The following is a 72,089-nucleotide window of genomic DNA, read 5'->3' on the forward strand; positions in this document are numbered from 1 at the left end:
TCACTCCACCGAACACTGTGGTAAGAGCATCATTATCCTACCCCTAACAGTGACCACTCTCCACTGAACAGTGGTCTGTCCCACTCTCATTTCACGCCCCAATTACCTCATTAATTATGTCCAGGGGTCAAACTGTAATTAGCCTTTGGGATTTATTAGGTGTGAATTTGAGGCCTTGCGGACCGTTTTACCATCACCCACCAGTTATCTCCCCTTGTGGTTCTTTACAAATTGTAAATGTCTTGTAAACATCATCTTTCCAAGCTTGTAAATGTCTTGTAAACATCATGTTTAGAAGAGATTTACAAGCTTGTAAAGGTGAACTTTTTTCCAGTGATACACACACGCAAGGACACATACAAATAATGTATCTTCCTCTATATATAATGAAAATAATTAATCTATATATGTGTGCGTGTCTGTGTAATGTCAATATGTGTTCATATGTCACGTTTATGTCGCTTTCATAATCAACACAGTTAATATAAGTTTATAAGTTGGACGTACATACATGTTTGTTGACTGAAAATGTGAAAATATTGTCATATAATCTTGTTTCATATTAAGGATTCAAAGAGTTTTCAGAAAAAGTACATACATACAGTTCTAGTTCACTTTTTTGTAATTGAACTTACTTTTGGGGGTTTGAGATAAGAAACAACGTAAATATTATGGATGGACTAACGTGTTCCATATGGTCGAAAATAATTAATCTTATATTACGCTGTGTTTGCTATTTTACATCCGTTCCTATGCATAAATCATCCCCTGCAAGTGCACATGTGCAGATAGTGATAATGATAAATGGTTTTATGGTGGCACCAAAATGCAAGATGTGTGGTGTGTGATTTTTAAATGGCTGCTTGAGATGTTTTCATGCATGTGTATGGTAACAGGTGCACGATTTGCGATACTTCCAATGGGCTGACCATTTCACTTTATAACAGTTGTAAATGTCGATATGTTACGATCAAAGTATATAAAATTTCATATTTGCATATTGGGGATAAATAGAAACACCAGCAGAAAGATATCAGCCCACAGAAGCCGGACACAGGATGTAAGAAAGGTAATCTCTATTATACTTAGTCTTTTCTACGTTTTTGCCGAGTATGGTGGAAGCATGTCACCTATAGATAAACAGTTTACACAGTACAGCGTACACGGCCTGGACAGCTATTCTTGAAACGCTCATAGCCCTACGAACATAGTAAGCCCATTCTTAAAACAACGACTACGATCAAAATTAAGAATTATAGGGCTATGAACGTTTTGAGTATATGGGAACTGATCTACAATGCGTTCGTAACACTTCGGTATTCGAAGGTAAACTACATAGCATCTCGTTGCGCTACGACTGTTTTGTGGATCTCCACCCCAAACACATGCATTTAACGTTTTTCTCAGTCAGGGACTATCACTTTTACATCTCAAATATGATGAAACACATGACTAACTTACGGCGTGAATTTAGTTTTACGCCACACACGGCAGCATTCAAGCTATATGGCGACAGTCTGTAAATAATCGAATCTGGACCACACAATACAGTGATCAACAGCAAATCCATCGATCTACGGAACAAGGACACAAAGACGTGTCGACCAAGTCATCGAGCCTGATCACCCGATCCGATTAGTCGCCTTTTACGACAAGCATGGGTTTTCTAACCGGGATGGGTCATGGGTCTAAAGTGAGTGATCATTGATAATTCATGTCATCCATTGTACATGTCTGGCCGTCTTTCTGACCAACGGCCTGTCATTGTATCCAGTCTATTTCCGATATCCCTAAAGTGCTGCTGCCGACGTGACCACTTAACATACTCCAAAGGACATAGAGCAGCACAGCTAGAATAATCACATTAACGCTTTCTACTCATTGACAATGACAATGGATTTGCATAATGCTCAAGGAGTTTGGAGGCTCTGGATTAGCCTAGTGGATAAAGCGTTCTCTCGTCACGCCGATGACCTGGGTTCGATTCCCCGCATGGGTACAATGTGCAAACCCAATATTGATGTTGTTGAAACACTGCTAAATTCGGCGTAAACTAAACTCACTCACTCACTCAAGAAGTTTAACACGAATCTGCCCTTTTTGCCACAGGTGGATTATCTTTTGTGGAAGACGAGTACAATGTATTATTTGTGTGTAACATCAGTATGACACCAGTCCTTTATAAATATTATGGTATCAGATAAGGGTAGTGTTGACTCTGATATTGGTCAGTTCTTATTTTGGGTGTATACACTTTGCCCTTACACGTGAAATGAGTGTGTGATATGTGTATATATCACAGGAGTAGTATAGGGAATGACAGTTCTAAAACACTTTCAAGAAAAGTCTCTACAAAGCCTTATTTACTAAATAAGGCTTTGGTTGGGACCTTAGCTCTTGCTACTATTACCCCTACTACTTAACGTGTGTTGGAGGTAACACTGTGCCGTACGGTACGATCAATACAGTTTTGACTGACCATATAGGATCGGTGGCTCGCTTACGGCTATCGCCCTCGTGTTCCCCTACTACTTAACGTCTGTGCCTATGTTATGTTTATATCAATGAAACAGTTTAACGTGAACCGCCTACGATCTCTTTGGTGTTCATAATAAAGGCTTGCTGGGCTTTTTGTATCCCCTGTTCTATGTACTTTTTTTCTCGTCCTCGCTGATAGCAGACTTACGAGACTTGGATCGAATATCTTGTTTCATTCCGTTATATTTTTTGAGTTCAGAGAGGATTGAACGAAACTCCTCTTCTGAGATCTTACTATCAGAGAGTGCCGTGGAAATACGCTCACTCACTGTGTTCAGCTTTGCTTCGGCCAGAACCCTGATCTCGTCGTGTTTCAATGCCTTACGATGAAGTCTGCGTGATACTAACTTAAGCGCCAATCCTGCCAACCCTGCCACCCCAGCTGTTATTTCAATACCTAGCACTATAGGTGCAGCCACGATGGTAGCCAACAACCCAACGCCTGCCGCCCCTAGTCCCATGCTGGTTGCCATAAGGGTAGTGTCAGCCCCGTCCACGATATTGAAAGCTCTATTGTACTTCTTACATAGTGCTTTCCGCGTGTCACGGTCTTGTTCTAGTTGACGTTTCACATCACATAACTGCCTCAAGCGGAACCCATCTACGGTTTCCAACGTCTTCGCTACTTCCTCTACGACTGGGTACAGACCCATCCTATAATATATATTATGAAAGATATTTTAATTGGGTTTCAGTTAATAGTCCATAAGTGAATTTGAAGTCTATAAGGTCTATACCACTATTCAGGGTAATAGGTGAGAGGTTAATAGACTTTCCTGTTGTAATAAAAAACCCACTGAGGCTTATTAAGCGGTTTATATGACCCGGGGTATCCCGTTGTATAACAATACGACAATGTTGACCTAGGTGTTCGTCATACCAGTGTATTGACACCCCGGGTACAATTTGGTGTACTCTTGAGTTGTTTTCATTGCTTAAATAAAAGAAGACTTCTATGATGAGTGTGGAAGGGGAGGATATATCAAGAATATTTATATTACTCAAACGATTGCTAAATGTTAATTTATTTTTTCCTACAGACATTAACCTATTTCTGGAATTAATAGATATCATGAATCCCCTCTCCGGAATGATGAAATCCCCGATCCAGCTACCGTTGTTACTAATCTTAGAGATCCACTGATTTTTGTCCATTGTGATATAAGGTGAGGCGAGTGTTAAGTTGATCTTCCATTTAGGCTCTTTAAAATCTGATAACGACACCCGTCTGTACACGTTGTCTTTGAAGTGCAGGATATATAAGGTGTCTTCCTCACCAGGCTGATCGAATCCCTCCGTATCTCCTAGGTCGTTAAGCGTAGTGTTGGGTCGATGACTGGTCATTATTATACTATTACGATATAATTTCCAACTGGTTTTTTGATAATAGTTCAGGGGTGAACTTCATACCCATGAAGTGTATGTTGGCAGGTAGGAAGATATTGGTTAGTGATATATTGTTTTCCACGATCACGTTGACCCCCTGCAGACTGGTGTTGGAGTCGGAACCCACCCGCACGTAAACGTTGCAAACTTGATACTGGTGTCGTTTCACCCACCCGAGTTTGATCCCCTTCACGATCTCGACATCATTCCCCGATGGTTCCCCTAGGTAGACTTTGATGATCAGTGTTGAGTTTGCCGGTAGACTCTCTAGTATAGTGACCACGCCTTCGAATTCAGACACCAACTGCAATTTCACGTTTTGTATGGCTGGTTTACTCGATAGCATGTGGGCTGCAATAGTGTTAACTGGGCTGACGACTACGCTACGTCTCTGAGTTGGGACGTAAGCCACGAGCAGGGTTCCATTGTTCACGACTTTGTTTAGGTGGTTGTCTTTGTTATCCGTGAACACGTAGGGAGAGACGAGTCTAATATTGAGAAACCAGTCGTCGTTATCGGGTAACAACACCCACTTGTCATCTTCGGTGAAGACGAGCATATATGGTTTGTTTTGGACGACGGTAGTGCTCTCAACATCGTCTAAGTCGAACAGTTTACCCCCGAACGATGGGTATATTATCCAGTTATTATCACCGGTGTTGACAAGGGCGTACTTAGTGTTGACTTTTGCTCTTGCGGTATCTACTATATCACTTAGGGCTCCACCGGAGGTGACTTCAACGCGTTTGTAAATGTTGTTTTTCAGTTGCAAGGCGTACGTTTTACCATCTACTCCGGGAGCGTCGAAACCGCGCGTGTCTCCGAGGTCGGAGATCCCGATATTGACGCATTTTTTCACTCCGGGCCCTTGTGCGCTGGTCATTTTACATGAAGCGTTAAGCTGAGGTATCCTATATTTACAGGATTATGATTTATATCTAACACCGATATTGTCAGCTCAGGTATGTTGCCCTGGATTAATCTCTTATACTGTCGTGGTGAAAACGACTCAGTTCTACCGTCGTTGTATTTCTCAGTTTTCACCGGCACTGCTCTCAGTATAGTGGAAGGGTGACCTCCTTGAATGTTGTACGTTGTGCTCACCTGACCGAGATGAATGTACAGCTCTTGGTACGGTACTAGATCGGGTAACTTCGTGCCTGTGACGGTTGTTGTTGGTTTTATCTCGTCAGGAGACATACCGAGTATCCTCGCTAATGGTCGGCCGAGCCTCAATGAGGTTCTTCCGTTGTTGATTAACACCACTGTACCGTTTGAGTCGTTCATCTTGAGTTCGGCTCCCAGGGGTTTGAAGACCTCGTCGTTTAGAGAGCACACGCTGTAGTAGCCGTCAGTTATCTGGCTGCGAGTTCCACTGACGAACAGCTTATTGTTGCTGACGTTGATGTTAGTCCATTGCGGTAGGTAGGTGATATCGCAGAGTGCGACTTCGAGTTCGCCTGACGTGTTATCGATCGCGTGCGTCAGCTGAACGGCCTCGCCGCTCGTTATTCCTGGAAGTGTTATGTACATATTATAATAGGTTTAAAACAACCTTTATTAATATCTTTGAAAACTATGTCGTGTCCGTTAATAACATGCAGGCGGTGGTAAACTGGAATCAAAACCCAATGCAGTTTTGGCAGAACCAACTCAACTTTGCTGTGTGGTGTGCGACGACAGGGTCGGGTGTGACACTAGACTACGGTATAGACGAACTGAGTAAGGCAGTCATTTTGTTTCATATTTATTATCAAACGAGACGAATATTGAAGGAAATAAGTGCTCCTCTTCCCCAAGATAAAGCGTGGAGTATGCCGAATAACCCCTATGATAAACGCGCTTATGAACGTGTTTGTGGGGAGTTTGAGATTCCAACGAATAAAGACTTTCGCCTTCCTGGTGTGAACCATGGTCTTGGTATAGTTCTCGTGTACTTCTACAGGTCCGGAACATATCAGGCCGGTTCTAAAGATGGTTCATACAACCCACACCGTCATACATTTACAGGCCCCACAACGAATGAACAGATCCATGTCAGCTGTATAAAGCAAACCAATCCTGATGCAGCCACAGCCTGGACTAAAATGATCTCAAAAACATCGAAAGAATTCACTCGTGCTGGTACAATACGCTTGAACGACTCGATTCGAACGTACGTGTGGGCGCTGTTGGGTGCGCAGTCGATGACACGTTCCAACATCCTCGGTAAGGGAACTGCTTACGACGCTCAGAAACAGTTCGTTTCCAACGTTGAGGATGCTATCAATTCTCCAGTTGATCTCCCGCGGGCCATCGACCGTTACCAAAATGTGTTAGAATACGCCAGATCGAAAGTCAATTACGTGTTCGGCGTGGGGTTGTACATGGCTCCGAGTGATATGCAACTGAGAGTAAAAAAAGTGGTGGGTTATAACAACAAAATAGTCATAGCCACGAAGGATCAAAAGTTGGGTATCAACCCCGATATTAACACCACCTATATCCCACACATCCCACCACGTGAAAAGGGTATAGTGGCGCCACCCCCGGAGTCTAAAGTTCAACCAACACCACAGGAGGTAGCCCCCCATATTCAGGCCTCCTACCAGCAGCATATTGATAATAAAACGGCCCTGGTGGTTGGTGGGGTAGCTTTGGGGCTTATTTGGTTAAAGATTTCTTAGCCGCTACGTACACCAGACCCGCCACGGCGACGATGGCTGCCCACAGGTTTTGACTGAGCCACGTGGCAGTTTTAGTCAGAGCGCTCAACAACCACGAGACGATGCTACCCAGGATGCCGGGAAGGGCTTCGGCGGCTTTACCAGCCAGTTTAGCTAGGCCTTCCCCGAGTTTTTTTATCCAGTCTTTAACACCACCGCCGGGGGGTGTGGGAGTTCCCCCCACAAGGGTACCCCCTGTCAGTGACACCACCAGGGTTGATATGATGAAACCCAATGCAGTCAGAATGCTGGCGATGGTGATCCCTTGCTCCCGGAACAATATCCGAATCCTGTCTGCTAACGTGGTGTCTCGGTGGAGGACTTGATTGATGGTTTCCCGCACACGGTTGGTCTGGGATCTAAGCTTTTCTTTGTAGCCGGACGCTGTTTCCAACCAGGTCTGCCTTTCATCTTCCAAATTACGTATTCGTTCCTCGATGGTGGTTTTCATAGACTCATCCTCAGTTTCACCGAGTTTTTTCTTTTCATAGGCGATTTTGTCGTCTATCTCACTCACTTTGGCCGTGCTTTTCCAGAGCTGACCACGAATGGTTTGCATCAACAGGTCCAACCCCCGCAGTTCCCGAAAGGTATGTTCGAAACCCGGGAAGGGCTTGTTCTCGTAATCAGCCAACACCTTTTCAATATTATAAGTCATGTTTTGAACCGATGTGGCGTCCCTGATGCCTTCCAGATCTTGATTGACCTTCGGGGGAATCTTACGTCGCGCGCCACCGTAATCTCTGAAACCTAGTTCCTTGCGGACAAAGTCAATTTTATATTTACCTTTCAATGTTGATAAGGCAAGCGGTTCTCTCGAGTTTTGATGCATGAGATCGATCTCCTGGTTATTATATAAAAAACGCAGCGTACCATCTCTATCGAGGGTAAACCTGGTATAGTCTCGCCCCCACGGCTTGATTTTGTCTCTCTTTTCAACTGCGTTGTAATAATCGTCGACGGCGCCCTTAATGAGTTCGACATCCGGCTGTAGGCCAGTACTGAATGAGGTCTCCTTCTCGGTCTCTGCATTATTCTTAGGATAATCCCACTCATCATTCATAATCTCATCCCCCATATTATCCATAGGTATGTTTTCAGCCATTATTTAGTATTAAAAATATATTTCATATATATATAACAATGTACGGCAGAAAATTAGATCCTTTCAGAAGATTGAGAGAGCCATTAGGAGCCAGAGCCGTGCGCCACTCGGTGACCATCACCAACAATCCCAGCAAGATAGACCAGAATCAAACTCTGCTGGTTAGATTTCCAAACCTTGGTGAGAATGACCTCATTGTACCAGGCACTGTTCGACTGGCGTTCAATATCACGTTGACCTCCGACAACGACAAACGCGCGCTAGTGCGGAACGTGGGTCGAGCTATCATCAAGAAAACGACCGTCAAGATCAGCGGTAACGAGGTGCTGAGCATCGACGACAGCGACGTGTTTCACTGCTACAAGGATCTCTGGAAAAGCGAGGGAGAACGAGTCAATGATGTGTACCAGGGTATCAGCAAATCAACCCGGGCGCGCATAGGGTATGTCTTCACGCCAGACCAGCTAGACAAGCTATCGGACGGTGAAAAGGCCATCGCTCGAGCATACGGGAATCGATTCTGCGTGCCGCTCGACTTCGAGTTGCTCACGGGACACGCGCCGTTTTACCAGGCCGCGCTGGGTGATAGGCTCGAATACGAGCTCACGTTTAACGACTATAGCAAAGTAGTGGTTACGTCGAACGGTGATGAGGCCAGTTATGCCATAGACAACATCTCTCTGGAGTTCGACATGGTCACTAGCCCGGAGCTGGCCAGGCAGGTTCGAAGCCAGTACTCTGGGAAGATGGCTATCCTGTACGATCGCGTACTGAGGCATAGATCAATCGTGCGAGATAAGAGCGACACTGTGTGGAATATCAACCTGAACGTGTCGGCGCGATCGATGAAAGGTATCCTGGACGTCCCCGTGGAGGATTACGAGCCATTCCAGAGGAACAGCGAGAAGTTTTTCAACCCCGAGATTGAAAAGGTGGAACTGACCATCGAGGGCGTGCCAAACCAGCTGTTCAGTCATGGTATGAGGCCACACCAGCAGTGGGATGAGATAAAAAAGCTACCAGTGGGGAATTACATAACAAAGGACCTGGACCTCGGCTCCGTGCAGATCGGTGAATACCTGACCACCAAGTACGCCCTATGGTTGGACATGCGATCCACGGATGATGATAAACTGCACGGTAGCGGGCGCCGTATAGATAACGGCAGCGAAGGGATAACCATCCAGATTACTAAGAAGGCTCAACCCGCTGGTAAGTTGAAATTATATCTGTACGTTATTATGGACGCGCAACTTAATATAGACAATGGGAGATTCGTGCAAGCCATCTACTGATGGGGGGTACCCCCCCAACAATAAACAGTCCCCACTGCCCCACCTACCCACTGACCCACACTGCGCCATAGTGTGCGGGCAGACTGGCTGTGGGAAGACCGTTTTCGTGTTGGATATGTTAGAGGGTTACTACAAGGATGTGTTCGATAACATCGTTATCATGTGCCCTACTCTGAGCATGAATAAAACGTACGTGCGACCTTGGGTGATGACGGACCCGGACGTACACAAAATCGACCCTGGAACACGCCTGCAGGACTGGTTGAAAGCTCTTCACGAGAAATTTAAAGGGGAACCGACGCTGTTTATACTGGACGACTGCAGCGCTAATCGCGAGATAACAAAAAAGAGAGACATGCTATCGTACCTGGCCTTCTCCGGCCGGCATGCAAATCACAGCGTCTGGGTGCTAACGCAGAAGTTCAACTCTGTGTTGAAAGACCTCAGGGAGCAGACGCGATGGGTGGCCTTATTTCACTGCAAGGACAGGGATTCGTTCGAGGAGTGTTTGAGAGAGAACGATGTGATGAGTAAGTTAGAACGGGAACGGGTGAAGAAACAGCTCGCTGAAACTAAACACGCTAAGCTCGTGCTAAAGACCGACCAACCAGTAGCATATATAGTATGCTAAGCAAAGCTAAGCAAAGCTAAGCAAAGCTAAGCTAAAGCTAAGCAAAGCTAAGCATATAGCTATGATATTTGAAGTGTTTGTCGTGTGCAACTTAACCTTCATTTCTCTGTGTTTTGTCTGCATCGGGTATTATATAGTTAAAACTAAATCTTACTTGTTATATTATAAGATGGAGTGTGAGGAATTGCTCGAACAGTTGGGGGTCTCCCCCACGCCGCCGGCAGGCCCCACTGATGATAAGCGAGAGAAACTGGTGGCGTTGGCTGTTGGTGGCAAAGCCAAACATTACTTTGGAGACTACACTCCGGATAAAATTCACAAAATGTCAGCCGAAGAAATCGATAAGCTGTACGCTAGATACGAGTCCCGGCTCGAAGCAGAAATGACAAAGACAATAGGATCGGCTATGACCCAGATATACACCGGTATTGTGTCATACTTCCTTCCCATTCCACCAGAGCGCCGGCTTTACCTGTGGGAGGACCTAGATAAAGACCCTTTTATCGAACACGCCGTGAGCTCTATCAGCTGCGAGCTGTACCACAAATATGGTATGTTGTTGGCTCCAGTGACGGCGGCGATTATCACGGCAAAACATTGTCAATTTGAGAGAAAGAATAATAATAATAGTATAGATGGATGCTGCACAGGAAACCCCAGTGGAGGTACCCCCAACAGTGATGGAGGAGACCCCACCCCCAACAGTGAGTCCCGAGGTGACGGTGGAAACCCCTTCAGTGGGGGTGCCCCCAACAGTAACCAGGCAGAAGAATCCTAAGAGAGTAGCTGCCGGTAAAAAACGGTGGTGTAACCAACATAAAGTGGCCAACCCAACCCGACTGTTGTTGGCTGTAGGCGTAACTGCTGCCTTGGCTATCTCGTGGTTATACGTGGGGGTACCCTCCCACAGTGAGCCACCACCCAACAGTGAGCCCCCCATCCCCACAGTCGACCCGCATATCATGTTATAATTTTAATATTTTATATCATATACATAATGTCTGAGGGGAAAACGTTCGTCAACGACGCATACCACGCCACAGTGGTCGCCAGTCTAGCCGTAGGGTACGCTCGGTTGACTAAAATGGTACTTAAACAACCAACTATCAAGCTAGATTTCAACCTGCAGGATATGGGTATGCTTATAATGAACCTTGGTATGGCGATGGCTACAAAAGACATCCTAGTAAAACAAGGAATAATACCTGAAAATATAATGAAATAAATATAGGGATGGCCACGATAGCTATGATGGTCGGTGGGGCGGTAGTGAATGCCCTGGCATTTTCCGGGAGTAATTTCCTCTTCTCGAAACTACGAGATGATCACGCGGCTGAAATACAGGAAGAAAGGAAGCGGCACGATCTCGCTACTGAGAAATTACAAAGGACACAGGCTGAGTACGCTAAAAAACGCCTCCAGAGGATCGATTTTATTAATGAACAACTCACGCGTGAAAACCATGCCGTTCAAACATTCAATGATGTCGATGAAGCAATGAAAGAATACTACCTACTAACTGGTAAACAATTGGAACCGCTCAATAAACCCACACTCGCTCAGTACTACACACCATCCAAGGGACAAATGAATCGTGAACTGGGCTTCATAGTGTTGGGTATAGCAGCTACTGCGTTGGTTGCGAAGCAATTAAATTAAAATACCTATATAAGTAAACATGAGACCCGCTCCATACCGATGCGAATACATACTTATGGGGAAGACCGAGGCCTGTGGTAGGAAATGCAGGAATCAGGGGTTCTGTTGTTTCCATATGGGAAGTCCTAACTACACGTGTTCTGTGTGTGGTATCGGGGTTAAAGGACACTACTGTCTATGTAAAGCTCACGGAGCGAACGTAGTCAGACATCAACTCATCTACGAGAATAAAAAAGGCTACATAAAAGAACGTAGGCGACTGCTCAAGATAGACTCCAATTAAATGTTTTACAATATATCCAACAGTGCGTGAAACAGCCACTTAAGGGTTACCTCCCTTTACTGTGAACCAATTAGACATTGGTTCTCTTAGGTGTAAACACTATGACTACTGTGAGCGAGCTGAAGCGGGTCGCAAAACAGAGAGGTGTGATCGGGTATTCTCGAATGCGGAAGTCAGCATTGTTGAGATTACTAGGTTTAGAAGCCCCTCCTACGGTAACACAATTAAAAGCTCAAGCAAAACAGCCTGGATACACGGGTTATTCAAACCTGGGGAGAGCCGGGTTAACCGCATTGTTATCACATGCCCCCGTACCCACTGTAAAACAACTGAAAGTCGAGGCACACGATTTGGGTTTAGGCGGGTATTCCCGTATGAGAAAACCACAGCTTGTAGAATTATTACGACAGAATAGAGCTATTGACCTACAGTTCGTGCGCACTGAGCGCGCTGTAGGCAACTATTTGAGAGGTTGGCGCATGCACGTTGATAGAAACATAGACATTACAGATATCAAGCCTCTGATAGCTGATAAGGTCAACCAGGAACTAAATAACCTAGGAAGTATCAAGTTTCAGATCACAGTGAAAATGTCGCTCGATAAGCAGGTTGGGAGTACCACTGAATATGTTCAGCCTTACTTCCGAGGTCAACAAGAGGTCGTCACACATACAGAGACCATTGACGCATCAATCAATACCAGTTTTCAGCAGATACGAGAATACCTAGAACGCTACACACACTTGGGGTCCGGGTGGGCTGTAGATAAAATCGATAATGTCTATCTAGACATAGCTAACTACGTGCCGTTCAGAGGCGGGTCATACCTAGCCTTGCCTCCCTACTATAGGAACAAACATGCCATAGTAAACGTTAAGAATAGAGGAAACGATTGCCTGAGGTTAGCTATCAGGTCAGCCTTATTTCCAGCTGACACTAATCCGAACAGGCCTTCTAATTATCCTCAGGATGATGGGCTCAACTGGGATGGTATAGATGAACCCACCCCCATATCCCAGATCACTAAAGTAGAAAAACAGAATAATATGGCTATAAATGTCTTTGGGCACGAAGGTAACAAAACAATAGTACACAGGGTCAGCGGGGTGAAGGATCGCCAAGTTATCAATATATTCATGATCCAACGAGGTGAAAAGTATCACTACACGTGGATAAAACATCTCAGCCGGTTGTTGCACGACCAGTCGAAACACGATGGGGAAAAACACTTTTGTGTACGATGCCTACACGGTTTCAGTCGAGCTGATTTATTAGAATCCCACCGGGAGGATTGCCAAGGTGTGGGGCAGACGGCTATACGAGTCGACATGCCTAAGGAAGATAACAAAATCCTAAAATTCAGTAACCACAAGAACCAAATGTCTGTGCCTTATATCATATACGCCGACTTCGAAGCCTTAGTTGTGGGTGGGGATTCCCCCAGTGGTGCCGCCGGCGAGGCTCCCTTCACCCACAAGACACAAGAGCATAAAGCCTGTGGGTTTGGATACATTGTCGTCCGTTGTGACGGGGAAACGAAAGCTCCGGTAGTGTATAGGGGCCCTGACGCGGCTGAAAGGTTTCTAAAGTGTTTGCAGGAGGAAGAAAAAATTATTAGGAATGCATTGTATAGAATCGCTCCCATGCGTCTGACCCAAGACGACAAGCTAGCTCACGCTAGTAGCACTAACTGTCACGTGTGTGACTCACCACTTAACGGTGATTCGGTGAGAGATCACTGTCACATAACTGGTAAGTATAGAGGCGCCGCTCACAGCGCGTGCAACCTCAAGCTTAAAATCAACCTTAAGACAATAAACATCCCCGTTGTCTTTCACAACTTGAGAGGGTACGACTCACACTTGATCATGCAGGCCATCGCGAAAATCGATGGTAATATAACGTGCATCCCCAACAACATGGAGAGATACATCTCCTTCAGCTTAAACGGACTTAGGTTCATTGACTCGTTTCAGTTCCTCCTGTCGTCACTCGACAGTCTGGTCAAGGCCAACAATACCTTCCCTATCACCGATCGATACACAGACGCCGAGACTAGACCCCTGCTTATGAGGAAGGGTGTGTACCCCTATGAGTACATGGATAGTTGGGTCAAGTTCACCGAGACCAGACTACCCCCTATTGACTGCTTTTATAGCAAGCTGAATGAGGCGTCCGTCTCACGAGATGATTACTCGCACGCGACTAACGTATGGAATAAACTGGGTTGTAAGAACCTGGGTGATTATCACGACCTGTACTTGAGGACAGATGTACTGCTGTTAGCCGACGTGTTTGAGACGTTTAGGCGGACGTGTTTCAAGCATTCTAAACTCGACCCCGCATGGTATTACACCAGCCCAGGTCTGTCGTGGGACGCCTTGCTTAAAAAGACCGGAGTTAATTTGGAATTGCTCACAGATTACGACATGCACCTATTCATTGAGAAAGGCTTGCGAGGTGGGATTTCCATGGCATCCAAACGATACGCTAAAGCAAATAATCAATACGTGAAAGGTTACGATCCTAACAAGCCAACCAATCACATTCTCTACCTCGACGCAAACACCCTGTACGGCTGGGCCATGAGTCAGTATCTACCTACAGGGGGATTCGAATGGGTACCCCACGTTGATGTTATGGGGGTTGCACCAGATTCGAACAAAGGGTATATCCTCGAGGTTGACTTAGAGTATACCAAGGAATTACACACATCACACAACAGCTACCCCCTGGCCCCCCAACGTATGAGGGTTAACCCAGACTGGATGTCTGAGTACCAACATAACTTGTCAGGTGGGCGTGTGACAGACGTTGAAAAACTCGTGCCTAACTTAATGAATAAGACCAAGTACATCGTTCACTATCGCAACCTACAGCTGTACCTGTCGTTGGGTATGAGGCTGACCAAAATACACAGGGTGCTCATGTTCGACCAGAGCCCATGGATGGAGCCCTACATCAGAATGAACACAGACCTACGAAAAAAAGCCACCAGTGATTTTGAGAAAAATCTCTACAAGCTCATGAACAATTCGGTGTTTGGTAAGACTATGGAGAACCTGAGGAAACGCGTGACCGTGAAGCTGGTTCGGTCGAGTGAGGAAGACAAGCTCAGGAGATTGATAGCCAGTCCGGCATTCAACCGTAGTAAGATATTCACAGACAACCTGGTTGCCCTACACATGAAGAAAAGCCACATAAAATTCAACCGGCCTGTTTACGTGGGGATGAGCATCCTCGATTTATCCAAACACCTGATGTACGACTTTTACTACAACGAGCTCAAGAAACAGTACGGCGACAGGTGTGAAGTGCTGTACACTGACACGGATTCCCTGCTGTTGGAAATTCGAACCGAGGACGTGTACGAGGACATGAAAAATACGATTTATACGACACCAGCGACTACCCTAAGACCCATGCCATACACAGTACTGTAAATAAAAAGGTCCTAGGTAAGATGAAGGACGAGTGTGCTGGCACGCCCATAGCCGAGTACATAGGTTTGAGACCTAAGATGTACTCCATACTGAAAGCCGACAATAGTGAGATCCGGAAGGCTAAGGGGGTTAAGAAGTATGTGGTGAAACAACACATCAAACACGCCAGATTCAAGGAAGCCCTGTTCAAGACCCGTACCTTTAGGCATAAAATGAACACACTTAGAAGTGATGGACATAAGATATACGGACTGACTATAAACAAGACGTCCCTGTCGCCTATGGACACGAAACGTTGGATAGCTATTGATGGGATAAACACATACGCGTATGGACATGAAAAAATTTGAGACTATTTACTACAGCCCGCGTGGGTACTGGAAAGGAGCTAGCGCAGTAGATAAGCTAGCTAAAATAGCGCGAGTACCCCCGGAGGAAGCCAAAGCGTGGCTTGAAAAACAAGCCCTGTGGCAGATCTATTTGCCGGCACCACGCTACGTGCCTAGAAGGAGGTTCGGTATTAACATACCTAATAGCGTTCACCAGGCAGACCTACTGTTCCTACCCCACGACAAGAGGTACAAGTATGCCTTAACCGTAGTGGACGTAGCCAGTCGTTACAAGGAAGCCGAACCCTTGACCACAAAAGATTCGGCCCAGGTAGCCAGAGGATTCGAACGCATATACAAACGCAGCCCGCTGACGTGGCCAACAGAGCTGCAAGTTGACCCCGGACGGGAGTTCATGGGTGCCGTGTCACAACTGCTAGCCAAACATGATACAAAGGTCAGGCGTGGCACGGCCAGAGCCCATCGCAGCCAAGCCATAGTTGAGAGATTTAATAGGACTTTGGCTGAGCGCTTGTTCGGCCATCAGTATGCTAGGGAGATGGCCACCCCTGGAAAACGATCGACTGAATGGGTCACGAGGTTACCCAAGGTGGTGTCGGCAATCAACCATGAAGTCACCCGTCTCACCGGTAAGAAACCGGCAGACGCTATCAAACTAAAATCAATAGTTGCAGAGTCGGCCGCTCCATTGCGTGGGAAGGAGAAACAGATACCAGATAGGGCCCTAGTGAGGTATCTATACCAGCCGGGGGAACACGAGGGTGATAGCCGTAAGCGGGCCACCGATCCTATATGGTCAGTCAAAACTTACAACATAGATAAAGTGGATATGAAAGCCGACGAACCTAACTTGTACTACTTAGGGCCGGGTAGGGGGTTTGTAAGAGAAGAATTATTGATCGTACCGTACGGCACAGTGTTACCTCCTACCAACACACGGTAATAGTAGCAAGTAGGCACAGTAATTACCGCCAACTTTTTTGTAGTAGGGGTAATAGTAGCAAGAGCTAAGGTCCCAACCAAAGCCTTATTTAGTAAATAAGGCTTTGTAGAGACTTTTCTTGAAAGTGTTTTAGAACTGTCATTCCCTATACTACTACAGGTAAACCCATATTCATGAGAAACCTTGCATTGAATAACTCATGGTCTGGGGATTGTAAAAGTTAATTAAAATATGTATGTTGGTCTGATGGCCTCATCTGTCTGTCAAGATGTTTATGTGCAATCATAGCCTAATGCAACCCAAAATTCCTTTTCTACTACTTAGTTGTATGGTTTACGTCCATAAAAATAGAAGAAACATCATCACTGAGATTTGTCAATGTTACAATGCTTGTTTTGGAATCAATGTTGCTTGACAGGCCTGTGACAACTATCTGCAATTAAACTATTCCAGCTTGTGTCATTGCGTACTTCCCCAAATCCACGTCCAGCACATAGCGACTTTCAACAATGCTGCTGTTGTTCACTGGTATCATCTCCATGTTGTGTCTGCCACTGTCGGTCGTCGGCGCGGCTGATGTCAGGGACGCCCTGATATACAAAATGGAAATCTTTATTCCTCCCAAGGAGGGGAGGGACGAGACGGCGGACATTCTGCAGATTAAGAAGACAGTTGAGACCTGAAGGATATCACGGTTATCTTTGCATTTAAGGTTTGTACCATTAATCTAATTACAATTTAGAGCAAATTTGTTAACATTTCTCACTTGATTGAATGAATATTATTAGGTTTAAGTGATTTGAATGGGAGGTTAAGAAAATGGGTCCGGGCAATTAATGATATCATGAACATGTGAATGAGTGAGTGAGTTAAAATGTAACGTCACATTGGCAATTTTTCGGCCTTATAGAGGCGAGAAACATTTGTTTTAATTATAAGAAATATCTGTCGTAAAGGACAGTAAAACAATAGCAAGCTGTCACAATTTGAATCTAAAAGTTAACCATTTCGACTGAAGACTTTATTCAACACACAGATCAATAGTGTACGTCATACCATTCAAATACGAGCTTTTGACAGCAGTCATCAAGGTAGTGAATACGTAATTTACTGTAATATTCACAATGTACAATGTAATATAATGCTCAACAATACGTCCAGCATAATGCCTGATTATCCTTTGACACAACTGCACCAAACACGTGGATTTCTTTGTCTGTTGTAAATGTAATTATACAAATGGGGCGATGGAACTGAAAACAATTCGGGTAAAGCTCAGTGAAGATACTTTAATATGTTCTTATTATTGGTTGAACAGGAACTCGGAAGTCCGAGGATAGTTCTTGGTAAGTCACCATTGGAGAAAAAAGGCGACTATGCTTGTCGTAAGAGGCGACTAACAGGGTCGGGTGGTCACACTCGCTGACTTGGTTGACACATGTCATCGGTTCCCAATTGCGCATATCGATGCTAATGTTCTTTATCACTGGATCTAGACTCGATTATTTACATACCGCCGCCACATAGCTGAACGTTATCTTGTCCGAATAGCGCAGCTCCGATTGCCTGGTCCAGACAGTTTACATGCAGCTGTATATTGGTGAGTGCGGCGTAAAACGAAGCTAACTACTACTACTACTACTACTACTACTACTACTACTACTACTACTACTACTACTACTACTACTACTACTCCTACTGCTGCTGCTGCTGATGCTACCGGGCACCCGTGGCGAGCCACCTCCTCGTGGTGGGTGCTGGGTAACGCCAAGAGCTCGCCGATACCCCCGTTGTGGACCAGGGGGGATATTTGGTCCACCAACCCGTTTGCCATGGGTTGCGGCCCTGTGTCGGTGGAGGACGGGAGTCTGGGGGTTGAGGGCACTGGGGGCTTGTAAGCGTGTTCCCTTTGCTCAACATACCCCTTCGACCCTTACTTCACCTAGACGGGAGGTTGAATAGGCCCGGTTCAACCAATTAGCTGGTCATGCCAAGCCCTGTGCAAAGATTATAAAATTATTTATCATTGCACAAGTATGATTTGGAACTGATTTTGATTGATTTTGGTTTTGGCTTTAAAGTCTGAAACATGTTTGATGATGAATTATGTTGCTTTGAACTTTGCCTAGAGTCTTATGCCAGAAGGCGATGGCTCATGGGCCAATCTGGTAGTTTAATTATCTATAATTCTTCTACTGGAGTATATCATCCGGGTATCCTTGGGTGAGTGAGTGAGTGAGTTAATATTTAACGTCACATCGGCAATATTGCAGCCACATCGTGACGAGAACATACATGACAAAAAAGAATATATATGCATATTATGAACACCCTGTCTACGAAGGACAGTAAAACCACTAGACTATCACAGTTAATATTAAAACTAGTGTGGAAACTTATAAAAATATAACAGTATCATTATTTGGACAATACAATATAAAAACAGGCCATAGATCGCCAACACCAGAGGGTAGATCACCATACCAGGGACCATGGGGACTTACAGTACCTCTGCTACCTGCATGGTCCCTGGCTGGACTTACACCATCCCCCCAGCTGTTGGCGACTGTATGCTAGATTAGCCACAAATTAAAATGACACATATTCTACGATTAAAAAAGTGAAAGATTGAATCTGACTTAAATCGTTTTGGGACTTACATACCCTCTCAGGAGGACAATAATTTTATGGTACTTCAAACCCTTCGAGGATACAGCCACTAACAATCTCAGTTGCTAATTCAACTTCCAATCATAAAATACTTATTTATTTACATGTCAGTCAATAAATTCTATTCTTTTAAAAATGCAATAATCAAATGAGAACTTACATTACTAAAAAGGTCCTTCATAGTTCTTGATTTAAAATAATTGTCCCTTGTGATGGAATATTCAACACAGTCAAGCAAGACATGCTTGACCGTGATTATTTCATCACAAGGGACGCAGAACGGAGGGTCCTCACCTTTCAAAAGATATTCATGCGTATACCTAGTGTGGCCAATACGACATCGTCGTATAATGACCTCTTCAAATCTGGACCGACATCCCAAGTAGGTGTAACCAACAAATGGTTTTATTGCATGTAATTTATTGATACCTACTTGGGTGTCCCACTTCTTCTGCATGAGATCACGAATGTAAGATCTAATGGTGGCTTTATAATCACTGTAAGGAATAAGAAGTGGTGATACAGATTTGCTGAGCGCTGCTTTAGCAGCAAGGTCAGCCAATGTGTTACCAGAGATTCCAACATGGCTGGGTAACCAACAGAAGACGATGTCGTATTGGCCAGTTGCAAGATAGTTATAAAGTTCAATAATTTCTATTGAAAGTGGATGTTTACATGCTAGGTTTTTAATAGCCTGAAGGCAAGAAAGAGAGTCTGAATAGATTATGTACTGTTTATGTTTAGGATGTCTTTGGATATATTTAAGGGCTGTTAATATGGCGTTAGTTTCAGCTGTAAAAATAGAACTATTGTCTGGTAATCTAGAAGATATTGTTCTGGATCCAATGACAGTAGCATAAGCCACTGCGCCACCGCCCTTAGACCCATCTGTAAATAAGGATTTATAACCGCAATATTTATGTTTCAACTGATTATATTCTTGTTTGTATTGTAGTTCATTAGTTTCTGATTTTTTAAATGTCCTTAATGTTAGGTCAACTTGTGGCCTAACCAATTGCCAAGGAGGAGAAGAAAGAAGACGGGAAGGAGCTATGTTTTCCAGCTCAATGCCGGCCGAAGAAAGAAAGGGTTTAATTCTGTGTCCGAGAGGTGGAACAAGAGAACACTTTTTGTTGTATAAATCCTCGTAGAGAGGATTGAAAACACAGTTATATGCCGGGTTAGATTTGTTAGAGTATAGTTTTGTAGCATATTGTAAAGATAATTTTATACGTCGCTGAGTGACAGATGGCTCATCTGCCTCGACATAGAGACTGTCAACGGGAGAAGTTCGAAAAGATCCAAGACATAATCTTAGACCTTGATGATGGATAGAATCTAACATTTTGAGACTGCTTTTACAGGCTCCACCATATACAATGGAACCATAGTCAAGTTTGGAGCGAATGAGTGATCTGTATAAGTGAAGTAGGGTGGTTTGATCGCCTCCCCATTTTGAATTTGAAACAACTTTTAACAAGTCGAGTGCCTTCAAACATTTAACTTTAAAGGATTTAATATGTGGCAAGAACGTCAAGTGGGAGTCAAATATAAGACCCAGAAACTTGGCCTCTTTAACAACTTTAATAGGTGTGCCGTTAAGATACAGTTCAGGGTCCTTATGTGGTTTGTATTTACGGCAGAAATGTTTACAGTTAGTTTTTGACTTAGAAAATTTAAAGCCGTTTTCCAAACACCATTTATTTATCTTGTTCAGACACAACTGCATTTGCCGTTCAATAGTATGCATGTTTTTACCTCGACATGAAATGTTAAAATCATCCACAAAAAGTGATCCATCAGTTGAATCGTTTAAAACCTTTGATAAACTGTTTATCTTGATGCTAAAAAGTGTAACAGACAAAATACAGCCTTGTGGTACACCCTGATCCTGATTGTAATGATCAGACAGGGTAGAGCCCACGCGGACATGGAATTGTCTGTTATTTAAAAACTTGGCAATAAATTGAGGCAAACGACCTCGCAACCCGAAGTCATGTAAATCTCATAAAATGCCATATTTCCAAGTAGTGTCATATGAAAATTCATCCATAAAAAAATTCTTGTCATCTTTAGTGTCATATGCTTTTTCAAGATCAAAAAAGATAGACACAGAGTGTTGTTTGTTAATCAGTGCGTTTTTTACAAATGATTCTAAACGCACTAAGTGATCGACAATACTTCTGTTTTTGCGGAAACCACATTGTATATCTGTGATAAGGTTATTAGTTTCCAAGTACCAAACAAGTCGATTATTTATCATGCGTTCCATGGTCTTGCAAACAGGTCAAGGTCAAAGAATAGTGTGGTGGTCTTTCTCACGAGAGCCAATTTTTCTGTGAATTTGTGACTTTTGATGCAGTGTAATTGCTCTAAGAAGTGACAGAAGACGGGTGAAACTCCGGAGAAAAGGATCTGCAGAAGATTCTAACCGATAGACTCTCATCTTGAGTGAAAAGTGAGTTTTTATGGATCTACCCGCCTCCCAAGATTTTGTAAACACAGTAATGGCGTCGCCGGTAGCCACCTCAGTCGCTCAGACAAGACTCCGCACTGCTTGTCTCTCAGTCCTAGATGATAAAAAACGTCCCCTGGATGAAGACACGATTCTCATCTCCACCAAGAAACAGAAGGGTGCAACTGATTCTGATGAGAATATTATACATGTGAAGGGTGATAGGTGTGAGCAGGGTGAGTGCACGAAAACTGTGTCAGATGTATTAGATGCCATAAAGGACATGAAACTATACTTCAATGAAAGGTTTGCCTCCATGGAAAAGCGAGTTGAGAACAGGTTTTTCGATATGGAAAATAAAATGTTTGACAAATTTCAGTCGGTCTTAAAGGAAGAAATAAATTCAGTTAAAGAAGATATAGACTCACGATTCACTGATGTAAACAGTGAAGTAAACCGCTTGAAAGAAAATCATAATGAGCTTGAGCAGAAGGTTGAACGAGAAGTCAGGAATTGTAAGTCCTATGCTGAAGTAGCAGGCTCGCAGTCGATGTGCTATCGTAACATTGTCCTTAGGAATGTGCCTGAATCCAGAAATGAGAATGTGATCAACAAAGTGAACGGTGTGATCAAAGATGGTCTCCGGTTAGGGGAAATTAACATTGAGACAGCTGAAAGGAGGGAATCTCAGGGGTCAAAATATCCAGGGGTTATCGTTGCTACATGCAGGACAGCTGATGACAAAAGGTGTATACTCAGTCATAAGAAGAGACTACGTGACAGTGCCATGTATCACTCTGTTTATATTATGAGCGACAAGCCACTGCAACAGAGGATCATGGAGTCTAACATGAAGGTGATTGCCGAGACGGTTGGAAGAGGCTGCCTTAGGATGAATGGCAGTCGAGTGGAGAGGGTGGACTTTCAACGCAACGACAGGCGCGGGGATCGTCACAGTCAACGTGACAACGGTCCACTTCGCAGTCAGGACGATCGTGGCTCGCGAATACGAGGAGATCAACATGCACGTGGCAATGTTGATACACAGATATCACGTGATCACCACCGGGCCAATCAGGACACTGGACATCACTCGGATGAAGGTCATAGGTGGGAGCATGCACGCGGGAGAGCTAGGAGAGCCAATCAACGCCACTCTGACTAGGCCCGTTGCGGGTTCTGGAATGTGACGGGCTGGAGTGTGGACACTACTTCTGAAAACCATACGCTTCGTGAAACATTTGTACAACATCTTGATGTGGACATTCTAGGTTTAGCAGAAACGCACTTAATAAATGATAATAAAATAAAAGTTGATGGCTATACGTATTTTGGACAGAACAGAACACACATGCATCGTAAAGCCCGACGTGGGTCGGGTGGTGTTGGTTTCCTTATTAAGGACTCTTTCGTAGATAAATATACAGTGAGTATTTTAGACAGTTCAGTGGAAGGTATTTTGTGGATACAGCGTACGCATAAGACGTTTTCTAACTGTATATCTACGTACTGCGTGTGTTATCTTCCTCCTGAAAACTCAACGAGAAATGTGGACTCCTCGACATTTTTTGACTCACTATTAACCCAAGTTTTTAAATATCAAACTCAAAATATTAAATATATATGTGGTGATTTTAATAGCAGGTGTGGTGAAATGTGTGATTTTATAGAAGGGGTGGACATTCTACCCAATAGGCATGTTATAGACACTGTGGTGAATGGTAATGGTCGTTTGTTTATAGACTTTCTCATTAATGCCAATTTTTGTATTGTTAATGGGCGCAACGATTCTGCTACCTCTGATTTTACATATATCTCCTCTAGTGGTTCGTCTGTGGTCGATTACTGTTTAACTTGTTATGAACAGTTAGATAACATTTCCGATTTTCAAGTAATCAGACCCACGGAGCTGATTGATTGGGCTAAACTGGCCAGTGTTGTGGACACTCAATGTGTGTTGAAATTAGACCACTCAGTATTAGTATGGAAGTCATCGTTACAGGCCTGTTGTGATTATCCCGATACTATCGATCACCTGACGACTGGGGTTGGAACTCTGAAATATGACACAACGTGTGTGCCTGATAATTTCCTAGCTGGAGCCGAGGTGCGACATGCTGTCAAAGTTATCGTGGACAAGCTCGAAATGTCAGCCTCTAACCAATGCGACGTGGATGAAGCGTGTACTTCTTTTACAAACACTGTAATGCAGGAAATGTTTGAGAAACTACCTACAAAACGTGTCTGTTTCGACTCTAGGAATGGTAACAAGAAAAGAAGAACTAAAAAGCCTTGGTGGAATGAGGAACTTTCTCAAAAGTGGAATGAGATGTGTGCTGCGGAAAGAGAATGGTGTAATAATCATGGGTCCAGTAGAAGAAATCTTAAGTGTATTTATGTGATGAAACGTAAAGTGTTTGACGCTGGTGTGAAGAAAGCCAAACGGGCATATACTCGGGAATCTTTGGTGGAGCTAGAGACAATGTGTGATGCTAACAGTAAAGATTTCTGGAAGAAGATCGGGAGGGTGGGAGTTGGTTTTAATAGGAATAAAACCATTCCAATGGAAGTTAGACTTGACGATGGTTCTGTTTCGAAGGATTGATCGGTTGTCATGGAAACGTGGAGGAAATCCTACTCAACTCTGTTAAACGTCAATGCAAGTGCCACGCCCACAGAGACACAGCCCGAGAGTGATGACTCCCAAGCTAACGCAATACTTAACATGGATATCACTCTGGAGGAAGTCTACTCTGCTCTCTTACATGCAAAGACTGGGAAGGCTGTTGGTTATGATGGAATACCGGTTGAAGTACTGCGGAACGAGCAAAGTCTATTGTTTTTATATAACCTATTTTATACGTGTTTTAAAACGGCACAGATTCCGAGTGACTGGGGTAAAGGAATTATTAATCCGATACCAAAATCAAGTTCTAATGACACCCGTGACCCACTATCTTATCGAGGAATAACTATCACTAGCTCCCTTTACAAGCTTTATTGTAATATCTTAAATAATAGACTAAGTTCGTTTGTTGAATCCAGTGACCTGTTGATGGATGAGCAGAACGGGTTCAGGAGGAAGAGGTCTACCACTGAGCACATATATACTCTTACCTCACTGATAGAAACAAGGAAATCACTTGGGAAACAAACTTTTGTTGCTTTTATTGATTTCAGCAAAGCTTATGACAGCATTGACAGAGGTCTACTGTGGAATAGGTTGAAAGACTACAATATCAGCGGTAAAATGTATAATGCTTTAGTTTCACTGTACGAGAATGTGCAATCGTGTGTGCGGATAAATGGTTGTAGCACTGACTGGTTCAATGTCACCAGTGGACTGAGACAGGGCTGTCTTCTTTCTCCCCTACTATTCAACCTCTTTGTGAACAATCTTATCAGTGTTATGAAGGAACTTGGAATCGGCGTTTCCATTGATGGACAGCAACTTTCTGTTTTAGCCTACGCCGATGACATTGCTCTTTTAGCGGAGACTGAAAGTGATCTCAATATACTTCTGGATGTACTTGATAAATGGTGTGTGAGGAATAGACTGTCAGTCAATCCAGCTAAATCAAAAGTTGTGCATTTTAGAAGTCAATCTATGAAAAGAAGTGATGCTGTCTTTAGATGTGGTGCCTCTGATCTGGAAATTGTGGAATGTTACACTTACCTGGGATTGCTGTTAACGGGGTTTTTAGACTACAATAGGATGGGAAGGGCAGTTACAAGTTCAGCTAGCAGAGCACTCGGACTGTTAATCTCTAAATCTAAAATCTTAGGGGGTATGCTGTATGACACATACACCAAACTATATGATGCTATGGTCTGGTCAACTACTGACTACGGTTCGGCAATCTGGGGTCCGTATACAATCCCAGGAGTGAATGCTGTTCACAACAGAGCCATGCGGTTTTTCCTTGGAGTGCCTAAGTTCACACCTAACAGTGCGGTAATTGGGGAAATGGGCTGGACCCCTCCGTGTGTTCGCCAATGGTCAAGTGTTACCCGTTTTCATAAACATCTGTGCAATACTTCCCCGGATAGGCTGACACATAGAGTTTTCGAGTGGGCCAATAACAACGCGGGGAAGAAGAAAACGAACTGGAACCTGCGAGTTCACAAACATTTTAAGAAGTTTGACCTGGAACATTTTATTCCGCCCGACAATAGCTTCCACACAAATTTTATCGTCTCTGAAGTTTCAAAGTGCAACATGAATGTTTTTATAGAGCAATGGAAAGCTGATTTACAACGGCCTACAAGTAAGAGTGGATCAGGGGGTAACAAGCTCAGACTATATCACTCCTTTAAAACAGAGTTCCGAACAGAGTCCTATGTTAAAAGTTCGATGGCTACGCACCAGAGGAGCGCCCTGGCCAGAATGAGATGTGGTGTAGCCCCTTTAAAGCTAGAGACAGGAAGATACGAAAACCGTCCTCTTGAGATGAGAACATGCTTCCACTGCAACGACACCGTGGAAGATGAGAAGCACGTACTACTTCAATGTCCACTCTATAGTCATCTACAACAAAACCTTTTAACAAAATCTATAGAAACACGTCCTAGTTTTAGTTCTTTAAGCGATAATGAAAAACTGTCTTTCATCCTCTCCTGCCCTGATATCATGTTTGTAACTGCCAGAACCTGCTCTATTTTACTCAAAGAGAGAAGAAATTTTATTTATAATAATTAGTCGTTTATGCTTGATGTAATGACGCATTTTATGCTTCTATTTTATGTGTGTTTTACTTGGTATATTGATATTTTAGTAAGTCTCTCATAACCCTTTTGGGTGGCTCGTATATTTTAATCCCTTTTTTTAACATTGTAAAATTTATTGTAATATATGAGGTGAGACTGGAATAAACTATCTGTCTGTCTGTCTGTCTGCAAACACAGCTTGTTAATGAAATCGGACGATAATTGGATGGATCCGTATGATCACGTCCAGGTTTAGGTATTGGTACTACTATGGCGTCACGCCATGACGGAGGAAAGTTACCCGATGTCCAAATATCATCAAAAATATTGAGGAGAGTTTCTAGGCATGATTCTGGTAAGTGCTTCAGGAGTTGATAATGTATGTTATCAGCTCCAGTAGCAGTGTCATGAGCCTGATCAAGAGCAGTATGGAGTTCATGAATAGAAAACGTTTCATTATAATTTTCCCCATTATCAGAATTGAAATTAATAGTTTTCTTTTCTTGTTCTTTTTGATACTGCTGGAATTTAGGTAAATAATTAGAAGAGGAAGAGTGTTTAGCGAGTGTTTCGCCCAATTTATTTGTGATATCTGATTTATCAGTAAGTAATTGATCTCCATCTTTAAGATGATGGACAGTAGATTTAGTACCTTTACCTTTGATTTTCTGGATCATGTTCCATACCTTGGACATGGGTGTCCGAGAATTTATTTTAGATACATAATTTTGCCAAGATTGGCGTTTGTTCTGTTTAAAAGTACGCCGTGCTTTAGCATTTAAAATTTAAAATTTATTTAAATTATGCACCATAGGATGGCGACGGAAATAATGTTCTGCTTTTTTCCTTGCCTTCCTAGCTTGTTTGCAGTCATCGTTGAACCATGGTTTTCTTATGTGTGGAACTACAGAGGACTTTGGTATACACTCATCAGCTATGGAATTCAGTTCATCAGAAAAGCATTTAATAGCATCGGGAACGTCAATAAAACGTTCAGGTTTAAGTTTTTCAGCACACAGTGTTTCATATAAAGCCCAGTTAGTCTTTTTAAAATTTCGTCTTGATGATGGAGGAACATCAGATGGAGTTACAGCTTTTAACATAGTAGGAAAATGGTCACTTCCACAGAGGTCATCGTGGACTGACCATTCGAATTCATTTAGTAGTTCGGAAGTTGTCAGAGACAAGTCAAGAGCAGAATAGGTCCCTGTACCAGGATGTAAATACGTGCTGGAACCATCATTATAAATACACAAATCATTGTCAGAACAAAAGTCCTCCAACAATTTCCCTTTAGTGTTTGTAGTTACACTACCCCAGAGTGGGTTGTGCCCATTTAAATCTCCCATTCTTATACAGGGTTTCGGGAGCTGATCATATAGAGCTTGAAGATCAGTTTTAGCAAACGTCGAAGACGGAGAAATATAAAGAGAGCATAGCGTAAACGCTACATGTAACGTAATTCTCACTGCAACAGCCTGCATATTAGTATTAAGTGAAATAGGGCTTTGAATAACGTTTTGTTTGACTAGAATGGATGATCCGCCAGTGGCCCGATCACCCGGAGGTGCATAACAATGATATGTATTAAACTGACGAAAATTAAACGTATCTGTTTGTTTTAAATATGTCTCTTGGAGACATATCGCTGAAGGTGTAAAATCTTGGACTAATAGCTGTAATTCATGTAAATTAGTCCTCAATCCTCTGCAGTTCCACTGTACAATATTATTGGAATAAACTATCTTTTAGGGGGATTTATTGGGGATCTACCCCGCACTCTTTTGGAGGGCGACAAGCTATGTGCCCTAGAATGGACGTTTTCAGAAACGTCCATTTCTTCAAGAGACCCATATTTATTGTACAATTGAATTTTATTTTGTGATCCTTTAGGAGCTCTGCCACTTTGTTGTTTTGAAGCATCAGGCTTTGGCTTCGGTTTACTTTTCACCGTTTGTTGACTCTCAGCTGTCGATTGAGACTTTGAGTGTGACTGAGATGCTGATTTGTGATCAGAAGAAGTCTTTGAGGTATTAGGAAGTGATTCCTCAGTCTGTGATGATATAGCAGTGCACAAATGCTGTGGAGAGTCGCAATTGACCCAAGTCAAGGTAGTTTGACAGCCTGTGGTTGATGTTGTTTTAGAACTAGACCCCGATGATGTTTTTGCTACTGCAGCATAACTTTCTGTAAGTTCAGATCTCTTTACCAGTTTTTTGGCCTCAGAAAAGGGGATATTTTGTGTAAATTTTATTTTATTGATCTCCATTTGCTCTTTCCAAATTGGACACTGTTTAGAAAATGAAGAATGGTCGCCTGAGCAATTGGTGCATTTTTTATAATCCCTGTCACAATCTTCCGTTGTGTGTGTCTTCTCACCACAGTGAGCACACACAACAGACAATGTGCACGTATTTACACCGTGTCCATATTTCTGGCATTTAAAACACCTGAGCGGGTTGGGGATGTAGGTGTCAACTTGTATGTTACAATAGCCTGCCTTCACTGATTTGGGAGCATTTGGGCATGAGAAAGTGAACAGATGTGTATTTGTTTGGAACGTTTTATTGTTTCTTCGAGTAGAAAAGCGCTTGACATACAGCACACCTTGATCTTTCATTTCCGATCCTATGTCAATTTCGGACATATCAGCAAACAATCGATCTCGATCTCTGATGATACCTTTACTAGTGTTTAAGGTCTTGTGAGCAGAGACCGTGACCGGCATACCCTCGAAAGATGTCATGTTCATCAAGTTGGTTGCTTGCTGCTTTTTCCCGCACTCAACTAGCAAAGCACCCGAACGTAAACGTCTTATATTTTTCACATCCCCAGCAATACCTTGAATACCCTTCGATACTGCAAAGGGGTTCAACTTTAAAGGTGTCTTGTCAGGAGTCTCAATGACAACGAAACGCGGCCAATACTCAATCGATACAGCCGGTCTATGGTCAACATCAACAGGGTCAATATCAAGTGGACGTTTGGTTTTTTTTGTTGGGGTTTCATACGCCATAGTTAGTATAGTATGGTTCATCATCCGAGCTCCCCACCCACCACGGAGTATCACAAGGACAATGCTAGAGCAAGCGGGCCTCCAGCTTACAGCACCAAGGATACCCGGATGATATACTCCAGTAGAAGAATTATAAATAATTAATCCACCGGATTGGCCCATGAGCCACCGCCTTCTGGGCATAAGACTCTAGGCAAAATTCAGAACATAAAGATACATTTCAAAACCAGGAAAGTCGATGATTAATTTGGCCAAGACCAAAATTAAATATCCAAATCAAAATTGTGCAGTGACACACATATATATATATAGTTCATGCACAGGGCTTGGCATGACCAGCCGATTGGTTGAATCGGGCCCATTCAACCACCCGTCTAGGTGAAGTAAGGGCCGAAGTGGTGTGTTGGGCAAATGGAACGCAGTTAAAAGCCCAGCTGCCCTCAACCACCAGGATCCCGTCCTCCACCGACACGGGACGCAACCCACGGCAAACAGGTTGCCCAATTTAGTCGCCTCTTACGACCAGCAATGGGGTGCTGTGGACACATTCTGTCCCGGGTCCACACGGGAGAAGAGCACTTAGCGTTACCCAGCACCCACCACGAGGAGGTGGCTCTTCATGGGTGCCTGGGTATCCTTGGTGCTGCAAGGTGGAGGCCCGCTTGCTTTAGCACTGTCGTTGTGATACTACGTGGTGGGTGGGGAGCTCGGATGATGAACTATATGACACCAATCATGGCTTATAAAATATCCCCCCAAAAAACAAAAACGTTCACTTGAAATTGATCCTGTTGATACTGACCACAGACAGTCTCTATCGACTGAGTATTGGCCACGTTTCCTTGTTATTGAGACTCCCGACAACACACCATTAAAGCTGAACCCTTTGGCAGTATCTAAGGGTATTCAAGGTATTCCAAGAGATGTTAAGCACATTAGACGCTTACGTTCGGGTGCCTTACTAATTGAGTGCAGCAAGAAAGAACAAGCAACCAACTTGATGAGTATTGAATCTTTTGTGGCTATTTCCGCTCACGGTCTCTGCTCACAAGACCTTGAACACGAGTAAAGGTATCATCAGAGATCGTGATTGATTGTTTGCTGACATGACCAAACTTGATATAGATCAAGGTGTGCTGTATGTGAAGTGCTTTTCAACCCGAAAAAACAATGAAATATTCCAAACAAATACCTATCTTTTTTTCTTTTTCATCGCCAAACGCTCCCAAATCAGTGAAGGCAGGTTACTGCAATATCCAAGTTGAAACCTACATCCCCAACCCACCCAGATGTTTTAAATGCCAGAAATATGGACACGGTGTAAATACTTGCACATTGTCTGTTGTGTGTGCTCACTGTGGTGAGAAGACACACACAACAGAAGATTGTGACCGTGATTTTAAAACAATGCACCAACTGCTCAGGCGACCATTCTTCTTCTTCGAAACAGTGTCCAATCTGGAAAGAGCAAATGGCAATACACAGACTAAAGTTTATCCAAAACATCTCTTTTTCTGAGCCAAAAAAACTGGTGAAGAGATCTGACCTTACAGAAAGGTATGCTACAGGAGCAAACACATCATCTGTGCGCAGCTCTAAAATAACAAAACCATCTACAAGCTGCCAAACTACCTTGACTTGGGTCAATTGCGACTCTCCACAACCTTTATACCCAGCTATGTCATCACAGACTGAGGAATCACTTCCTGGAACATCAAAGTCTTCTTCTGATCATAAATTATCTTCACAGTCACGCACTGAGTCTCAATCGACAGCTGATAGACAACAAACTGCTAAAGGTAAACCTAAGCCAAAGCCTGATGCTTCAAAACAACAAAGTGACAGAGCTCCTAAAGGGTCACAAAATAAAATTCAGTTGTACAATAAATATGGGTCTCTTGAAGACATGGACGTATCTGAAAACGTCCATTCTAGGGCACATAGCTTGTCGCCCTCCAAAGAGTGCGGGGTAGATCCCCAATAAATCCCCCAAAAGATAGTTTATTCCAATAATATTGTACAGTGGAACTGCAGAGGATTGAGGACTAATTTACATGAATTACAGCTATTAGTCCAAGATTTTACACCTTCAGCGTTATGTCTCCAAGAAACATATTTAAAACAAACAGATACATTGGACCTTCGTCATTTTAATGCATATCATTGTTTTTCACCTCCGGGTGATAGGGCCACTGGCGGATCATCCATTCCAGTCAGACAAAACGTTATTCAAAGCCCTGTTCCACTTATTACTAATATGCAGGGTGTTGAAGTGAGAATTACGTTACATGTAGCGTTTACACTATGCTCTCTTTATATTTCACCATCCTCGGCGTTTGCCAAAACCGATCTTCAAGCTCTATATCGTTAGCTCCCGAAGCCCTGTATTATAATGGGAGATTTAAATGGGCACAACCCACTCTGGGGTAGTGTAACTACACTAAAGGTAAATTGTTGGAGGACTTTTGCTCTTCCAATGATTTATGATTTATGTTCTTCTGCTCTTGACTTGTCACTCACAAATTCAGAACTACTAAATGAATTCGAATGGTCAGTCCATGATGACCTCTGTGGAAGTGACCATTTTCCTACTATATTAAAATCTGTAACTCCATCTGAAGTTCCTCCATCATCTAGGCGGAATTTTGAAAAGGCTAACTGGGTTTTATATGAAACACTGTGTGCTGATGCTATTAAATGCTTTTCTGATGAATTGAACTCAAAAGCTGATGAGTGTATAGCAATGTCCTCTGCAGTTCCACATATTCGAAAACCATGGTTCAGTGATGACTGTAAACAAGCTAGGAAGGCAAGGAAAAAAGCAGAACATTATTTCCGTCGCCATCCTATGGCACATAATTTAAACAAATCTAAAATTGTAAATGCTAGAGCACGGCATTAAACAGAACAAATGCCAATCTTGGCAAAATTATGTATCTAAAATAAATTCTCGGACACCCATGTCCAAGGTATGGAACATGGTCCAAAAAACTAAAGGTAAAGGTACTAAATCTACTGTCCATCATCTTAAAGATGGAGATCAATTACTTACTGATAAATCAGATATCGGAAATAAACTGGGCGAAACCCTTGCTAAACACTCTTCCTCTTCTAATTATTTACCTAAATAGGAGCAGTATCAAAAACATCAAGGAAAGAAAACTACTAATTTCAACTCAGATAATGGGGAAAATTATAATGAAACTTTTTCTATTCATGAACTCCATACTGCTCTTGATCAAGCTCATGATACTGCTACAGGAGCTGATAACATACATTATCAACTCCTGAAGCACTTACCAGAATCCTGTTTAGAAACGCTCTTATCAATTTGTGATGATATTTGGACTACCGGGAAATTTCCTTCTTCATGGCGTGATGCTATAGTAGTACCAATACCTAAACCTGGACGTCATCACACGGATCCATCCAATTATCGTCCGATTTCGTTAACTAGCTGTGTTTGCAAAACCATGGAACGCATGATAAATAATCGACTTGTTTGGTACTTGGAAACAAATATTCTAATTACAGATATACAATACGGTTTTCGGAAAAACTGAAGTACAGTCGATCACTTAGTGCGTTTAGAATCATTTGTTAAAAACGCACTGATCAATAAACAACACGCTGTCTCTGTCTTTTTATATCTTGAGAAGGCATATGATACAACATGGAAATATGCCATGTTAAGGGATTTAGATGACTTCGGTTTGCGAGGTCGTTTGCCTGAATTCATAGCCAACTTTTTAAATGACAGACAGTTCCAGGTCCGTGTAGGTTCTACCCTGTCTGATCATTAAAATCAGCATCAGGTTGTTCCACAAGGCAGTGTTCTGTCTGTCACATTATTTAGTATTAAGATCAACAGTTTATCTAAAGTTTTAAACGATTCAACTGATGGATCGTTATTTGTGGATGATTTTAATATTTCTTGTCGTGGAAAAAACATGCATCCTATTGAACGGCAACTGCAGTTATGTTTAAATAAAATAGATAAATGGTGTCTTGAAAATGGCTTCAAAGTTTTTAAATCAAAAACCAATTGTATACACTTCTGCCGTAAATATAAACCGCATAAAGACCCAGAACTATTTAGTGGCAAACCTATCAAAATTGTCCAGGAAGCTAAGTTCTTGGGACTTATTTTTGATTCATATTTGACTTTTTTGCCGCATATTAAGTCCCTAAAAGCCAAATGCTTGAAGTCTCTCGATTTATTAAAGGTTGTTTCAAATGCAAAATGGGGAGGGGATCAGACTACCCTCCTTCACTTAAATAGACCGCTCGTGCGATCGAAACTTGATTACGGCTCCATGGTATATGGTGGAGCTTGTCAAAGCAGCCTGAAACTACTTGATCCTGTGCACCACCAAGGCCTATGACTTTGTTTCGATTCTTTTAGAACCTCTCCTATCGATAGTCTGATGAGCCTTCTCTCAACCAACGCCGTATAAAACTATCTTTACAGTACATTACAAAATTAGCTTCTAATGAGTCTAATCCTACATTTAATTGTGTCTTTAATCCTCTTATGAGGATTTGTACAACAAAAAGTCTTCTCTTGTTCCGCCTCTTGGGCTCAGAATAAAGCCGTTTATTGCTGCTGCTGGTATTGAGCTGGACAATATAGCTCCTTTCCGTCTTCTTTCCTCTCCCCCTTGGCAGGTCGACCTAACATTAACATCATTTAAAAAATCAGAAACGAATGAATTACAGTATAAACAAGAATATAATCAATTGAAGCATAAATATAGCACTTATAAATCCTTATTTACAGATGAGTCCAAGGCCGGTGGTGCAGTGGTTTGTGCCACTGTCATTGGCTCCAGGACAATATCGTCTAGATTACCAGACAATAGTTCTATTTTTACAGCAGAAGCCAACGCCAGACTAACAGCTCATAAATATATTCAAATACACCCTGAACGTAAACAATATATAATATATATATTCCAACTCTCTTCCTTGCCTTCAGGCTATTAAAAATACTTCTCGTAAACATCCAATTTTAATTGAAATTACTGAACTGTATAATACTCTTGCTACTGGCCAATACGACATCGTCTTTTGTTGGTTACCCAGTCACGTAGGTATTTCTGGGAATGTGATGGCTGACCTTGCTGCAAAAGCAGCACTCAACAAATCTGTGACACCACTTCTTCTTCCATACTCTGATTGCAAAGGAAGCATTAGAACCTACATCCGTGATCTGATGCAGAAGAAGTGGGACACCCAAGTAGGTTTAAATAAATAGCATGAAGTAAAAGCGTATATTCGTTATACCTACTTGAACTGTCACTCCAGATTTGAAGAAGTTATTTTACGACGATGTCGTATTGGCCATACTAAATATACTCATTCATACCTATTGAAAGGTCAGGATCTTCCGTTTTGCATCCCTTGTGATGAGAGAACTACGGTCAAGCATATCCTGCTTGACTGTGTAGAATTCTCCATCATAAGGGGTAAATATTACAATGTGAAAACAATTAAGGACCTTTGTAACAGCGTAAGTTCTCATTTAATTCTTGGCTTTTTAAAAGAAATTGATTTCATCACTGAATTGTGATTATTATGTTCTATAGATAGTTGCATTTTAATTCATGGTACTTGAGATTAGTAACTTGAATTGTTAGTGGCTGTACCTTCAAAGGGGGTTGAAGTACCGTAAAATTATTGTCCTCCTGAGAGGGTACGTAAGTCCCTAAACATTTCCTGTACGTTTAGACTTCCACTGTTTTAAATCGTAGCATATGTGTATTTTTATTTTTTGGCTAGATGTGACTAAATTACTAACAGCTGAGGGGATGATGTAAATCCAACTAGTTTCCTTGGTGGTAGCAAAGGCACTGTATGTCCCCATGGCCCCTAACATGGTGATCTACCTTCAGTTGTTGGCAATCTATTGCCTGATTTTATGCTGTATTGTCCGAATAGTGATATTAGTTTTACCTTTCCACGCTAGTTTTAATTCAAATTGTGATAGTCGAGTTGTTTTACTGTCCTGTCCAGATTTTATAATATACACATAATCCTTTTCTTTGTTAAATGTTCTGGTCACAATAGTGAGTGAGTGAGTTAATACTTAACGTCACATTGGCAATATTTCAGCCATATCGTGACGAGAACATTTTGATACTGAAATGAAATATGTATACATTATAAAATCCTGTCGTCAAAGGACAGTGAAACCACTAGAGCATCACATTTACAATTACAGCTAGTGTGGAGAGTTAAAACAATTACCACTATTCGGACAATACAACATAAAATACGGGCTGCAGATCACTGAAGGTAGATCACCATACTAGGGGCCATGGGGACTTACAGTACCTTTGCTACCTGCGTGGACCCCCGATGGATTTACACCATCCCCTCAGCCGTTGGCGATTATACTGAAAGTTAGCCATTATTAAAAACAACAAATATACTACGACTAAAACTTTGGTCGTACTAAATTTACATAGAATGTTTTGGACTTACGTACCCTCTCAGGAGGACAATAATTTTACAATACTTCAACCCCCCTCGAGGGTACAGCCACTAACAATCTCAGTTATTAATCTAGACTACCAATATTAAAATATTTATCTATTTACAATTCTGATAACAAATCTAATTTTTTTAAGAAGGCAATAATTAAATGAGAGCTGGTATGAGTAAAAAGATCCTGCATAGTTCGTGAGTTAAAATACTGATCCCTTGTGATGGAATACTCTACACAGTCAAGCAGTATATGCTTGACTGTGATTCTTTCATCACAAGGGATGCAGAACGGAGGATGCTCACCTTTCAAGATGTATTCATGAGTTAGTGTGTTAGTGCACACGCTAGTGCACCACAGTCTTTGGAACCATCTGTAAATAAGGGTTTGTAATTACTATATTTAATTTTTAATTGATTATATTCTTGTTTATATTGTAATTCATTAGTTTCTGATTTTTTAAATGAAGTTAATGTTAGGTCGACTTGAGGTCTAACCAGCTGCCAAGGAGGAGAAGAAAGAAGACGGGATGGAGCTATGTTTTCCAGCTCAATGCCGGCCGAAGAAAGAAATGGTTTAATTCTATGTCCTAGGGGCGGGACAAGCGAGGATTTCTTGTTGTATAAATCCTCATAAAGGGGATTGAAAACACAGTTATAGGCAGGGTTAGATTCATTAGAGTATAATTTAGTAATGTACTGTAAAGCTAACTTTATACGGCGCTGCTCAAGAGATGGTTCATCAGCCTCAACATAGAGACTGTCAACGGGAGAAGTTCTAAAGGACCCAAGACAAAGTCTTAGACCTTGGTGGTGGATAGAGTCTAGTAGTGTTTCACAAGCTCCACCATATATGATGGATCCGTAATCTAGTTTCGAAAGGATAAGTGATCTATATAAGTTAAGCAGGGTAGTTTGATCTCCTCCCCATTTAGAATTTGAAACAACTTTTAACAAATCTAGTGCCTTCAGACAGTTGGCAGTGATTTAATATGCGGCAAAAACGTCAAGTGGGAGTCGAAAATAAGACCCAGAAACTTGGCCTCCTTTACAACTTTGATAAGTGTATTGTTTAAATACAGTTCAGGGTCCTTATGCGGTTTGTATTTGCGGCAAAAATGTATGCAGTTAGTTTTGGACTTTTGGAAAATTTAAAGCCATTTTCTAAACACCATTTATTTATTTTGTTTAAACATAACTGCAGTTGCTGTTCAATGGTATGCATATTTTTCCCACGACAAGAAATATTAAAATCATCCACAAAAAGTGATCCATCAACTGAATCGTTTAAAACCTTGGATAAACTATTGATCTTAATACTAAACAATGTGACAGGCAATATACTACCCTGCGGAACACCCTGATGCTGACTATAATGGTCAGACAGGGTAGAACCCACTCGAACTTGAAACTGTCTGTCATTTAAAAAGTTCGATATAAACTGAGGCAAACGGCCTCGTAATCCAAAATCATGTAAACCTTTTAAAATCCCATGTTTCCGTGTTGTGTCATATGCTTTTTCTAAATCGAAAAAGATTGACACTGCGTGTTGTTTATTAATTATGGCATTCTTAACAAAAGACTCAAAACGCACCAAATGATCGATAGTACTTCTGTTTTTACGGAAACCACACTGTATATCTGTTATTAGGTTATTGGTTTCCAAGTACCAAACAAATCGATTATTTATCATGCGCTCCATGGTCTTGCAAACGCAGCTAGTTAGTGAAATTGGCCTATAATTGGAAGGATCAGTATGATCACGTCCAGGTTTGGGAATGGGAACAATTATAGCATCTCGCCAAGACGAGGGAAAGTTTCCAGACGTCCAAATATCATCAAAAATGTTTAAGAGCGTTTCTAAACATGATTCTGGTAAGTGCTTCAGGAGTTGATAATGCACATTATCAGCTCCTGTAGCAGTATCATGAGCCTGGTCAAGAACAGTACGAAGCTCACGGATCGAAAATACTTCATTGTAATCTTCCCCATTATCTGAAGTGGAATTTATAGGTGTCCTTTCTTGTTGGTTTTTATACTTTGGAAACCGGGGTACATAATTCGACAAGGAAGAGTGTCTGGCCAAAGCTTCTCCAAGTTTATTTGCAATGTCAGATTTACTAGTTAATATTTGGTCTCCGTCTTTAAGATGTTTAATGCTAGATTGTGAGCCCTTGCCCTTGATTCTCTGGATCATGTTCCATACTTTTGATATCGGCGTACGCGAATTGATTTTCGACACATAGTGTCGCCAAGATTGACGTTTATTTTGTTTGAAGATACGTCGTGCTTTTGCATTTAATATTTTGAATTTGTTCCAATTATGGACCATAGGGTGACGACGGAAATAATGCTCAGCCTTTTTCCGTGCCTTCCTAGCCTGTTTGCAGTCGTTGTTGAACCATGGTTTTCGTATGTTTGGAATCGTAGAGGACTTTGAAATGCAGTCATCGGCTATTTTGTTCAGTTCATCAGAAAAGAGTTGGACGGGGTCAGGAACTCCCATAAACAGTTCAGGCTTCAATCTGTTGGATGAAAGTGATTCAAACAAAAGCCAGTCAGCTTTGGTAAAGTTCCTTCGTGACAAAGGAGGGACGTCAGATGGACATATAGCTTTAAGAATAGTTGGAAAATGGTCACTTCCACACAAGTCGTCATGGACTGACCATTCAAACTCACCCAGCAGAGTAGAGTCAGTAATTGATAAGTCAAGGGAAGAATATGTTCCTGTACCAGGATGTTGGAATCATCATCAAAGAGACAGATATTGTTGGCAGAAATAAAATGTTCTAGTATGTTACCTTTGCTGTTTGTATGTGTACCTCCCCACAAGGGATTGTGTCCATTCATATCGCCCATGATGATACAGGGCTTAGGAAGTTGGTCATAAAGTGCCTGCAGATCGACAGGCTGCACAGAAAAGGAAGGAGGAAGATAGAGAGAGCACAATGTAAAAACAATGTGCATCGTTACACGGACAGCAACGGCTTGAAGATGGGTATTTAGAGGAACAGGACTGTGAATGGTGCCCTGTCTCACTAATATTGAAGAACCTCCAGCTGCTTTCGGCCCAGAAGGAGAAAAGCAGTGATATGGAGTATACTGTCGTATATCGATGTGATCGTTTTCTTTAAAATATGTTTCTTGTAAACAAAATGCTGATGGCTTAAAATCTTGTATAAGTAAATGTATATCATTAAAATTGTTCTTCAGTCCCCTACAATTCCATTGAATAATAGTATTGGAAGTGTTCATGGAGGCTTAACTGGAGATCGTGATTGGGAGGAGTGTTCACTCCTATGAATTGGTTGTGAAGGAGGAACGTCTATTTCCAGAGGTTCATAAGAGTTATGAACCTCAACAGATGCAAGAACTTGAGTGGGCGTCTCCACGTTAGTGAGCGCCTTTCGTCTTTTCTGTACTTTCTTTTTCTCTTTTCTAGTTAGAGTTGCATCATCGGCATGTGTACTTTCCATGGAGTGAGATGGTACATCACGAGTAGGATTGTCTGTTTGTGAAGTGGTTGATTTCATATTACTTTTCTGAGACATGTCAGAGGGTTGGTGCAGTACAGTCTGGTCATCCTTGACCCAGGAGATGTCGGTCTGACATAACACGGAGACTGTCTTACAAACTCGAGTGGAGGATGCAATTGCTGCGGTTTATGTTTTTACACATGTTTGAGCAGGAGATGGTACTAGTTTTTTTGCTTCTTGGTAGGTTATGTTGTTTGTGTGCTTAATTCTTAAGATTTGGGCTTCAAGTTCAAACGATGGACAGGATTTACACGCCATGTGATCATCATTGCAGTTAGCACATTTGAGGTCATTTGTGCACTCAGAGCTATCATGGGCTCCAGGGCAACGGCAGCATACTACCATCTTGCTACGGCAGAACTTTGCACCATGACCAAACTTTTGACACTTAAAACATCGGAGTGGATTTGGTACATAAACCTCCACCCCGATGTTGAAATATCCAGCCTTTAGTGATTTAGGTATTACAGGTTGAGAAAAAGTGAAAAGATAGGTGTTGGTTTTAACAAAGACACCATCTTGTACTTTTCTGAAAAAACGTTTTACATGTGTGACTCCTTGAGATTTTAATTCAACAGCAATTTCCTCCTCGCTCATATCAGAAAGACAGCGAGCAACATCTCTCACAATGCCTCTGCTCGTGTTCAGTGTCTTGTGCACTGAAACAACAACGGGAGTATTAACAAATAGTTGTAAGCTTAACAGATTGACTGATTGTTGTTTCCTCAACCACTCCACTGGTAAGGCACCAGTCCGTAGTCGTGTGACATTCTTAACATCTCCACAGACACCTCTAATGCCCAGTGAGATAGCAAACGGGTTAAGTTTTAAAGGACTTCCGTCAACTGATGCAATTGTGATAAACCGTGGCCAAGAATCAGAAATATCTGGAGCTACCTCCTCATCAGACGAGAGCATATCTACATGTCTGCGTTTAGTTGCTTTGTAGGAACCAGGTGAATTGTATTGAGACATGGTATAACATACGAATTCAGCACCCCTGCTACCCACCCACCACGGAGTGTCAACAAGGACGGTGTCAATTTGCACCGGATCTCCAGGATGCTAACACCAGGAATACAGGGGTGGTATACTCCAGTAAATATGACATGAATAGCTATATTTGTCCAAAAGATTAGTTGTCAGGCTGGTTCGGCCCATAACAATAATCCAAAGACATATAGAATTCAGCGGTCAACATCGCCAGATTGGCCCATGAGCCACCGCCTTCTGACATAGGACTCTAGGCAATTTCCTCGATGCAGAGAAATAAAATCTGACTTTGAACAAGACCCAATACCCAACAGTATAATGAAAATGTGCAAAAATAATCCCCATGCACAGGGCCTGGCGTGACCAGCCGATTGATAGAACCGGGCCCATTCTACCACCCGTCTAGGTGAAGTCAGGGCCAAAGTGGTGTGTTGAGCAGTAGGAACACTGGTCCTGCTCCTATGCCCTCAACCACCAGGATCCCCTTCTCCACCGACACAGGGCCGCATCCCACGGCAAACGGGTTGGTGGACCAAACATGCCCCCGGGTCCACAACGGGGGGTTGGCGAGCACTTAGCGTTACCCAGCACCCACCACGAGGAGGTGGCTCGCCACGGTTGCCTGGTCACAATATGGCTGAGATGTTGCCGATGTGACGTTAAATATTAACTCACTCACTCATGCATACCTTTTAAAAGGTGAGGATCCTCCATTTTGTATCCCTTGTGATGAGAGAGTCACGGTCAAGCATATTCTGCTCGACTGTGTTGAATTCTCCATCACAAGGGATCAATATTTCAATGTCAAAACCGATCTTTTCACAAACGTCAGTTCTCATTTAATTATTGTTGTTTTAAAAGAAGTTGATTATTTTGTTGAGTTATGAATGATGTGTTCTGTAGATAGATGTATTTTAATTATTGGAAGTTTAATTTCGTAACTGCTTGTTTGTGGCTGTATCCTTGAAGGGGGTTGAAGTACCGTAAAATTATTGTCCTCCTGAGAGGGTACATAAGTCCCTAAACATTACAGTAAATTTAGATTTTCCACTGTTTTAGTCGTAGCATATGTGTATTTTTAATTTGTGCCTAGATGTGTCTAAATTGCTAATACCTGAGGGGATGGTGTAAATCCAACTGGGGTCCATGGAGGTAGCAAAGTCACTGTAAGTCCCCATGGTCCCTAGTACGGTGATCTACCTTCAGTTGTTGGCAATCTATAGCCTGATTGTAGATTGCATTGTCCGAATAGTGATATAAGTTTTACCTTTCCACGCTAGTTTTAATCCCATTTGTGATATTCTAGTTGTTATACTGTCCGTCGTTGACAGGTTTTTACCATACATATATTTTATTTCAGTATTAAATGTTCTCGTCACGATATGGCTGAGATATTGTCGATGTGACGTTAAATATTAACTCACTCACTCACTCACTAGTGCTACTGCTGCTGCTGCTGGTCCTGATACTACTATTCTACAAGTAGAGGTCAGCCCAATGAAATCATTAAACCCCTTCGTATACGGTACACCTTTCAGTGCTTGAAGTGGAGAAGGCATGCAGCTGGCCCCAGATGACAAGCTTCCTTTCACGGAAGGGATATGAGTACAGCGTCGTACCACTATCCCGCTGCATTGACTATGCCCACGGACTTGGTTTAAAGTTGCCCGATGACTTATGGATATATTCTTTCAAAGATGAAAATCTTACCATGATTACTAAGATATTTCCTGTGGGAGGTAAGAACTAAATTTCAGAAGTGCCATGTTGTCACAAGGTTATTGTAAGTAGTGTCACGCGTTATTGCCTTGGGTAAATATCTATCCACTATACCCTTACCCTATACCCTTACACTACACCCTTACACTATACCCTTATTCTACACCCTTACACTATACCCTTACACTACACCATGAAATTACATCCTTACACTATACCCTTATTATACACCCTTACACTATACCCGTACACTATACCCTTACACTACACCCTTACACTATACCCTTACGCTACACCCTAAAATTACATCATTACACTAAACCCTAACACCCCGCCCTTACACTACATCCTTACACTACACCCTTACACTATACCCCTACACTATATCCTTAGGCTATACCCTAACAGTCCGCATTACATCTGCCAACAGACTATCCGTGACTAATATGACACCCGACAGCATTATACCATTTCCAGAAGCACAGGTGAACGTAACAAGAGCCAAGGTGCTCTGAAAGATGATCGTTTCTGGAAGTGGGTACGTTATCACCTGTAGCAATAGTGGTTAGGTTGCCACTTAATCATTGAAATCGCCGCGTTTCATTGTTTGAAAGAGGCTGTCCTCTGCATGGTATTGCATCGTGTACGTACGGTAATCTTGTAATCAGAACAGTGTTATCCCTCGTCTGAAAGATTTCTGATTGAATACCATCTCAATGTGTTGAAATGTAGCGACGTCACAAGAATCCTCAAATATATCCTACCTCAGGTATGATGTGATGTTCTCAAGGCTGTAGCATTGCTCAAAGTGGACACACTAGTGAATCTCATAAAGAACCCCTCTTGTGTTGTGGCTTATTCGCCTATGACAGATGCAGTGTTGTGATGGACTGTTGATCGTCACCATACCATGACACATTTATTTTGTCTTTCCATGTAATGACATTTCATTCGCGTCAGTATTTTTTAAGCTGAACGTAGAGCACGTAGATATGGTTGTGTTACGTTTTTGTTTGGGCATACATATACTTATTTTATGCAATGGCTGAAACAACAGTTCATGTAAGTTTTGGATAATACATTTACCAAGTCAAAAGGATTTCAGAAAGGACAAAAATAACTATTACTTGCAGATTTTTACTGCACTTCTATAAATAGCCAAGATACGTCATGAATGTCGTTTTGTTGTTTTTGTGTCACAACATTTCGTGTATTATTTGAGCATCATTGACAATAAAAGCAGATGGAGTTGTTTTGTAAAAGCTTAAGATCATATACTGACAATCAAAAGTTTAGGTTGACCATCGTAAATGCAGCCACTTACTTAAGTAGATTGTTTTTAAGTCCTTTTAGCAAAAGTTTCGTCACTGTTTTTATTGTCGTGAATTCAAGAAAATATGAAACGTCATAAAAACTGGTGAATTCGTGAAAACACTTTACACCAACAGTGCACGTACACGATATTTGGACATGCCGCACACCAATTTGATGAATGTTCCTCGTGCAGTGCATGTGCATAAGGTTGGCAGTTGGTTTCCCTGAGTTGGTGGAAAGATTCGTCTTCGAAGTGACCATATATACAGACATAACATGTAATGAGTGTTTTATGTGAGTCTAAACTTTTGATGGAGAGCATATGAACAAAAGTTTTTATTGAAATACTACGTGAAAGACATCATCACCCATCAAGTTTTTTCCAGACTTGACAACAATTGAATATGATGACAGGCTGAAACTGACATTTGAGCAGGACCGAGCCATATTGAAAACTGGTCAGACGGGAGCATGCTTCAGAGTTCTCGCAGAGTACCCGGTTAAGGTGAGGATCTCTGTAACAGTTATCTTTCTGAAACAGTTATCTTGCTTTCTCTCTGCTTACGTTCTATGTCAACAAAAATCACTGATGATTCTGTTAGAAGGCTTGGGTTAGAATAATGGCCTCCATGTTTGTATTATGAGGGGATTAATGGGATCGGGTTGTCAGGCTCTCTGACTTGGTTGAAACATATGGCATCGTTTCCAATTACCCAGGTCGATGCTTATGCCGTTGATCACTGGATTATCTGGTCCAGATGCAATTATTTATAGACCACCGTCATTTAGTTATACTATAGGGAAGTAAACTCACTGTTAAATTTATTGTATTATTTGTGATACTGTGTGAAAAACACTCCAATTCTTTCAACCCAATTACCAGTTATCTTTGGCGGTAATGGGTCATGTGCTTTAGTATTTAAAGTAATTGATAACGTGACAGTGATATAATAATATCGAAGGACTTAGGTAGTGCTCATAAGGGTAATGGGTAGAATGATTGATATAATTTCTGTCGTTTTCTCGTATGTTTAAGTCAGTGTTGTTGTTTTCTGCTCATAGACCATCTGAACATTTTCGTGTCTAGCAAATCAAAACGACGTGTTATTATATTCACATTTTCAAATACTTTCAGTTGGTATACTTCGCCCCAGTCAGCCCAACGCAGATACAAGCGATTGAAAAAATTTTGCAAGCACCTGGTATCCAGGAGAATGAAGCAACACGTATAGAGAACCTTGCCAGTTACACTGCAGTGTGCCAGGGAGACTAAACACGTGATTGGACACGTTTCAGAACACAACACTCCTGTGGCAGACGCGCAACATTTACAATATATTGTGCTGAATAAACACATTTATATCATCGAGATGATGTTTCAGTTTTGTCAAATGCGCGGAAAGATGAATATCTAATTTCAGAGGATGTTGGGGGTCATTCATAGGATGCAAATATCGTGTTTCACGAGGAAAAAAACAGAACACTTGGTATCATCGCTGTTGATAGTAATTCATAAACACATGCTGTCATCGTATCACTGGATTGTTTGGCCCAGACACTACTGTTTACAAACAACATCGTACAGCTGTGATACTGCTGAAGCAAAGACATAATCGTGATCAAATCACAATTATACATCGACTCTGATTTGAGCAGAAATTTCGTATTGATGTGGAAAGGATATTATAGCTTTTATTGAAACGCATGCTTCACAAACTCAACACGTACCCTTGCTTACATTGTGTCGTTGTTCAACGGTCATTGGAAACAAGTTTTAACTGTTAGTATTTCACTCTGCAAGAAACTAATTTGTGATGTGGATCTAAGCACTTTGATAAGTATAAGGCGAAAATGAGCTGAAGATCTAGAATAAGCTAATATGGGTCATGTATGAGTGAACCACGAGATTTACGTGTGTATCGTATTAGGAAAGTAAGTTGTCGGGAAATTAAGCAGGGGCAAGGATTAATGATTAAGATTCGAACATTTTCGGAATCTTTTCCGTAACGTTACCTATGAAAACTCACTAATCATGAACGTGAAAAGAAAAATGACGACATATGAACAATTCAAAACATCTTGTATAACTTCATACAAGATATTTCTTGTACAGCCATTCTGTGTAGCTTCCAAAGCAGCACTCAACACATCTGTGACACCACGTCTTATTCCATACACTGATTATAAAGCTAACATTAGATATTATATGCGTGGTCTGATCCAGGAGAAGTGGGACACCCAGTTAGGCATCAATAAATTACATGAAATAAACCCCTATATTGGTTATTCCTACTTGGGTTGTCAATCCAGATTTGAAGAGGTCACACCAGATATACGCATAAATACCTATTGAAAGGTGAGGATCCTTCCTTTTGTATCCCTTGTATGAAAGAATCACGGTCAAGCATGTCTTGCGTGATTGCGTTGAGTATTCAATCACAAGGGATACCAATTTTAAATCACGTAACATGAAGGACCTTTTTACTAATATCAGTTCTGATTTAATTATTGCATTTTTAAAAGAATTCAATTTGTTGACTGAATTGTAAATAGATTATCATTGGTAGTTTAGATTAGTAACTGAGATTGATAGTGGCTGTACCCTCAAAGGGGGTTGAAGCATTGTAAAATTATTGTCCTCCTGAGAGGGTACGTAAGTCCCAAAATGTTCGATGTAAATTTAAGTCTAGCAGGTTTTCAATCGTAGTATTCTTGTCATTTAAATTTGGCTAGCATTTCGTATACTCGCCATCTGCTGAAGGGATGGTATAAATCCAGCTAGGGTTCATGCAGGTAGCAAAGGTACTGTAAGTCCCTATGGTCCCTAGTATGGTGATCTACCTTCTGTTGTTGGCGATCTATAGCCCGTCTTTTATAATGTATTGTCTTCTTTATTTACAATGTTTTAGTTTTTCATGCTGGTTTTATATTCATATCTGTGATATTCTAGTGTTCTTACTGTCCTTTATCGACAGGTTTTTAGATTACACGTATATTCCATTTGAGTGTTATGTTCCCGTCACGATATGGCGGAAATATTGCCAATGTGACGTTAAATATTAACTCACTCACTTACACACCCATTCTGTGTACTGAAACAAATATGGTCTAAAATCTTCCTAAATCATAATTTTGTATTTGAATGTCCTACAGCTAGCGATAAATTGAGTCCTAAGTGATTGACATTCTGTGATTCCAACACTATCAATATAATATCATATGATGTCAGATTATAAAACATTCTGAAACAAATCAGAGAGAAAGGTTTCATACCTGTTAGGCTAAAAAAATGTTTCTCGGACTCCGGTGCATACTGTAACATGGGAGGTGCAAATGCTACGAGAAATGGTACGGGACCTTCGGCTTTCCAGAATTTTGTGAAACGGGCCCAGCTCCAAAATCTGTATACCAGCCAAACTTATGTTTAAAGGAAAGAACATTGTACAGTGACTTTCTCATTTTTCTCAATCAATATAGACATGGATGAAACAAAGCAATTGTAGATGTTGTTGGGGTGCGGTTTGTGGGGGCCATTACTGACATCATCAGGAGAATCGCCCCGCCTTACAGTTCTAGAAGAAAGGGCATGTTTTATGTCTATTTTACTCCCCTCTTTTGTGAACTAAAATGTTCCTGAGACTCACAAACACAAAGTTCCCCCTCTGAAGAATGATGAGTCCCTTGCTGATATTCATGTTTTAGAAATGATTCTCGATGAACCTTGGCTTTCAGATAATATGATTTGAAAGTAGCAAAGTATATTATCTGATAAACAAATGACATTGAAATGATATGCACAGGATTTTTTCTTTGGATTATTTGTTAAATAGTAAAGAAAAGGTTTTGCATCATCTTCAAAGTATCAAATTTTCTAAGCTTTGGGACACCCGTGAACAGCCACCTCCTCGTGGTGGGTGCTGGGTAACGCTAAGTGCTCTTCTCCCGTGTGGATCCGGGACAGAATGTGTCCACAGCACCCCATTGCTGGTCGTAAGAGGCGACCAAATTGGGCAACCTGTTGGCTGTGCGTTGCGCCCCTGTGTCGGTGGGAAGGGGATCCTGGTGGTTGAGGGCACTGGAACAAGGACTAGGTGATCCTGTTGCCAAACACACCACTTCACCTAGACGGGTGGTTGAATAGGACCGATTCAATCAATCGGCTGGTCACGCCAAGTCCTGTGCTATATATTCTACTGTTGCACCAAAGTTTGAAAATTATCTTATGTTATGTTTGAAAGTCTTGGCGAATTTTTGGACTCCGAATTTCAATACATAAGTTAATGTCTGTTTTTGCCTAGAGTTGTATGCCAGAAGGGGATGGCTCATGGGCCAATCTGGTGGAATCATTAATCTTTTAATTTTTCTATTGGAGTATATCATCCGGGTATCCTTGGTGCTGCAAGCTGGAGATCGGCTTGTTTTTAGCATTGTCCTTGTGATACTCCGTGGTGGGTGGGGAGCTCGGATGATGAAACTTATATACTTACTATGGAATACAAAACCCCCTAAAACGAAACAAGCGTCAACTGGACAGTGATGATGATGATGATCGACGACCTTCAAACTCAAATGAATATTGGCCACGATTTCTAGTGATTGAGACACTTGACAAATCACCTCTAAAACTCAATCCTTTTGCAGTATCAAAAGGTGTGCATGGTATTGCTGGTGAAGTTTCTATCATAAAACGGTTATGTACAGACTTTCTGCTCACAGAATAGAACAGCAGGCAACAAATTTGATGTCAACTGAGTTATTCGTTGGAATACCGGTATCAGTTACTCCGCATAGAACTCTGAGCTCAAGTAAAGGCATCGTGGGAGACCGGGACCAACTGTTTGCCGATATGAATGAACTGGACATTGTCTCAGAAATGAAGGACCAAGGAGTAACTTTTGTGGAAAGATTTATGGCCCGGAAAAATTGTGAAAGTAGACCAACAAATACCTACTTATTCCATTTTACGTCTCCAACTGCTCCAACATCAATTAAAACAGGATATTCCAAACCCTCTGAAGTGTTTCAAATGTCAAAAGTATGGACATGGTGTCAATAGCTGTACAAATTCCATAACATGCGCTCACTGCGGTGAAAAAACTCATATGACTGACGATTGTGATAGTAACTTTAAAAAATGTACAAACTGCCCTGGCGCTCATTCATCTTTTAGTAACGACTGTCTATCATGGAAACAACAGATGGAAATAAACAAAATTAGATTCACCAGAAATATTAGTTTTGCTGATTCCAAAAAACTTGCTGTTCAGACTCCAGAACCAAACCAGTCATATTCCTCAGTTACTCGAGTATCCGCTGGAACGAGTCAAAAAGTAACTGCACCTATCTCCACCTTTTCCACATCGTGCCAAACTGATTTGACATGGAATGACACGGATACACCTGGGGTATGCTCACCTCATCAGTCAACGCAAACCATTGAATCACAATCAAAAACACCAGTCACAGTTGAAGTTCAATCTCGGTCATTGTCAAAGGAAAAAATCATCATCACAGTCTACCCCAAAACTCTCTATTGGAAATTATGGGAAGCAAGTTTCAAAAACCAAAGTGAAACCAAACAATGATAATGCTAAGAAAAATCAGAGTGGCAGAGCCTCTAAAGGGTCAGAAGACAAGATCCAGATATACAATAGGTTTGGATCCCTTGAAACCATCGACGTGTTTGAAAACATCAAGCACTGGGCACATAGTCTGTCACCATCTCCAAAGTCAAGGGGTAGATCCCCAATAACCCCCCCAAAGAAATAGGTTCTTCGAACATCATAAAGTGGAACTGCAGAAGCCTTAAAATTAATTTGCATGAACTACATTTATTAGACCAAAACTCTCAACCGTCGGCAATCTGCTTACAAGAAACGCATCTGAAGCAGACAGATTCTTTAAACGTTCGTCAGTTCAGCGCATATCATTATTATTCTCCTGCTGATAATAGGGCAACTGGAGGATCATCCATTCTTGTCAGAAATGGCGTTATCCACAGTCATGTGAAACTCACAACAAACCTTCAGGCAGTTGCAGTACGACTTACGTTGAACATTACACTTACTCTCTGTGTTCATTGTACATTCCGCCATCATGAACTCTTATTCTGGCTGATCTTCAGTCTCTTTATGATGAACTTCCCAAACCATGTGTACTCATGGGCGATCTGAATGGCCACAACCTGCTCTCGGGGAGTGCGACCACAAACACTAAAGGTAAAATTATTGAAGATTTTATTTCAATTAATGATTTATGTATATACAATGATGGTGCAGATACATATTTACATCCTGGAACAGGAACATATTCAGAACTTGACCTGTCAATAAATGACTCCAGCTTACTTAATGAATTTGAATGGTCAGTTCACAATGACTTTTGTGGAAGTGACCATTTTCCTACTATACTTAAACGTCTGACCCCATCTCATACTCCTCCATTATCCAGATTGAATTTCAAAAAGGCTAACAGTTACTGGCCTTTATATACCATACAATGTGCTGACAAACTTAAACCTGAATATTTTAATTGACGTTCCAGATGCTATCAAGTGCTTTTCTGATGAACTAAATAACATTGCTGATAAGAGTATTCCAAAGTCCTCTGCAGTTCCACGTATCCGAAAACCATGGTTCAACGATGAGTGCAAACAAGCTAGGAAGGCAAGGAAAAAAGAAGAACATTATTTCCGTCGCCATCCTATGGCGCATAACTTGAATAAAATTAAAATTTTAAATGCTAAAGCGCGGCGTACTTTTAAACAGAACAAAGCCCAATCTTGGCAAAATTATGTATCCAAATAAATTCTCGGACACTTATGTCCAAGGTATGGAACATGGTTCAGAAAATTAAAGGTAAAGGTACTAAATCCACTGTCCATCATCTTAAACATGGAGATCAATTACTTACAGATAAATCAGATGTTGCGAATAAACTGGGCGAAACCCTCGCTAAACACTCTTCCTCTTCTAATTATTTACCTAACTTCCAGCAGTATGAAAAAAAAACAAGAAAAGAAAACTATTAACTTCCATTCAGATAATGGGGAAGGTTATAATGAAACTTTTTCTATTCATGAACTCCATACTGCTCTTGATCAAGCTCATGATACTGCTACAGGAGCTGATAACGTCCATTATCAACTCCTAAAGCATTTACCAGACTCCTGCCTAGAAACTCTCGTAAATATTTATGATATTTGGACATCGGGTAACTTTCCTCCCTCTTGGCGTGACGCCATAGTAGTACAAATACCTAAACCTGGAAGTGATCATACCGATCCGTCGACCAATTTCACTAACTAGCTGTGTTTGCAAAACCATGGAACGCATGATAAATAATCGACTTGTTTGGCAACATATAACCTTATCACAAATATACAATGTGGTTTCCGTAAAAATAGATGTACTGTCGATCACTAAGTTTGTGAGAAACGCACTAATCAATAAAAACACGCTGTCTCCATCTTTTTTGACCTTGAGAAGGCATATGACACAACGTGAAAATATGACATTTACATGACTTCGACTTGCGAGGTCGTTTGCCTGAATTTATAGTCAACTTTTTAAATGACAGACAATTTCAGGTCCGTGTGGGTTCTACCCTGTCGGATCATTACAATCAGAAAAGCAGTATTTTGTCTGTCACACTTTTCAGTATAAAGTTAAATAGTTTATCACAAGTTTTAAATGATTCAATTGATGGATCGTTATGATTTTAATATTTCTTGTCATGGTAAAAATATGCATACTATTGAACGGCAACTGCAGTTGTGTTTAAACAAAATAGATAAATGGTGTCTTGGAAACGGCTTTAAGTTTTCTAAATCCAAAACTAATTGTATATATTTGTGTAGAAAATATATGCCACATAAGGACCCAGAACTATCTCTAGATGGCACTCCCATCAGAGTTCTTAAGGAGGCCAAGTTCCTGGGTCTAATCTTTTACTCCCACTTAACATTTCTGCCTCATATTAAGTCCCATAAAACTAAATGCCTGAAGGCTCTTGACCAGTTGAAAGTTGTTTCCAACTGCAAGTGGGGAGGGGATCAAGCGACCCTCTTACACCTATATCGGTCACTGGTTCGTTCAAAACTTGATTATGGCGTATATGGTGGAGCCTGCAAAAGCATCATTAGACTTCTTGATTCTGTCCACCACCATGGCCTAAGACTTTGTCTTGGGTCCTTCAGAACTTCACCTATTGACAGTCTCTATGTTGAGGCCGATGAACCTTCTCTTGAGCAGCGCCGTATAAAGTTACCTTTACAGTACATTACTAAGTTATGCTCTAATGAATCTAACCCTGCATATAACTGCGTTTTCAATCCCCTTCATGAGGATTTATACAACAAGAAATCCTCGCTTGTCCCGCCTCTAGGACATAAAATGAAACCCTTTCTTTCTTCAGCCGGCATTGAGCTGGAAAACATAGCTCCATCCCGTCTTCTTTCTTCTCCTCCTTGACTGTTGGTCAGGCGCCAAGTGGACCTAACATTGACCACATATAAATAATCAGAAACTAATGAATTACAATACACACAAGAATATTATCAATTAAAACATAAATATAGCAATTGCAAACCCTTATTTACAGATTGGTCCAAGGACGGTGGTGCAGTGGCTTGTGCCACTGTCATTGGCTCCAGAACAATATCTTCTAGATTACCAGACAACACTTCTAGTTTTACGGCTGAAGCTAACGCCATACTAACTGCACTTAAATATATATATACACCTGGAAATTAATCAAGCAACACCCCAATTTTTTCTATTGGAGCAACTTTGAAGTGTTCTGACAATCAAAATATGCCGGGTTGATATAGTTTGACACTTTTTTATTCAACAGACGATCTCTGACAAACAACTTAAAGGGAAAAAGTATCAAGACTTTGCTTTATTGCAACGAAATCCAAATTCTTAAAACTGTCTTAAATTCATGAAAAAATGGACACAATTTACTATTCATCCACAGACGTTGTTGTCAGGTGTATTAACACAAATGTCACATGGAAAGAAAGAACAGTCATCTGAGAGTCTGCACACCGACTTTCATCAATATCTAGTGTGTCCTCCCTGCGCACGCACCACCGATTCCAGACGCCTCCTCATTCCTTGGATGAGTCTCCGGATCTGATTCTGGGGGATCCTGTTCCACTCCTCATGCAGGGCAGCCGTCAATTCGTTGAGATTATGGACTGGTGGGTCTCTCTGCCTCACACGACGGCCAATAAAGTCCCACAAATGTTCAATGGGGTTGAGGTCAGGGCTCATGGCAGGCCATGGAATTCTGTCAATTGCATTTTGCCGCAAAAAATCATTTACAGCATGCGCCCTGTGAGGTCTAGCATTGTCGTCCATAAATATGGGTCTCGTTGCCAGAGGATGGTTCTCAAAATGAGGTACCACAGCCCTGTCAAGAACCTCCTGTTGGTAACGAACACCGTTAAGGTTGCCACGGATGGTAATGATATCCAACTTGCAGTTCATGGAAATGCACCCCCATACCATAACGGAACCTCCCCCAAAGGCCACAGTCTCCTGGATGTTCCGTGGAGCCATTGCTGTGTTCCTCTGCCTCCAGACCCGAGTACGACCGTCCACCATGTGCAGCAAGAACCGGCTCTCATCTGAGAAATGGACCTTCCTCCAAGAGGCAATGTTCCAGTGCAAACGGTCATTACACCAGGCCAGTCGGGCTGCCTTATGGGCTGGAGACAGTCTGGGTCGCTTGATTGGCCTCCTTGCCCGGTATCCTGCAGCTTTCAGACGATTCCGAACAGTCCTGTTCGAGATGGGTCTCCCTGGAAGCCACTCCTGTCTCAACCGAGAGCTCGAGTCGAAGGACCTGCGCCGTACAAGTCTCAGTAAAGCTCTGTCCTCCCGGACTGTGGTCTTCCTGGGTCTTCCTGGTCTAGGCAGGTCTTTAACTTCATTAGTGGCCCGGTATTTTTTCAAAAGTTTTGAAATTATGGAATGATGTCGTCCGATTTGAGTCCCGATTTGTCTTAGAGACATACCAGCATTCCTCATGCCGATTATTTGCCAACGAGTGGCCTCTGATAATTTCCTACGTGCCATGACATTGAAATGAATGAAAAACCGAATGCAATCGACAACCTGCGCTTGTAAACACCCCAGGGAAAAAGTGCATTTTTCGAAAGTTGAGGTTAAAGCAATGCACGTGCGCTGTGCAAGCTTCACGCGCGTCATATCAACCCATGAAAAGCTCATGCTGTATGTCAATACATCAAAATTGAATAATCAATCATCAAAATTACTTCGTTAAACTTTGTTAAGTTTTTATGTGTCTTTGAATTTGGTGTTGCTTAATTAATTTCCATATGTATATATAAAGACATCGTAAACATGAACAGTATATAATCTATTCCGACTCTCTTTCTTGCCTTCAGGCGATTAAAAAAAATTCTTGTAAACATCCACTTTTAATTGAAATTATTGAATTGTATAATAATCTTGTTACTGGCCAATACGACATCGTCTTCTGTTGGTTACCAAGCCATGTAGGAATCTCTGGTAACACACTGGCTGACCTTGCTGCTAAAGCAGCACTTAACAAATCTGTGACACCACTTCTTATTGCATACAGTGATTACAAAGTCACCATTAGATCTTATATCCGTGATCTGATGCAAAAGAAGTGGGACACCCAAGTGGGTATCAATAAATTACATGCGATAAAACCTTACATTTGTTATACATTGGTTGGGTTGTCAGTCCGGATTTGAAGAGGTCATACTACGACGATGTCGTATTGGTCATACGAGATATACACATGCATACCTGCTGAAAGGTAAAGATCCTCCGTTTTGCATCCCTTGTGGTGAGAGAACCACGGTCAAGCATATCCTGCTTGACTGTGTTGAATTCTCCATCACAAGGGATAAATATTTTAATGTAAAAACACTTTTGGATCCTTTTAACACAGTAAATACCCATTTACTTATTGGATTTTTAAAGGAAATTGATTTCCTTGTTGAATTATAATTGATATGTTCTGTCAGTAGTTGTTTTGTAAGGGATGGTAGTATAGATTTGGAACATTGATCTGTATTAGATAGATTAGGAACATTAGTGACTGTACCATCAAAGGGGGTTGAAGTATTGTAAAATTATTGTCCTCCTGAGAGTGTCCGTAAGTCCAAAAATGTTCAAAGTAAATTTAAACATTCCATGATTTTATTTCTGGCTAAAATTTCTTACATTCTCCAGCAGCTGAAGGGATGGTGTAAATCCACCTAGGGTTCATGCAGGTAGTAAAGGCACTGTAAGTCCCCATGGTCCCTAGTATGGTGATCTACCTTCAGTTGATGACGATCTACAGCCCGTATTTTATATTGTATTGTCCAAATAGTGGTATTTGTTTTAACTCTCCACACAGGTTGTAGTTGTTTTACTGTCCTTTGACGACGGGTGTTTATAATGTATGCATGTTTCATTTCAGTATCACAATGTTCTCGTCACGAAATGGCGGAAATATTGCCGATGTGACGTTAAATATTAGCTCACGCACTCACTCTAAGCTTTGGTTCAAATCGGGTGTCATTTACTATGGTTTTGTCACATAAATGTATGATTTATAAAATTGTGAAAAACGAAATTGCATTTAACATTATGTGATGACATGAAATGTTTTATGCAAACTATTCTGTTTGGAAAACTCATGACATGTTAAGACTGTGACAAGCCACGTGTGCTTTATGCTGCGACCAAACTGACCCCAGTAAACCTGGCTCGGCTTGACAGATTCAGCCAGTTGTTTGACTACACTTGTGGACCTGAGCTTCAAGAAATGAGATCCAGTGATGGGTCCACTCCAAAAACTGACAGCATAATCATTAAAAATAAAGTTTATGCAAGGGCCAGTCTGGTTTGCCAAGCCCTGATTGAGTTCGGCTACTTCAGCTACACCTGCAAATGTTTTCCAGATGTTTGTGGGATCAGTGTTGGTTTGGTGGGTCAGGATGCAATGAGGGATGGCTATACTAGATGTGATCCATGTTCTACGAATCATAAATATGGAAGTGAGAGGAGACAAAGTTTGTGCACAACAAAACAAGTCAAACAGAGAAGGCTTGGTGAGATGCTGGAGTAGCGTATTTGTGTTTGATAGGATGTGTAGGGGTATTCAAAGACTGCTGTTTACAAATTTAATATAAGTAGTTCAGATACAGTTTTTTGGCGTATATTGTGAAGGTTAACTTGAGTACTCCACGCTATTTCAAAGGATATTCAAAGGATATTTACACTCACGTTATGAATTAATGTAAATAAAAAAGACGACACAATTGGGGGAAAATATAATGCCTTCCTCCCTCGTCTGTTTCGTAAAAGGAAAACGAAAATACCTCCCGAGAAACGTATAATTTTTCTTATGCAACCTTAATACTTCATGCTTGGCAACAAATCATTCATTCATTCAGACATGCTACGAAAGGAAAAAAAACAATGGAACCGAGTGTTAAATATCTTCAAATCATTACAGCATTACCAATTCACTTGACTTCATTGGCATTAACTACTTGAACCTGGCTAAACACCTTATTAAGCAAAGCGAAGTTGCATTCTTGCAAATAGTATGGCCACTGTTTAAGATGGGGCTGGGTAGTCAGTTGAGAAACTCCAGGTATATACTTAATGGATGTCAACAACTATCAGTCAAAGTTTGCACTGATTGCAGGTTTTGAACACGAATCTCTGCATAATAACTCATAATTGCAGTGATAAATGAAAGGTTTAAAATTATCATTATACAGTAGAGTTGCCATCATCACATCGATAACTATACTTTAACCGGTATGACTGGGCCGGCTGACAATGGCGAATGTAAATGTCAAAGTTTGTGATGAAAAAGTATCTAAATTGATGATATCACAAATTCGATGTTTGCATGCCACAATAAGTATAAATATTGTTATCTGTATTGTTTGGTCGGAATTATATAGAGGATATTTTGTTAATGTTGTCAGATAACATGTATATTTCATCGAGTGGTCTGACAAGGCTGATATGTTCACGAGTGGCGCAGTTCACGCGTGAACATATCAGCTTTGTCAGACCACGAGATGAAATATACATGCTATTTCACAACATTAACAAAATATTCTATTTATTATATTTTCATCATTGTTTTTAAATGACCGAGACATCAAGTAAGTTTGCATTTTGTTACGCAACCTAACTACAGTCTAGTCCCTGCGCACCCACACCAAATAGTTCGCTGAAAAAAATTATGATAGAATAATTCATACCACGTTCCTCCTTTTTGTAGTCATACTTTGTGAAAAACAAAGTCACATAAACAGTAAATGAATAACTTTAATAAAACATACACGTCAGTATTTGTCTGGAGATGCAATCAGTGCGCGTATTGATATACACAAACTTGCAGAGCCGCCATTGTTTGATTGAACACGAAGCGAGGAATCACTGCAATCAGTCCGAGAAAAGCATCAAAATAACAACTTTGAAGTAACAAACAGTGAACGTAGCATACGGAATTCGGGCAATTATCCACCTAGGTGTGTTCATCATGTTTATTGAAGCATGTCACTTTTGTCTGATGTCATATTGTTCACACTGGATGCAACGGCCTCCAGCCAAACACGCAATGTCCACTGCGAGAGGGATACGGCATCAGCTGATTGTGTAGCCGATGGCCGGAGCATATCTGCACTAATGATAATGTTGCCATAAATGTTATTTCCAGAGAATATACTGGAAAAGGTTGGCAACTGGTGTCGTGACCGCGTTTCGGAGGAAAACGTAGCGAGGACAGGCGGCGTTTGGAGCCCTGGCAGTTTTTGACAGATACTGGACGGGTGGGACGATCACGTCACCCTTGTCAGCAGATGTGGCAGTTGCACAAGTAGCAGTGGAAGATTTCTTGGACAGGAGATGAGATATGTTTTTTTGATCAGGATTTAACTTTGAGTAGTTGTTTATTGAGTTGACATTCCGGTGCCCTGAAAGTGAAAATAATCTTCGCTATTCACAAAAAAATAGTTTTTTTTGTTGTGTTGAAAATGGTTGAATTTGTTTTATTAGGGCTATTAATCAGAATCAGATATATTGTGGACATGTAAATAATAACAAATTCTAAATATACAATGTATATTTGACAATGCTACACAATACATGATACCATGCTTATGCTTGATATTTATAATAGTATTTATTTCAGTTGGTTATTTTAGTTTTTTTAGTTATCAAGTTACCACCATAATTTCACATTGCATATAATCTATATACTTTAACATTGTCATCCACAGTACCTGATACTTGGATTATCTGGTTGGCAGGGAGCCCTTCATCTGTGAGAGTCTGCATCAGGTGTTTTCTGGCACTAGAAAAGGTAAAACCATGATATAAATTTGATTTATTGGAGAATGGTGATAGATCAACACTGAATGGGATAATTATAAACTTATAGCATCATTGGTGACTAGCACATTTGTATTAAAAATTAGAAAGTGATCAATTTTATGAATTTATGTTAAGAATTTAATATCTAACCTGTAAGGAGTTATTCTTTTGTTTTCATTCATTGTTGTCCCTTCAGTCATTGTCTTCATTATCTTGTACAAAGAATTGATCCCTAATGGACATTTTTTGTACCACGGTGTACCTTGTTGATAGTCGGTATTCACAGCAAGAAAGAATGGACTATCTGGTTCTGACCAGCCAAGGGGTCTCTTTGCCGAAAATAACTGGTATTGTACAACAGGGTCGGAGTCACTGCCATCAGTTGAGTATGCTCTAGCTTTTACAATGCGGATATCACGAGGATTTTCACCCGTTCTGGTTTTTGTTTGCCGTTCCTGTGTGTAAATGAGATATTCTGCTCCTTCTCTAATGAGTTTCACATCTCCCCATCTCAGATTATGGGTCTCTCTACCTGTACGCATGCCAAATTGAACAGTACAGATCATCCAGATAGAATTCTGTAGGTCAGTGGGATTTGAACAACCTAGAGTATGGACCTGGTACATTTCCTAAAATGTTGTTAGTGGTTAGTGGTTCTGCAGCATGAGGTTTGTTCCCTTTTCCCAATGATTTTAGGTGTTTTTGTTTAGTTTTCAGTGTTTTTCTTGCCTTTTCAAAAGTATCATCTGTTAGAATGTTTATGCCAGTTTCTTTCTTTTTCATGTACCGGTCCAATGATGAAAGGTAGGATCTGAGGGTTGAGGGCTCAAATTCGCCGCCATCACGCTTCCGAACTGCCATCAGGAAGGAACAGATGTATTCATTCAGCTTGGATGGTGGTATCTCCTCTGGTAATCTGAAATCTCCCACTGAAACCAAGTACTGGCAAAATACTTTGACATCAATCTCTGGTTTTTTTTGTATTCACATTCTCTTGCTCATCAAGGAACTGATCCACATCTTCACAAGTGACTGAAGAAAATCTTTTGTTACCTTGTCTGCCTTCTTGTAATACATTAAAGTCAATACCCTCAACTACTTCTGCAATTTCTTCCTCTGTAATGTCAAGCAATTTGCTTATGTCCAATTCAGCCATGTTTCTAGCAGACGAACAAAGGGACACAGCTCTGTGGTAGGGGAGGTAACTCTTTAATCAGAAAGTAGTTCCAAGCAAAAGTGATATTCTACTCAGTGAAACAACATGTTATTCTACTCAATGAAAATATCATTTATATTTTCATCAGTATTTACTGTATTTCACTCTTAAAAATATAATAATTGTGAGTAATTAATTACTTGTATGAATTTATCCATTAAGTTGTATGCTTCTTCATTTTCGGATGCTATACTCAGAATATGTGATTAATGCTTGATATAAAGAAGGCTAACACTGCAGTGAAAATAGAAATGAAATTATCCGTATGTCTAAGCGTATCGAAAACGTATGATCATTTTTAACAACAGTGGCTATTTTTGCCATTGATAGGCTTCATCAAATGTACATACGCCAATATCAGACAAGACTAAGAAGATAGTATGTTCATTGGGTGCTTGACTGTTACTTTTACCTGATGATGAGGTCAGAACGAGTCATAAAACGTTGTATTCAAGAAGATGAAACCCAGAACATCCTCCACGTTGATTAGTGTGTTCAGCTAAGTAGCTTTGGGAGGGTTTACACAGTTGTGTAAGGCCAAAGTTGTTTAACATTGTCTCAAGTGATTTTATGATTGCCTCTGTCACACCTGAAAGGTATCAAAGTCTTCACTGACAGGACGGGGCCACTGCAGCATGGAAATAATACTAATGAACATTGACACAAACATAGTGATTCCTGATACACCAATGTCAATGTACCTTTCATATATGCGTCTATTTGTGGGTTACAAACATGTTTCATTACCCACCCTTTGGAGAGATCACTGTTTAAAAATTTTACAGTGTTATGACACATTGTGTAATAACATTGCGTAATGCCGTGGGTATGTATCGGCACAATGCCAGTAACTCTGTCACGATATGTTATATGACATTAGACCTTCTTTGACTCATTACACTCGTTCCTTAGGAAAGAAGTACTTTTGCTCGATATGATTTTGCTAATGTTGAGTAAGTAGTAAATATTGTACGAACCTTTCGGTCGTTAGATACAAAACCATTCATAAATGTGGTATTACACGGGACATCGTTTGGTATTCTCTGTGAGTTGTAATGTTCATTGTTCCTCTCCCCGACCCCACCTTTACCCCTGTCTCATCCGTTAGTGTAAACATACGCATACTGTCAATCACTGCAATCCGACCTTGTTATCGAGTCCATAGCAAGAATAATACAGTTTCAGTCCAACAGCATGTTACAAAAGAAAATCATAAAAGAAATACACTATAGCATTTCCTCGACTGATTTGTTGTCTTATTGAGAGAATACGTGAGTTCCAAAACTTTCAAAGTGAAAGGCTTACCAAAAAATATTTGAACGTGGTACATGTATTTGTATATTTGTTTGAAAATTTCGGCTTAACTTCCGTATACCCGGCAGAAGGTAAAGGGATGATGTAAATCCAACTAGGGTCAATATTAATGTATGTAGCAAAGGTACTATAAGTCTCATGGTCATGGGCCCGTGTGGGCCCGGGATAGAATGTGTCCACAGCACCCCATTGCTGGTCGTAAGAGGCGACCAAATTGGGCAGCCTGTTGGCCGTGGGTTGCGTCCCATGTCGGTGGAGGAAGGGATCCTGGTGGTTGAGGGCAATGGGAGCTTGAAACCGCGTTCCTGTTGCTCAACACACCACTTTGGCCCCGACTTCACCTAGACGGGTGGTAGAACTGGCCCGGTTCTATCAATCGGCTGGTCACGCCATGCCCTGTGCGTAGATAATGTTGTTTGCACACTCGCTCACTATTTGGGTCTTGGCCATTTCGACCTCTCATTTCCAAATTATTGATATATTTAATGCCTAGAGTCCTATGCCAGAAGGCGGTGGCTCATGGGCCAATCTGGTAATGTTGACCGCTGAATACTGTCTCTCTATGAATAATTGTTATGGGCAGAACCAGCCTAGCAATTAATTTATTAGACTAAGATGGCTATTCAAGTCATATTTACTGGAGTATAGCATCCCCATATCCCTGGTGTTTGCATCTGGATATCCGGTGCACTTTAACACTGTCCTTGTTGACACTCGGTGGCGGGTGGGGAGTGGGGATGTCGAATACTACTTACTAACCATGTCACAGCACACTTCTGGTTCCATTCGAAATGAAAAAAAGAGACGCCTGGATTTTGATCATACACATGAACATGTTTCCCAAAACACAGACTCATGGGCTCGATTCCTAGTTATTGAAGCGTCTGACCATGAACCAATTAAATTGAATCCATTTGCCATATCCAAAGCAATTCAAGGAATATGTGGTGAAGTTAAGAATGTTTCTCGTCTGCGTGGCGGTTCCCTTCTGGTTGAATGTGCACGGAGGCAGCAGTCTTTGAATCTATTGTCAGTTACTAAATTCGCCAATGTTGATGTTGCTGTGTCTGTGCACAGGACATTGAACTCTTGCCGTGGCATTGTCCGGGACAGAGCTCACTGCCTCCTTGACATGTCTGAACAGGAAATTGCAGCTGAACTTGAAAGTCAAGGTGTCACATCAGTCAAACGTTTCTCCACAAAACAAGATGGGATCATCAGGAAAACAAATACTTATCTGTTCACTTTTTCCCGGTCAACACTTCCTCAGTTTATCAAAGCTGGTTATTTTAATATCGGAGTGGAGATGTACATCCCAAATCCACTTCGATGTTATAATTGTCAACAATTTGGTCACGGCTCACGCTCCTGTTCGAACTCTATGGTATGTCACCGTTGCAGTGGCAACCATGATGGATCAGACTGTGAAAATGATTTTCACTGTTCAAATTGTGGTGACAAACATATGTCCTCCTCAAAACTGTGTCCTCAGTGGCAAAGACAAGCTCAGATTATGAAGATCAAATGTCAGAACAATATTTCATTTGCTGAAGCAAAAAAGTTAGTAACCCCCCAGTCGACACCTTCTTCAAGCATCACATATGCAGCTGCTGCAGCACGCCCTGTCACAGCTGCATCAGTCATGTGCCAGACTGAAATGACATGGATTAGGTCAGATCAGCCAGTCAACATCAGCACCGTTACTGACGCTTCTACAAAATGCACTTCAGAAACACAGACTCAAACTCAAAATGAACTTGTTGAGGAGACAGACAGTCAGTCCGAGCTAACAACTAAGAAACCAGGCACTACTCACATGTCACAGAAAGACAAAAAAAGATTTAAAAAACAGCAAAAGGCCAGGTCCCCTATTCCTTCGGAGGTACCTGTGCGTAACACTTTTGATCCTTTGGATATGGAGGTTACTCCTTCTACAAAGGATAACAGGAGGGATCTCTCTTCCTCCCGTCTACGAGAGCGATCGCCTATTGAACCACCGTGATTCGATCGCCGAACTTGATCCAGTGGAACTGCAGAGGACATAGGAAAAATTATGAGATTCTTTTGTTAATACAGGATTTTAAGCCGTCAGCAATATGTCTCCAGGAGACATATCTAAAACATAACGATGTTTTTAACTTACGACAACACATTGGCTACCATTCATTTTCTCCTGAAGGTGGCAAAGCGACTGGAGGATGTAGTGTCTTCGTCAGACAGGACATCATTCACAGTGCTATTCAGCTGAATACTCCTCTTCAAGTCCGACTTACCTTGCACATTGCTCTTACGTTGTGCTCTTTATATGTGCCTCCTTCATCATCTCTTCGACAATCTGACCTTCAATGTTTGTATGATCAACTGCCAAAACCCTGCATCATCATGGGAGATCTCAATGGGCACAACCCTCTATGGGGTAGTACAAATACGAACAATAAGGGAAAAGGTATTGAAGATTTTATTTCTGATAATAATTTATGTGTTTTTAATGATGATTCACATACGTATTTGCATCCAGCCACTGGATCATATTCTTCACTTGATCTAGCTCTGACTGAATCAAACATTTACAATGAATTTGAATGGTCTGTTCATGATGACCTTTGTGGCAGCGATCACTTCCCTACTGTCCTCAAAGCTGTAAGACCAGATGATAATCCTCCTTTATCTCGTTGGAATTTTCTGAAAGCAAACTGGCCTTTGTATAAACAATTATGTGTTGAAAAACTAACACCAGAGCACTTCAGTAATGTAGCAGATCCCATCCAGTATTTTTCAGCACAACTGAATGAAATTGCTGATCAAACGATTCCTAAGTCCCCTGCAACTCCTCATATTCGTAAACCATGGTTTACTGACGAATGCAAACAAGCACGAAAACGTAGGAAGAAAGCCGAAAAATATTTTCGCAGACATCCTACTGTTCATAACTTTAACAATGTAAAAATTACTAGTGCCAAGGCACGGCGTACATACAAGCAAAACAAACGCCAATCTTGGAGAAATTATGTATCAAAAATTAATTCACGCACACCCATGTCTAAGGTGTGGAACATGGTTCAGCGCATAAAAGGCAAAGGCTCAAAATCTGCTGTTCACCATCTTAAAGATGGTGACAAATTGGTAACTAATAAAGTTGATATTGCAAATAGAATTGGCGAAACTTTTGCCAAAAATTCTTCCTCGGCAAATTATGTCCCTGAAGTTCAGAGATACCAGAAACAACAGGAGAAGATAAAAGCTAATTTTGATTCCGATAACGGTGAAGACTATAATGAAGTGTTTTCAATGCATGAGCTCCACACTGCTCTGAACCAAGCCCATGATACTGCAGCGGGTGATGACACTATTCATTATCAGCTACTGAAACATTTGCCTGAATCATGCCTGGAGACGCTTTTAGATATATTTGACAAAATATGGACGTCTGGGAATTTTCCTCCTTCATGGCGTAATGCAATTATCTTGCCAATACCCAAACCTGGCCGGGATCACACGGATCCATCAAATTACAGACCGATTTCTTTAACTAGCTGCGTCTGTAAAACCATGGAACGAATGGTAAATAACAGATTAATTTGGTATCTGGAAACGAATGACCTCATTACAAATATTCAGTGTGGTTTTCGGAAGAATCGAAGTACTATTGATCATTTAGTACGTTTAGAATCCTTCGTCGAAAATGCTATTATTACCAAACAACATGCAGTATCTATATTCTTTGATCTAGAAAAAGCATATGATACTACTTGGAAACATGGAATTTTAAAACATTTACATGATTTTGGTTTACGAGGTCGTTTGCCTCTTTTTATATCAGAGTTTTTAACTGACAGGCAATTTCAAGTCCGAGTAGGTTCTACCCTGTCTGATCATTACAATCAGGATCAGGGTGTTCCACAAGGCAGCATTTTGTCTGTGACCTTATTTAGTATCAAGATCAACAGTTTATCCAAGGTTTTAAACGATTCAATAGATGGATCACTTTTCGTGGATGATTTTAATATTTCCTGTCGCGGTAAGAATATGCATACTATTGAACGGCAACTGCAATTATGTTTAAACAAAATAAATAAATGGTGTCTTGAGAATGGTTTTAAATTTTCTAAGACAAAAACTAATTGCATCCATTTCTGCCGTAAGTATAAACCACATAAGGACCCAGAATTATTTTTAAATGGGACTCCTATCAAAGTCGTTAAGGAGGCCAAGTTCTTAGGTTTGATTTTCGACTCTCATTTAACTTTTCTTCCGCATATCAAATCCCTGAAAACTAAATGCCTGAAGGCACTTGATCTATTGAAATGGGGAGGGGATCAAGCTACTCTCCTGCACCTATACCGTTCACTTGTCCGTTCGAACCTTGATTATGGCTCCATCATTTATGGTGGAGCCTGTAAAAGCAGTCTAAAACTCCTTGATTCTATCCACCACCAAGGTCTGAGACTTTGTCTTGGGTCGTTCCGAACTTCTCCTATTGACAGTCTCTACGTCGAAGCCGATGAACCATCTCTTACACAGCGCCGTATCAAATTAGCTTTACAATATATTACAAAACTATACTCTAACGAATCCAACCCTGCTTTTAACTGCGTTTTCGATCCTCTTTATGAGCATTTATACAACAAAAAGCCTTCTCTTGTTCCGCCACTTGGGCACAGAATTAAACCATTCATTTCTGCTGCCGGCATTGAGCTGGAGGGTATAGCGCCTTCTCGTCTTCTTTCTTCTCCTCCTTGGCAATTAGTGAGGCCACAAGTTGACCTCACATTAACAAAGTTAAAAAAAATCAGACACAAACGAATTACAATATAAACAAGAGTTTATGCAATTAAAAAATAATTATAGTACATACAAATCCTTATTTACAGATGAGTCCAAGGATGGTGGCACAGTTGCTTGTGCCACTGTCATTGGATCCAGAACAATATCTTATCGATTACCTGATAACAGCTCCATTTTCACTGCAGAAGCAAACGCAATATTAACGGCTCTTCAATATATCAAAAGACATCCTAATCATGTACAGTATATAATTTTTTCTGACTCTCTTTCTTGCCTTCAGGCTATTAAAAATTTGTCTTGTAAACATCCACTTTTAATTGACATAATTGAATTGTATAATGATCTTGCAACTGGCCAGTGCGACATCGTCTTTTGTTGGTTACCCAGCCATGTAGGTATTTCTGGGAATGCAATGGCCGATCTTGCTGCTAAGGCTGCACTCAACAAATCTGTGACACCACTTCTTATTCCATACAGTGACTATAAAGCCAGCATTAGAACTTACATTCGTTATCTGATGCAAAAGAAGTGGGACACCCAAGTGGGAATAAATAAATTGCATGCCATAAAACCTTATATTGGTTACACTCACTTGGGCTGTCGGTCCAAATTTGAGGAGGTCATTTTGCGGCGATGTCGTATTGGCCACACCAGATATACACATGAATACCTTTTGAAAGGTGAGGATCCTCCGTTCTGCATCCCTTGTGATGAAAGAATCACAGTCAAGCATATCTTGCTTGACTGTGTTGAGTATTCTATATCCTCTATAGATACATTGTTTTAGGTCTCTTCACTAGTTTTACCTTCTACTCTGTGATATCCTAGTTAGTTTTACTGTCCTTCGTTGACAGGGTTTTACAATGTTTGTGCTATCAATTCATTTGTATTTTTATAATTACTCATTCTCGTCACGCTATGGCTGCAATATTGCCGATGTGACGTTAAATTTTAACTCACTCACTCACTCACTCACTCATGGTCATGGTCTTGTCTGGTAATCTACCTTGACTTAGAATCTGTTGTGTAATTGTATTGATTCACATGCAATATCTGTCACACCACTTCAGGTTTCAACAATGGTAATGAATTGCTTTTATTTTGATTCGTCATATTTGCATATATGCAAAACGGCGAGGTTGCCGAGTGGTTACTAGCCTGCGTGCCATTACGATGACCGGGTTCTGTTAACCTCCTGGGCAGAATGTCAGCTGAGCGGTTATGTACCCGTTGAAAGAAAAGACGAGTTTAACCTTTACCACACAGGCTGAATAAACGTAACTGCTTTGGCAATATCGCTCTCAGCAAATCGAGCGAGCACTATTTGCGTGGATATCCTATAATAATAAATCCTCTAATTTGCTAGTGGGTTTAATCACAAGATTCGACACCAACATGGACACTGAATTGATTATTATGTTGGTATTGACGGGTTTCACCGAAGCTGCTGATTTACATCTACGCGTATGTTAGTTTTGAGCGGGGTACCGGTAGCGAATCCTTTCAGCGCATACCTCGTATAGTCACTTGTGAGTGAGTTAATATTTAACGTCACATCGGCAATATTGCAGCCATATCGTGACGAAGACGATTAATTAGAAAAATACAAATGAATTAATAGCACATACATTGTAAAACCCTGTCAACGAAGGACAGTAAAGCTGACTAGAATATCACAGAGTAGAATATAGAACAAGTGAATAGACCTAAAACACTGTATCTATAGAGGACAGTACAATATAAAAATGAGCTATAGGTTGCCAAGAACTGAAGGTAGATCACCACACTAAGGACCATGGGGACTTACAGTGCATTTGCTTCCTTCATGGACCCTAGCAGGATTTACATCATCCCTTCAGTTGTTAGCAATTTAGACAAATCTAGCCATACAGTAAAAGAACGCTTATTCTTAGATTAAGAACCTGGAAAACTGTTTTGGGACTTAAGTACCCTCTCAAGAGGACCATTATTTTACAGTACTTCAACCCCCTTTGAGGATAGAGCCCCTAACGATTTGAGCTACTAATTTAACCTTCCAATTATAAAATATTTATCTCTTTACAATTCATTTGCCAAATCTAATTCCTTTAAAAATGCAATAACTAAATGAAGATTAATATTGCTAAAAGGATCCTTCATAGTTTGTGAATTAAAATACTGATCCCTTGTGATGGAATCGTATTGTCACTATGTCACATGCTATTATTAAAGTTGAACTCGTACAACTAACTGCTTTCATCAGTAATGTGTCCTCAACGAGAAAATGCTTGTTGATATGGTTAATTCTGACCATGCTGCCTTCATAGTAGTGTACCCTTTATTAACCACTGTAGTTTATAATGGGAATGTTGTGTCCCCGTTGTTAACCACTGTAGTTTATAATGGGAATGTTGTGTCCCCGTTGTTATCCACTGTAGTTTATGATGGGAATGTGGTGTCCCCGTTGTTAACCACTGTAGTTTATAATGGGAATGTCGTGTTCCCTTTGTTAACCACTGTAGTTTATAATGGGAATGTGGTGTCCCCGTTGTTAACCACTGTAGTTTATAATGGGAATGTGGTGTCCCCGTTGTTAACCACTGTAGTTTATAATGGGAATGTCGTGTTCCCTTTGTTAACCACTGTAGTTTATAATGGGAATGTTGTGTTCTCTTTATAAACAATTGGAATTTATAATGTAGTTTATTAACCACTGTAGTTTATAATGGGAATGTTGTGTCCCCGTTGTTAATCACTGTAGTTTATAATCGGAATGGTGTGTTCTCTCTATAAACAATTGGAGTTTATAATGTAGTTTATTAACCACTGTAGTTTATAAGGGGAATGTTGTGTCCCCTTTATTAACAACTGTATTCTATAATGGGAAAGTTGTGTTCCTAACTCAGGCTATACTGGCACTCTAGAATTTGTCTTCAGCAACCCATGCTTGTCATAAGAGGTGGTCAGGCTCGCTCACTGGGCTGACACATGCCATCATATCCCGAATTGTGCAGATCGATGCTCATGCTGTTGATCACTGAATAATGTGTGTCTGGTTCAGACTCATTTTTACAGACAGCCGTCATATAGCTGGAATATTGCTGAATGCGCAGTAAAACAAAACTCGCTCATTATAGAATGAAATGAGTGAAATGTACGGAAATAGAGGAGGAAACTGGCTCTAAAACAACAGTAGAGCAGGAAATATGCACCAAACGTGAGTGAGTGAGTTAATATTTAACGTCACATCGGCAATATTGCAGCCACATCGTGACGAGAACATACGTGACATTAAAAACCAAATATATGTGCATATTATGAAGAACCTGTCGACGAAGGGTAGTAAAACCACTAGATTATCACAGTTAGTATTTAAAACTAGCGTTCAAACTTTAAAAAATGATAGTACCACTATTTGGACAGTACAATATTAAAACAGACCATAGATCGCCAACAACCGAAGGTAGATCACCATACTAGGCACCATGGGGACTAGAGTGCCTTTGCCTCCTGCATGGTCCCTAGGTGGATTTACACCATCCCCTCGGCTGATGGCGACTGTATGCAAAATTAGCCACAATTTAAAATGACACATATTCTACGACTAAATAAGTGGAAGACTGAATATGTCTTCAACTGTTTTGGGACTTACGTACCCACTCAGGAGGACAATACTTTTACGGTACTTCAACCCCCTTCGAGGATACAGCCACTAACAATCTAAGTTGCTAATTCAACTTTCAATCATAAAATATTTATCTATTTACAAGTCATGTAACAGATCTAATTCTTTTAAAAACGCAATGATTAAATGAGCACTAACATTACTGAAAAGGTCATTCGTAGTTCTTGATTTAAAATACTTATCCCTTGTGATGGAATATTCCACACAATCAAGCAAGACATGCTTGAGTGTGATTCTTTCATCACAAGGGATACAAAACGGAGGATCCTCACCTTTAAGCAAATATTCATGTGGATATCGTGTGTGGCCAATACGACATCGTCGCATGATGACCTCTTCAAATCTGGACTGACAACCCAAGTAGGTGTTACCAATATGCGGTTTTATTTCATGTAATTTGTTGATACCTACTTGAGTGTCCCACCTCTTCTGCATCAGATCATGGATGTAAGACCTAATGATTGCTTTATAATCAGTGTATGGATTAAGAAATGGTGTCACAGATTTGTTGAGTGCTGCTTTAGCAGCGAGTTCAGCCAGTGTGTTCCCAGAAATGCCAACGTGGCTGAGTAACCATCAAAAGACGATGTCGTATTGGCCAGTAGCAATATCATTATACAATTCATTGATTTCAATTAAAAGTGGATGTTTACAAGAAATAGTTTTAATCGCCTGAAGGCAAGAAAGAGAGTCGGAATAGATTATATATTGTTTATGTTTAGGGTGTCATTGAATATATTTGAGAGCCGTTAATATGGCGTTTGCTTCTACAGTAAAAATAGAACTGTTATCTGAAATTCTAGAAGAATGAACTGTTATCTGAAATTCTGAAATTCTAGCTACTGCACCACCGTCCTTGGATCCATCTGTAAATAAGGGTTTGTAAATGCTATATTTACTTTTTAACTGATTATATTCTTGTTCATATTGTAATTCATTAGTTTCTGATTTTTTAAAAGAACTTAATCTTAGGTCGACTTTTGGTCTAACCAAATGCCAAGGAGGAGAAGAAAGAAGACGGGAGGGAGCTATGTTTTCCAGCTCAATGCCAGCAGCAGAAAGGGTTTAATTCTGTGCCCGAGAGGTGGAACAATAGAAGATTTCTTGTCGTACAAATCCTCATAAAGTCGATTGAACACACAGTTATATGCAGGTTCATTCATTAGAGCATAATTTAGTAATGTACTGTAAGGATACTTTTATACAACGTTGTGTAAGAGATGCTTCATCGGCCTCAACGTAAAGACTGTCAAAGGGTGAAGTTCGGAAAGATCAAAGACAAAGTCTTAAACCTCGGTGATGGACAGAATCAAGAAGTTTAAGGTTGCTTTTACAGGCTCCACCATAATTATACGATGGAGCCGTAATCAAGTTTCGAACGGATCAATGATCGATAAAGTTGTAGGAGGGTAGCTTGGTCTCCCCCCCACTTACAATTAGAAATGACTTTCAACAAGTCAAGTACCTCCAGGCATTTAGTCTTAAGGGATTTGATATGGGGAAGAAACGTTAAATGCGAGTCAAAAATCAATCCCAAGAACTTGGCCTCTTTAACAACTTTAATAGCAGTGCCATTTAGAATCAGTTCAGGGTCTTTATGTGTTTTATATCGTCTACAGAAGTGTATACAATTAGGTTTCGATTTAGAAAATTTGAAACCGTTCTCAAGACACCATTTATTAATTTTATTTAAGCATAACTGTAGTTGCCTCTCAATAGTATGCATATTTTTACCACGACACGAAATATTGAAATCATCCACAAATAGTGATCCGTCAATCGAATCATTGGATAAACAGTTGATTTGAATGCTAAGTAAAGTAACAGACAAAATACTCCCTTGTGGAACACCCTGGTTCTGATTATAATGAGCAGACAGGGTAGAACCTACTCGGACTTGAAATTGCCGGTGTTGTAAAGGCTGTGATATAAAAAGAGGCAAACGGCCTCTCAAACCAAAATCATGTAAATCCTGTAAAATACCATGCTTACAGGTCGTATCATAAGCTTTCTCAAGATCAAAGAAAATTGATAATAATACATGGTTTTGGGAGCTGATCATATAGACTTTGAAGATCTGATTGACAAATATTGGAAGATGGAGGGATATACAAACTGCCCAATGTCAAACCAATGTGTAAAGTCAGGCGAACAGCAACTGCTTGAAGGTTTGTTTGTAGAGTGACAGGGCTATGTATTACGCTATGATGAGCGAGAATAGAAGCGCCTCCAGTAGCTCGATCTCCCGGAGGAGGCACCAAATAATTCCTGTTCACTGATTATAAGGTTTCTGCGTAGGGTAATATCATTATGTATATAGCGGAGGCTCCAAAAGTATATGTATCATTACCAACACAAAATTACACGTATCATTATCAACATAAAACTATGCTGCAAATGTCCTTGATGAATAGCCGCGGGCAATTGTTTGCCGAGTCCTGCAAGTATGCGGTAAGAGATCCTACGTTTATATCTTGAAGGCATCAGCCTCGGGCACAATAAACATCAACACAAACCAGCATCATAATACGCCATATAACCACATTTCTACTCCGTTATTACCTGTCAAGAATGTATGTGCATTGGTATATTTAGAAGCAATAACAATGACTTTAGAGACTGCTTAAACATATAAAAAAATTCGATCAAAGTTCAAGTTGTTTGTGTCCTTAAGGTAGAGAATGCATGGATGTATAAAAGCCCTACAGAGACCTACCAGCAGTATCCAGTGCTACACCTCGCACAATGCAGATCTACCCGTACTCGTTCATAACTGTCAGCCACTTTTTTGTTGCCATCTATTTACCACATGCTCTTGCTCAAGGTAAGTACTTGGGCAATACTGGGACACGTAATGATCATGATCACGTGACTAATAGATTAAACAAAGTAATAAATTATTATTTCACGATTAAAAGGCCGTTTTGTCTTTGAAGATTTTGAAATATTTCACTGATACTTCGTTATATTAATATACATGGCTAAGGTAATGAAAAACGCCGAGCAGAAAAAAATATATTGCCATTTCTGGCAAATTAATTTCATTCAGGGGGTAGGATACCCAGGCAGAAAATATGGAGTCCGAGTAAGTGCATAACATTCGCTTAGCGAGGTTTGCACGTACATGAATGCGTATGTTGGTATGTCTGGTCCCTAAACGTACCTGAACGTGTTATGGAAATAATCTTCACAGACAGATTTGCTAGTTCAACTGTCGAAGCAAATTTGATTCACATGCTGGCAGTGTTGTGGTCAGACATCTCAAAGGCGGTGGGATACACAAGTTGTCAGTGCGTTCGCTCGTTAGGCCGAAGACGCAGGTTCGAATCCCCACCTGAACTAAGTGGGTAAAGTCCATTTCTGGTGTCTCCAATCGTCATAATGCTGGAATGTTGCCAAAATCGGCGTCAAACTCACTCACTCATTCACTTCACGACACGTGAAGATATTGTGTCCGTTTGTTTCGGCTGCAGATGTTGATGAGTG

The 72,089-nt window shown here is 41.0% G+C and overlaps 1 pseudogene; it reads left to right on the top strand.

Annotated features, from left to right (window-relative positions):
* Positions 1 to 16,847: 16,847 nt before the first annotated feature.
* LOC137255638 (uncharacterized) lies at positions 16,848 to 44,603 on the top strand (annotated as a pseudogene).
* The last annotated feature ends 27,486 nt before the right edge of the window (positions 44,604 to 72,089 follow it).

Source organism: Haliotis asinina, chromosome 11 (genome assembly GCF_037392515.1).
Source record: "Haliotis asinina isolate JCU_RB_2024 chromosome 11, JCU_Hal_asi_v2, whole genome shotgun sequence".
Taxonomy (NCBI): domain Eukaryota; kingdom Metazoa; phylum Mollusca; class Gastropoda; order Lepetellida; family Haliotidae; genus Haliotis; species Haliotis asinina.